This window comes from Ciconia boyciana, chromosome 5, assembly GCF_034638445.1.
Source record: "Ciconia boyciana chromosome 5, ASM3463844v1, whole genome shotgun sequence".
Taxonomy (NCBI): Eukaryota; Metazoa; Chordata; class Aves; order Ciconiiformes; family Ciconiidae; genus Ciconia; species Ciconia boyciana.
Genome location: NC_132938.1, coordinates 62,109,932 through 62,182,020, shown reverse-complemented (window position 1 = coordinate 62,182,020; position 72,089 = coordinate 62,109,932). Strand labels below are relative to the sequence as shown.

At 44.0% G+C, this 72,089-nt stretch overlaps 1 long non-coding RNA gene across 2 annotated transcripts; it reads left to right on the top strand.

The window, feature by feature from the left end:
• The first annotated feature begins 28,654 nt into the window (after window positions 1-28,654).
• LOC140652343 (uncharacterized) lies at window positions 28,655-41,819 on the top strand. Of its 2 annotated transcripts, none has more exons than XR_012042742.1 (3): window positions 28,655-28,780; window positions 40,343-40,538; window positions 41,191-41,819. It is a non-coding gene; the product is annotated as an uncharacterized lncRNA (long non-coding RNA). The 2 variants fall into 2 exon arrangements; XR_012042743.1 differs by lacking the exon at window positions 28,655-28,780 and adding an exon at window positions 39,961-40,110.
• The last annotated feature ends 30,270 nt before the right edge of the window (window positions 41,820-72,089 follow it).

Below are 72,089 nucleotides of genomic sequence, written 5' to 3'. Positions count from 1 at the left end.
TGAAAGATGTCTTCGCCTTCACAGTATTAATTATCCATGATTCTTTTACTTTTCTTGTTTTCTGCCTTTGCAGGTGCTGCTAATTCTCCCAATTTCTTCCAGAAATGGGAAAATTGATCTATATTAGGAAATGTGTTCTTCCTTTCTTCAGTGAGCTGCATTTTCATTTTTGGCATCCATATTTAAATCCTAATGCACATACACATATGAATGATGTGGGTTTTACTGCTGACAGTTTTAAATCCTACCATGTATCAGCTGCATAGACAGCTTAACCCCTTCTTGCTTTAGCAGAAGACCATAGGTTTTTAGCAAAAGAAGACCATGGCATGCACTTTGTCACACACTGCACAGAGGTCTCTGTCAACAAACCGTCCCCATCTTCAAGTCCTATCCCCCAAAATCAGTTAATTTTGATAATAAATTATGCACCAAGACTGGTTGCTGGAGGGGGGATGAAGGGAAGGCTCAGAGCCCCTTACCCCACAGCCTGCTGGCACTGGCAGATGCACCAAAAGCTCCCATCCAAAGGGACATGGTTGCAGAGGCTTCTTTTTCCCCCTCCTTGATGCTCCCTTCAGCAAAGCTCAGGGTGAAGCCCACAATATCCAAGCTCTGGCATAACTTTTCCATGCCCCACTGCTGTATGTGGGAGGCATTTTGGGCAAGAGTGGGCTGTATGACAGGGCAAGGAGCATCCCATGCTGCTCCGGAGGAATTAATCACTGGTGACCTGCATCCAGCAAGCACGATCGGAGCCACAACCATGGGGGAGACCCTCTCCCCATAAGCCTGTGTGTGCGATTCGCCACCCCGCACCATTTCCCCTGGGAGCCACAGGGCACACAGCCTGGACAGAACAGGGGAGAGGATTAATCCTCCTCTCTCTACTAGATTTTAATTGGAAGGGAATCTGTCTTTTACTTAATTTCCTCTCTTGTCTCAGCTGAAGTCTAGTGGATCAAAAGAAATGCAAATTGAAAGAGAATATTTTAGATGTGCCTGATTTTAAAGTTGAACATGAATAATCTTTCATGCCTCTGACTTAATGTCTATACCATTTTTCTCACAAAAGTCTTGAAACAACGAATATTTCCTTGTGTGACAAAAAGAAATTACTTTTCATCAAGAGAAGAAACCTCAATGATGCTGTCGCAGTATTAAAACGTAGCTACTAACTGCCTCATGTTATCAAACCTGACATTATCCTTTACATTAAAATACCGTATGTTTTATTTTATAATGAGAGGGCAAAGACCGAGTTACTACAAAGTACCAAGGGTACTGTATGTGGGTTGCCATTATATAGCAGGGGGTATTCACAAAGAAATTCAATCTGATTATCAGATTATTGGCTAATGCAATTTATCTTTGGCGAATTATTGATTATCAGATTATTAGCTAATGCAATAAAATCTTTCTTTTCCTTTTTCTTTCCTTTTCCTTTCTTTCCTTTTTATTTTGAATTACAGCACTAGGAAAGTATTTTTCAAGTGGTTAACTTGAGTTTGCTTTCTGACATTGCTTTATTTGGGAAGAAATGAATTCAATGGTTCTGTTTTATTTTTAGTGCTTGTGAAAATGAAGGATAGTTGTGCCCGCACTACAAGAAGGGTGATTTAGGTAAGTGTCTCTGAGGCAGCTTGAGTCAATTTACCTTAGACTTGCCCTGAAATTCTCTGTTGCTTTGCTGCAAACCTTCCCAAAAGAAAAGATTTATTCTTGTTGAGCTGTATCAGAGTAAAGGGTGGTTTTGCTGGTGTCCTACATTACAGCTGAAGAGGAGAGGAAAATGCTATGTTGATGGAACCACATCAATGGGGAGGAGAAAAGATTTAATTATTTTTTGTCCACATATTCAGCCTGGGGGTGATGGATGTCAGTTGTGTCATCTGTAAAATTCACATCAGACTCAGCTAAGAAATCTATAAGGATTTTTTATTCCAGGTCTCCTTGTTGCTGGTTTTCCAAGAATTCCTAATTTTCAAACTGCACACAAGAGATTTTTCTGTGACAACTTGACTGCAGATAGTAGAGCCTTACATGTTGGCTGACACATCGGTAGAATAAATGCCCAGCCCTCTGCTCAGCTCTAGCTTGGGAAGGCCCAAATGTATAGATGGAAAAAAAATGCACCTGTCTTCTCTGCCATTCAAATCATACTGTCCTGAGCACTTACTCCAGATCTGCCCCATGGAATGTATGGGAAGGCAAAGCCCTGAGCCGAAACAAAGGGAGAAGGTGCAAGGGCAAATGCTATTTTTCCATTACCATGGCACTTTTTATAGATTAGGAAGAATAACTTGTGCCTGCTCTCTGAACACAGCCATTCCTTTGCTCATGCAGAGACATCTCGCAGGCCAGCTGTGCTGTCTCTGAGTCACTTGTTATCAACTCTTACAAGTGTGGGGGAAAGCAACAAAATCACAACAATGACAAATACTGCTTCTTTACACGCTTACACGATGCCAGCCCAGTTTGTGGTCCAAAAGCACCACTGTGGTCTGGCTCCGAGTAAACAGAGCTATTAGCCATCACAGGAGGCCGACAAGTTGTAGGTTTGAGCTGACCAGTTGTTACAGAAAAACAACAGATTCCTCCTCTTTTTCTTTTTTTTCTTTTTTTTTTTTTTCCTGTACTCCATTTATTGCTGAATCTTTCACACTCTGGAGAAGAGCACTGCTGTTGTCTGGTGGCTAAAAGCAAAATCACATAAAGGGGGAAGAGAAAGGATAATAAAACAAAGATGTCTCTCTTTCCCAGCTCGATAACAAATGCAGCAAGCGATCCCGTAGGTGCACCAGGTAGTGCCCCTGGGCTGGCACAGTGCCCATCTGTGCCATCTGCTGAGTTTCAAACCTTCTTCTGCTTCCGAGCCTGCAGAACCTCCTGCAGCCAGGTGCTGCTTTTCTGCTGAAATCACTGCAGCACGCAGCCAGCCCAGGTTAGCAGTTTGCTAGCATTTACTACAAAAAAGGAGAAAGTGGGTGCATTACATCTTCATATTTTTGCAGTTATAATCTCTGTTATGCTATTTGTGAGTGTAATAGGATATTTCTCCAGCTATTTACAACAGGTCGGGGCAAGAGCCCTGCTTCCCATATGCCATCTCACTTGAAATGTGGATGTTTGGCTATTTTTGTTTGCTGAATGCAACTTTAGATGGAGGCTAGTGAAACAGCCACATTGGAATCATTGATGTGATTAGTGGGTTGAAGGAGAACAATAAATAAAGATATGTTGTATATATTATGAGATGCAGGACTCAAAATGATGGACTGTCATATAAAAGTGGGAATGAAATAGGAAATTGAGACCCAAAAAAAGGCAGTAATAAAATGCTCAGTATTTTATTCCATGTCAGATGGTTTCTCTTCTATCTAAACTGGCATATTTCCTAAAACAATATCATTTAAGGAAACAGCTGGTCCATCAGAATGTTTTCCCTCTGCTGCTTATCATCTGCCCAGCATTTTGCTCTGATCAGAAAGGTAAAGAGCATGAGCACAGAGCGAGGGCTGAAGGAAAAAAAATCCCTTGCCCCTAAACAACAATGCACCAACTCCAAGCAAAGGCATAGCAGTATAAGAGAAATTCACTGATAAATCAAGCATTGACACTTTCAGCAGGAGAAAACACATCCCAACCCTCATCATTCCTTTCAGGTTTTATGAGGCAGATCATCAGCACTTCAGATTAGTAAGAATGTAAGAATAGTGTCTGAGATTACTGTAAAACCATCCGATTTTCCACAGCACAAGAGATTTCCAAGAAATTTTGTACAATTCATAAATAGCAGATCTAGAAGCCTTCCATGTGAACAGAATCATGTTGCTCTAGTCTTAAAAATTGCAGACATAAGATCTGGTGCAAGATACTTCGAAGTGCAATGTGACTCTCCCCCTGGATCAGATGCTGTTAGGAAAAGCCTGTTTAGGGTTGGAGCGTTAGGTTTTAGTTCAACTTCGTCTGGTCTGTGTTAAAGAAGAGTTTGATTTAGGAGTCCTTCTGCCTAAAAAATTTACAAAAACATTTGGGGCAGTGCCCTATTTCTTCACAGAAGAGTTTAATGTCCAGTCTCATAAGCCTGGATTCTTCTGAGAGCTCTCCCCTCTGGCATTTTACCTTTTTGTTTTTTTCTGCCTGCAAAGTTGGAACCTTGGATATGTATCAAGATTAAAAGCAGGGTGAACAAAAGAGGTGTTTTGCCAGGAATAGTACAAGTTTTACATGATGGTGCATTTAGACTGCTTTTATTTTAACCCGAATGGGCACACTGTACTTGCAAGACTTGCACATACATTGATATCTGATGTTGGGTTTGAAGTGTTAGGTAGACACCTTAATAAATAGCATGGTATTCAGAGAGGATGAGTACTGAGTGGCACCTAGTGAGTTATTAACCTTTACTTTGTTCATTTTATCATCTATCTTTCTTGTTAAATTTCTTGTCATCTCAAACGCAGATCCACTAGTTTAGCTGATTTTCTTCTACAGCAGCTCCGTTTGATCAAAACCAAGGTTTTCAAGGCAGACTTGCCAAATTCACCAATGCTGATCTGGAAGTCAAATACCCGTGTGTTTTGAAGAGTGGAAATGCTGGAACCTTGGTATCTCACTCAGAGCTGTTAGCCTTTTTCAAAACCTATATTGCCACCTCTGCTCAAAAGCCCCAAGATCTTCTGAAAAATACAGCTCTAAATGTGCATGCTGAGCATTTAAAAATTAGGCTTTCGGTTCTTTTTGGAAACACAGGTCTGCAGCTCATTTGGATAAAGTTAAGGTAACCACTGCATCTCCTAAACGCTACCGACTTGATGCAGATAGATGGGAAAAAAAGCCAGGTAGCCTTGCATTGAGACAGTTAGTTGCATTTGACTAAAGCACACATTTTTGCTAAAAGCACATCTTCCAAAAAAACATGCAGATGTAATTTTAAAAATGTTGAAATGAATTGTTTTGAACTTTTTTCTTTTGCTAAAATAAAAGTCAATGCTTTTACATTTAAAAAACATCATCTCAGTTTCAAGAGCTTTGCTTGAGGCTGTAAACAAAAATACAGAACAGCTGTATTACACAGGCACAGGAAAGAACCTCTAGTATCTTTTCCCCAAAAATACATGGAGAAGCCATAGTTTCTGGTCTTGCCTCAGTGGATTTACTGCAGTTCTAACTTGGCAATCTAAAGTCATATGTCATAGGCTTACATCACTTTAGTTTTACTAAAACTTCTCTGTCTCTTATGCAGCTTGGTATCAGCTAAAGCTGGGTTCACTATTTTTTCAAAAGCAGGACAATAGGGTGAGGAGCCTCCCAGCTCTCCCAGCTCCACGGTAGCAGCCACTGCTTGGGCTTGATGCCCAGCTGTGGCAGCAGCCCCAGGAAAGTGTACTCAGGGCACTTCATCAGCCAGCCTAGCTGCAGCTGCAAGAAGAGCCTACATCAGCCCCAGGACTTGCCTGGGGATGGCTGCACTGCCTTTGGAGGAGCTTTTTAAGGGGTTGTGGCGCTCCAAACTTGCAGGATTACAGCATGGTGAAATCAGGTACTGCAGTTATTTTGCAGAGGCACAGCATTCAGTCTGGGCTAACTGGAAATGGTTCACTTTTTTTCTTTTCCAAGTAAAATTTCATTTCAGCTTGACTTAAGGCATTCTGTTCAATCACCACCAAGTGTTTCAGGTTGCTCATTTGGTCTTTACTGCTTTAGGTTGTGCCCTTTTCAAGTGTCACCTCCAAACATTTCTTTTTGAACCCATTGGCGTGCAGTGCTCCAGTGTGTCTGATTTTTGCCTGTCTCTTTTCTAGGCAAAACTGCCATCAGACAACCAGAATTTGCAGTTTCCATCCACCACAAGCTGGGCCTTGGGCTGGAGAAATAGCTTCAGGCTGCCACCCTCCGAAGGAGCACAGGATTTAGGATCTATCTGCACCACAGTACCAAGAGTTTGTTTACCTCTTTCTGGTAAGTACATGCAATGTGGACACACCTGTAGCTTTATGTAGATCTCCTTTAGGTGAGCATCTAAGGGTCTTCTCCAGAGGCTCCCTTGAGACTACATGTCGGATGAGTACATCCCACAACAGTCCTGGTACATGCTGGAAATCTTCATATAGTAAAAGTTGCTCAGGGTTTCTACTAGTTGTGCTGGACATATCACTGAGAGGTAGATGGTATTGTGGAGAGCGTGCAGCCCGAGCAAGGTTGTATGGGGGCACATGGGCTGACCTGTTCTCTCGGCGTTGAATTATAGCCTCAGAGCTGTGCGTGGAATAAACTGCAGTTGAGAGGACTGCGGGGCTCCTTTGCCTGAATGTTAGAAATCCCTTTCAACAGACACAGGGAAGCTGGAATTGCTGCACGGCCCCCTGTACTGATACAACAGCGTTTCTAACATTTAAACAACAGTTTAATTTTTCTGGGGAGAAAATGTCTCTAAAATTTCTGGGGAGAAAGCAAAGCAAACCTTCAGAAAACTGCAGATGGAAAGCTTGCATTTATGTAAAATGGAAGCATGCTGTGAATCACTGGAGAAAACCTATATTTTCTTGACAATTATAGCAATATTAAGTAGCAGTGAAGGTTTCCAAGGCAACCTGGCCACGGGTGCATTCATGTGGAGTGTGTGTGACTACCTGCTTTGTCAAGCCAATGGATGGATGTCAGAAGGTGGTGTGGTGGGGGGGTATATTTCATTTCATCAATCTACACTAGGAACACCATTTAAAAGCAGAGGGTTGGGTTTTTTTCAGAGTATGTCTGATTGCGCCGAGCATCTTGCTGCTTTTGTTTCTAGAATAGGCAAGACAAATGCGTGGGAGCCAGGCTAAAGGCAGCTGGCTGGTGAGGTGTCCCATGGTTACAGGAGACCTTCTGGGCAAGTTAGTGTGGAGTCTGCTCATAGATTCTCTGCGGATGTAAATAAAGGTACAGCATTTTCCCCGAATAAGCTTTCTTCCTCCTTTTTTGCCTAAACTGACACCAGCCTGTGTTTCCTGAGGTGCTAAATCAAAGGGATCCTTCCAACACCTCAGGTTTCTTGCCCTCAATTGCAGTGCTTGGTACTGCCTTGCCTTTGCCTGTCCCTCCTCATTCCTCTCCATTTGGTGTATGGGAGCTTTCCTGGCCTCTGCGGCTGTCCTGCGAAGCGCAGAGAGTGCAACAGAGTGGTCTCCCATATGTTGTTCTTCAGGCCATCACTCTTGTTCCCTCTGAAGAGTCATTGCATTTAAATGTTGTGGGAGGACCCCTGCTGTCAGTCTCCAGGGAATTCACTGCCTTGTCTTTGACCTTTTAAAAACTTCCAAGAGTCGCAGATGCAGTTGGTTTAGAAAAAAATGTCAGGGCTGCAGAATACCTAATATGGGTGTCAGGAAATTAAAAAAGACCCCCTAGCCACCCAAGGGAACTAAGAAAGGAGTGTGGGTCATGTTCATCAGTCCTGACTGCTTTCCAGATCATGGGGGCATGCGTGACACAGCGATGATGTAGAGTATCCCTCATTTTACCTGATCAGGTAAGCTGAGCTTGCAGGTCTGTGCTGACATCATAGCAGTGCAGGTCACTGGGGGATGCAGCCATAGGCTGAGATTTGGCTGAGCATTTCCACTGTTCTTCAATAGCAATCCCCTTTCCAAATTAGTTTTGCTTCAGAAAAAGGCAGGGAGGATTCCCAATTATCTTTCTCTAAACCAAAACTATTATAGTATTGAGCTTACTGAAACTTTGCAGCTTCCCCTGGGAATTAACCAGTCACAGGAGGTGTTCAATGGAGTGGTTATTCAGGTGTTGAAAACTGCCTGCGCAATCCCTTTTGGCTCTGGTGTGAGGGCTCCAACCACATTGAAACTCTGGTAACATGCATGGCTGCATCCCTTGCCCCACGCTGCTTTTGGAGCAGCCACGGCGGCTACTGTGTGCAATGCATGTCAATCACACCCTGACCACCCAGAAGTAAGCTTGAGTGAAAAATTAAGATTCTGGGAATTTGTGTGTTTAAATTATTTTACCTAACCGTTGCTTTTTACTGTGGATTACAAAATATCCTCTGTGCATGCAGATGTGCTCACAGCTAGGTCACGCTCAAGAGCTTACACTTTTGTGCTTACAGCTGTGGTTCAGATGTGCGCTGTGCCGGTGTCTTGTCCCTCTCCCTGCGCCAATGTGTACACTGCCATCCAGAGGTGCAACAGCAGCATGTGCGGGTACACCCAAGTTAGCTGTCGGCTCGCTGCCACAGTGCAAATAACAATGAAACCACACTTGCAAAAAGGCTTTGCAGATGGCAGCCTGGGACTCCCAGCGCACGCATACCTGATGGCCATGCTGCTCTCGCACCCAAAGCGGCTGAGCCATGACTGGTGCCATTAGGTGTGTGCACAGCACCCCAACCGCAGCGTGGATATCAGGGAGTCTGCAAATGGGATCCTCTTCCCAAAGCAGTTGTTCAAGCAACTGCCAAAGCCATACAGGGAGGAAATAAAGAGGGGAGGATGCAGGTCAGGAGCCCACTCAACTGGCCAAGCCAGGAAAATGTACTCATCTACTTTCACTGAGACTTTCCACTGCATTGGCTGTCCTGAAATTTTGGGCATAAGCCTGTCTTTCTGCTCATGGGCAAGGAAAGGAGAGACTTGGAAACAGCCAGCCCAGATGTCAGAGCCCGCATGTATGGAAAAGGGTAAACTTAGGTGGTTTGCGCTTAAGCTAGGGTAACCTGAAAGCTAGGTACCCAGCTCTGCAGTGCAAGCGAGTATCCAGACTGACAGGATGTGTGCTGTGTGCACCAGTTGTGTTTGTTGCAAGGCACTTGTGTTTTGAGAAGTGAAGTTATCTGCTGGATTACAGCGTGGGTGAGCTACTCAGTCTGTTTAGGGCTTCTGAGATGGTTTTCAGTGCTAGAAATACAAGCACAGATATAGCAGAGACATTGATAGCAGGCATCTAAAGGTGGCAGTAGCTCTTAATCATTCAATATGTTATTGAATATTTGGGCCCAAGTGATTCAGGCACTCCTGACACTTAAACTTTGTGTTCAGGGTTCTCAACCACCTTAAGGCTCCACATTATTTGGCATTTTGGGTTCCAGAAAATGGCGTATCAAGTTCTCGTCTCTGGAGGCAAAATCAAACGCTGGATTGGATTGCCTTTCCTTTGTACAATATGGGACACTTGACAGAGCTATAGAAATCCCATTTGAAAAATGATAGCTGTTGATTTTCTGCTTCCTGAGAATTATTAGTATTTTTCTATCCTGCAAAACCAGCCGTTAAATCAGCAAAATGCTTTGGCATGAGAGCCATTTGGAATGTAAAAAATACTGCTGCTTCTTGTTGAGCTGCAAATGTTCAGTTGAAAAGTTAAGGGAAATCTAAAAGGACGAATAATGATCTTAATTTTAAAGACATTTTACAAGTAAACATACTGCAGTTGTAGCTACAAATCAGATAATTGCTGAACATTTTAAAACCCAGGAGTATAAAATTAAAAACAAGAAAATCAAATTTAAGTGCAAACAAATAACAGGGGAATTCTAAGTAGAAGGTTCAGATTCTTTTTTTGTTTGTTTTGGCCGTTTCTTTACCTCTGCAACCTCAAATATTGCACAGTGGTCTCTATTTAATCATCCAGGTTATAATATTTAAATGAACAGGTACTTTAACTTAAAATGGTTTACAGTCGGTTTTTCTATTACTGTATAAGAAATGTACCCATGAAACATAAAAAGGTCAACCACTTCAATGAAATAACTTTTAAAAATAATACAGTTTTACAGCCATACATAAATATATGTATTCTATTATGTCAAAGAATATGAAATAATATTGCTCAACGTTAAGCCGCAACTTTTTCAAGGAGGATACATTAGCTTTAAACTGGGATATATGATCATTGAAATACATTATTTCTGCTTTGGACTTTACATTTCCAAGTGAAAGGTTTTTCTTCTCCCTGCTTCCCATCTTTGGCTACTCTTTTTCCCCACTTGTAACAATTTCCCTATCAAAGTACTAATATGTCTTGTCACCGTGTATTTTAGGTAATGTACAGGTAGGAACTGGGGGCTGTGCTGGCCCCCTGCATGCTGTCCAACTCTGTGGCCCAGCTCTGCCATGCCAGGACAGCCCACCTGCTCTGACCCATATTTCAAGAGGGTGCTGGCAGCTGGGTGGGGGAGCAAAGCTGAGGTGCAGCCATGATGCAGGTGGCAGAGAGGCTCTGGATGTATCCCCAGGTGGGATGGGACTTTGGCTGGGAGGAAGATGCAAGGAGACAATGCTTACGGTGATGCACATGGAAAATTGTTCAGCAGAACTTCCTGATAAGGTAGAATGAAAGGGGGAAGAGACCAGAAAATATACTTTGTACACGCATCTGGTCCTCCTGTCTACCTGTGACAAAGTATGTCTTGGTCTAAGCAGATCCTCAGAGAACTTCCAAATCCCTGGGTACGTTCTGCAGCTTCTGACAAATCTACAGTAGCCCAGATATCTGCGCTGAGCTGCAGGCTAGCTCCTTCCATACAGCCTCCCAGCATGTCCCGCTCGACTGTGGGATCTCAAGAATACAGATTCCCAAAGCATTTGCTGTTAGACAGTTAACTAACATCTCTAGGCCATACCTGACCTAAATTTTATACCAGTAATTAAAAGGGTAAGTTTATTTCTGAGGAGCAGCTGTTCACAGTGTCAGGAGATAGAAGGTAAAAAGCATTCCCATTCCCCACACATCCTTCCTCTGAAGCAATCAATAAATTTAGAGTGGTTAGGAATGAACTATGAAAGCAACAAAGTTAGTACCAGATAAATTAGGGAAACACTGGGACAGAAGATATATGTATGACATTTCTAAGAAAAATCTGATGTACATAATTGCCAGTGCCTGTTGTTATGAAGTGGAGGAGTGCGTGCATCAGGACTTTGTAGCAGTGGAAAGAAAGTCCATTATAATCCATCCATTTCACACACTGTAACTGCAGTCTAGATAAGTAATAGGAGGGAAGAGTGGTGTAACATCCACGCCACCGTGATTCCCCTTTGAGAAATACTAGTGTTCTCTTGCTGACTAGCCTCTAAAGTCAATGGGTAACGTACAGGTTTGATATAATGCTAACCCTCCTGTGTGCAAGTCATTACGCTTCGCATGTACACTTTGCTTATTTCTAGTATAGAAGGAAATCAGCTGCAGCAGCCCTTTTCTGAGTACCACTTGGGAGAAAAAGAAATCCCAAAAGATATAGACACCCCTAGATTCATCCTTCTATTTTCCAGATGCCTTGAGTTAGAAGCCTAGGTGGCACAGGAGAGCAAATGGTACTTCCAGCTGCCCACCTACAGCTTCATTCCCCTTTGGAGATGGCTGTCTCTCTTTATTGACCATAAAGGCCCTCCCAGAATAAGTGCCATGAATCTAGGCCAATGTTTCTATCAAGTTTCAGAGGATACCTTGAGTAATCCAGCACAGCTGTCATCACTGGACTGGGTCATGCAAGATATCCCTGTGCCCTTTCCAGCTTGTGTTGGTATTAACATCAGCTCCACAGTTCAAAGTAAGCCACATCTTTTCCATTCCCTCTTGCTGGTAGGCTGGACCATGCTTCTCCATGGAGGCATGCTGACTGGGGGTGCTTAAATATATATATTTTAAGGAAACAGTCCCTCAAATGATGGACACACTTAGTTCTAAGGTGTGGAGGCTTCCACAGTAGGGATCATTTATAACTGCAAGCATTGGCTTCCTGGAGAAAGGATTTTAAGAAAACACTTTATTCCTAAGTTGGATTTTGTTCGTGGTGGGGCTGCTCATACTTTTGAAGTTAAGCACAGTCTTACGAGCTTTGTTCAGTTTGGGTCAAAGTGATAAGTGACAGAGCTGAGAGAAGCTTTCATAGCAAACATCTTTCTGAAAAATGCTATAGATATGTAAATATCAGAATGTCTTGTGGGCACATCCTTTTAGTTGTTTTGATGCATTAAAATAACAGAAATTTTATCTGAGGCACTGAATTTCAACATTTTGTTAGCTGAAACATCTGAACTTTCAGTTTAAAATGGCTCCTCATGTCTTCTTTTTTATTCAATTGAGACACTTAAAAGCAAAACATTTGGCGTTTATTTTGGGGGTTTTTTGTGTTTTTTTTTTTACTGTGAGGAAAGGGTTTATTTAGTTTGGAGGAGAGAACAAACTGGATTACTTAGTCTAAAGGAGAGAACATGATGGAGGACATCTCTCCAAATAAATAAAAGGTTGCTGCAGTGAGGAAGGCAATAAATTTGCTCTCCATGTTCATGGCGGATACAAGAAAAAGTAATGGGACTCCAATTGCAGAGGGGGAAAAAAAAAAAATCAAGCTAAGCATTAGGAAAACTTTGTACTGGTAAGGCTATAGCTCTTGGAGAAGACTGCCTGACTGGAGATCTCCACCAAAACATCTCAAACCTGTTCTTGAGGACAAGCACCCTCAGGATAACAGAAAGAACTTGTCCTGCCTGAGGGCTGGATGATCTCTGGGGTGCCTCCAAGCCTTGGGATTCTCTGATGTTGAGAGGGCTGTTTTCTTAAAGATAAAATGCTATTGATATGGAAACAGTCTGGTAAGAGATTGTAGGTGCAGCAACCAGACTCTCAAGGAGAGTTTCCCTCAGACAGTACTGGCTTTGGCAGGCCGGTGTGACTGTCCCCAGCCTTTGCGTGTGCCTTGCCCGTACGTGGTCTGCATGTGCATGGGCACAGATGGGGCTGGCAGAGGCGAAACATTTCTTTTAATCCTTCTAAGAAATGACAAATTAAGATGTGATTATAGAACTGTTAAAAAGGAATTACCACAGAGGAATTTCCAGATGGTCATGCAGAATAACTATTGAAGAGTGAACAGCAAGGTTGAGCTATTTATCCAAGTATGGCTCTCTTCTCTTTGTTTCCATTTGGTAAGTCCTGTTCTGTCTTCCAGTCAGTGTAATAATTTCTTTTTCAGTCCAGTTACAACTACCTTTCTGCCTGATAGTTCATTTTCTTGTCCAGTGCTGGTAATATTCTTTTAAACCTAATTCCTCAGGAAAATGAAATGTATGGGATCAGTTTGTCCCCTGCTGTGGAAAATAACTTTGAGATTTTTTGGCTGGTGTTAAGCCTATTTGATAGTGGATAACAGATGCTTCGGTACTGTTCTGTGGAGCAGCATGCAATTCTGCGTGATAGGGTATCAGAACAAATCACTGCTGATAACCTCCTAGGTTAATTACCGTGCAGTAAGTGACTCTCTGCTTTGAGTCAGCACATTATGTTTCATCTGAGAACACACTATGGCTACCTCTCTACATTGACTCCGTGGGGCTTCCGATTGTTATTTATGCGTGATGGGTGACACTTCTTTCAGAGCCATCTAAGTGATTCAGATACAACAGTTTAATAATTTTGCAGGATCTCATCCCTGTAGATGATTCTGGCATAATGTACATTGCAAATGTTTCTACACATTCCAGCTAACGACTAGATAATTCCCTACTTCCCTTTCTCATCAAAGCTTGTAAATCCTTATTCGTTCTCTGCACAGTGGCTAGATTTTTTTTTTTCAGTGCTGAGCACTGCACATAAGTCACAGAGGTCACCATGAGATCCTGATGGAATTTGTCATCTAACTGGAGGTTTCTATATTTGATAGAGTGGCCAAATGCTGTGTTTGTTCTAGATGGTCCTCTGGGAGATGATCCCAGGGATGGAGGAAGATATCAGTCAAATCAATGGGAAGACTCTTGTCACTCCTTCGGCTCAGGCCCTTAGAAACTGTTCAGAAATCAAAAACCTTGAAGAGCATGGAATTTGTTGCTGCTGAGGATTGGACTGGATTGCAGTTTTACTAAGGAAAATTTCTCAAGGCATTTTATAGGAACTAGATCCACATTCCTATTGAATTCTGCTGGAAATTAGATTTTGCTACTTCTGAAAAAAACTTGCCTTTATGATCTAATTGGGGCAAGGCTGTTCTAGTCCTAAAAGTCATGCTGCCAACACAACATCAAGTTTCCCTAGGTTAAAATAACACAGAGTAACAAAATAATATACTTAACAGCAGGGCTGAGCAGGTTCTTGTTCACAATTTCACTGACTGGTCATGAGACAAGGGGGACGCTGTAACTTGCTCGATGCTTCTTCACTATCCACATTGCTTGTGTTCACCCTCCTTTTTCATTAGGTCTTGCACTTCCAAATCACAACATTGTTCACAACCAATGGACTATTTAAGTATTCTTGCCATGGAAGACTGCAAGGGAAGGCAGATTCCGTTCCTCTTTCAATCTCTTTCCTGAGAAATTGTGCCTCTGCAATGCTCTGTCTTTCATTTATTACTGTATCGCTCACAGCTTCATTTTATGTTGTCTCACACTTCCATGTTTGCAGTATTCCATCCACAGTAATCAAGGGTGTGACTGAATTTACATCACGTTGTAATGTGGGGAGTGGGGTAAGAAAGGAAGGGAGACAATGCTATATGCACCCTGTTCATCTAAGCAAAATGAAGTCTGTGTGCACAACATGCAGTTACTTCAGCTGTAGCAAAGCCCTAAGAAAATGCTGTTTTCTTACATCGCAGTCAGCTAGGAACTACTACAACTTCCACTATCGGTGTCAAAATAAATCTTTGCTTCCAGATAGAGCAGTATAAGTTTTCTTTGCAGGTTCACAGACTAGCTCTCAATCTACATGTTATATTTGGAATCTGTGGAAGGAGTGTGTCTTAACTGTTTCATCAAAATGCTGATCTTTGCTTTGTAGTCTGTGAGGCTTTCCATTGCTTCCTCATTGCTTTCAAGGCTGGTAGTGTGCTGACAGTGGATACTGGTAAAAGGTATTTTTCTTCAATCCTTCTCCATCACATGCTTGGACCTGTAGTCTAAGCCTAGCTTATAGGCTTTAAAGTAAACTTTATGTAAATTGGATTTAAGTAAATCCATGAAAGAAACTTATTGCAAATATAACAGTGGTCTCCCTGTAACTTTTCTTTGTTTATCATTTCAAATTTTAACTATTTTTTACATGAGGATTTAAAACAAAATATTGTTTGAACTCATAAAATCCACGTTTGTGAAAGAACACATGGTCCAAAATATACGTAGACACAGGAGTAGACAGCTCTGGCAATGAACTGCTCTCAACAGCTCTTCCCATACAGAATGACTAACCTGCTAAAATCATACTTATCAGCTCCTACAAATGAGCAGATAGGGTTCAGTAAAATGCAGGATTTTTCTGCTCAATTACCAACATTTCTATGGAAATAACAAGGATTTTGCTACTCAGGCTATTTCTGTGTATCCTTTGTGTCACTGCTATATACTCTTCTTTTCAAGTTGTACTTCTGTGAAAGATTTTACTGGCTGGAAATCATGATTTCTTGTTTGAGGAAGGTTTCTGTACAGAACATCTGTTGATCCTGATCACATCTGGGCATAGTACAGCTTTGTTATTAAACCTAGATCTTAGTCTTGCTTACACATTAGGCCACGGTTGAGGATACATACCCGTAAAGGATAATTTTGCATTATAATCTGATGGGGAAAAAGGAAAAGATGGGAGGCTGGCATTCACTAGTAAATTAGGAATATCCTTCATTTGCAATGAAAGCTAACGTTGCCTTTATGTATAGAAGCATATACAGTATATACTGTATTATCAGTGGTTTTCTTCTTGTACCCTGCATATTTCTCCATACCTTCCCCTACCCCTCTATTTTTGTAGAACAGTCCTGCAGTAATTTTTTCTAGTGAGTCTTAATTGCTCTAGAAATTGGGGCCTGAGACTCGTTGTTTAAAATTATGGAACAGTATAGCATGTTTTAAGTGCTGAGATTTTTACTTGGATGGATGCTTTCAAAACAAACTTTCATCTGTAGTAAAAAGTTTTCAGCATGTTATGAGGCAGCAAAACATCATTATTTGTAATAAGCAAAAAAGAGAAGCCACTGTTTTCGCCAAAATTCAAAACAAGTGAGGGGGATCGCACAAGAATTTTGCACGCTTTAAAAAGCATGGAAGAAGTAATTGATGATATGTGCCAGGAATGACAGGAACAGAGGATCAATTGGCCACATCCCTGTCCTGTGTCCTTCCCTGCTGCCTGTATGGAGACACCAGACATGAAAGCTGCTTCCACACCACGTTCACAACATAGAGGGTCATTTGTAGGATATTTGCTGGTGTTCCGGAGAGAGCTATAATTTGGTGGGTTTTGCTACTGAAGTCGAAGAATTTTGGTCTGTGGTCCAGCTTTTCTGTGCTCTCTTTGAAGTGTGTGTGTGTAGGTAGGTAGTGGGTGATGTCTGTGCATTCACACCAGTGTGTAAACATTGTTCTGTGTAGGTTGGTGCTATACATTGCTGCTGCTGCAGCTGAATAGGCAAGAGCAGAAAATGCAGCTGGAGGATTTTGGGGGGCCCCGGACATTTCCCAGGTTCCCATTATTGCAGAGCCCTCACGAGGAATTCACTCCTAATCATGCAAAATTCACCCTTGCTTTTACTTGTAAGAAATCTTAGCTTTTTTGAGGCAGATATGGCTGGAAAGATCCCAAAGGACATTGCAGCTGGCACTGTGGGTACAGAAATGCTGTTGCACCCAGTGCCTCCTCAATCACTGACAGTGCTCTCCAGTTAGCTGAAATGATGACTATGCCTTTGCCTACCTCAGTGTCAAGTACTTCTTCTATAAGTTTTGGGACACAGCGAGCTACAAGGAAACAGGTAACAATCCCCGGGGCCCACACAGCTTGCATCTACTCCAGTCCCATTTTAGGCTGTACTGGCTAAAGACTGAGGCTACGTTGCTAATCTGTCTCAGAGCTGATGGATGACCCTGTGTAGGTGTATCCGAATTAGCTACCTGAAGGTCTCTGTGGTATTGCAGATTGCCTGTCATCTTTGTCGGGGTGCTTTAGCTGCTGATATCCTGTAGGACTTCAGTGTCCACATTGCTGTTTAGAACAGTGTTGTCACCACTCTGACTGTCCCGGGACTGGACTTAATACATATAACTTTCTTGCAAGGGAACAGATCCTGTTCACACTCAGATATATGAGCTTCTTGTTACATAATGTTTCTAAATACAGCTTTATGGGGGTGGCAATGACCAGAAAATTAATACTAAATGAAACAAGGAAGAGAGAAAAGACAACAGCGTTTTTCATGTACGGATGTGTCTTCAGAGGAATGACCTACAGAGAAACTGTGCAGTGGCAGGAGTATTTGATAATGGCTAAAACTCACTGAGCAGTTAAATCCAATAAAGACATGCGTTAGAAATCAGCTGTGCTACATGAGAGAGAGGTGCAGAAAATTAACGATGCATTCCTCAATACAATAAATATTTTTAACAGAATAGGCAGAAGATGATGCTGCACAAGGACCAATCTTTCATTGCTTTTGTCTTTTAATGAGAGCATAGCACCTACCTTTTGCCATGAGTAAAAAGTGCTTTCTTTGAACGTAAGTGCTGGTAGTTGCATAATATGAAACTTACTGATGCATATAATGGTAGTAGTGGGCCATCTGAGCACAATGTACACTTTAAAATTAATCTCTGCACAGATCAGCAAGCACATGCAGACTCTCCCATGTTGACAAGAGCAGCGTACTTCTTTAGGAGAAGCCAAACTTTCAAAGCCTGGCAGCTGGAGTTTGCAAGCTTGTCGTTCTGTTATTAACTCTGTAGGCCTTAGGGAAGGGGTAATGGATGAGATGATCCCATGAGGTCCCTTCCAGACCTACTTTGTTTGGTTTCATGGTTCCTAACCAAGCAAGCGATAAGCAAAAATGTTCTCTGAAATGAGCAGAGGGAAAGGGATCTGTATTAATTATGCAAGATGCTCCATCCAGTTCATAGCAATGTAGCTGGCACCGGTCAGAGTTCAGCAAAGAGCAGATGAAAGGAGCCACAAGGATGTTTGCTAGGGACCCCTGCGACCCCTGGTGTTGCTGGATGTACCTTGAGGACAAACCATGAGACTGTAAAGAATGGGTTTTGAGGGAGTGAGTATGGGCAGGAGAAGACTGCTAGGGAAAGCATCTCCCAAGAGACCAGAGGCTAAAATGAACAGACCTTGCCAACACAGCTCATCAAAATCTCATTTCTTTTCAGCAAGAAGAAGAGGCATTTTACAGTGACACCAAAATCACTCAACCCATACTGTAAATACTGGGGATTCGAATCACAATGGCAGAAACAACTGGATTTCTCTGTTACTGACTTGTGTGCTGTGGTCCTTTAGAAAGCATGAGGGTGGAGGGAGAGGTCAAGCTCCTGCTCAAAGCAAGGCCAGCGCTGCATCCAGGCAGGTTTGCTTGGGGCTTTGTCCAGTTGGGACTTGAAAACCCCTGAGGTCTGAGATCCTGCAGCCCCTCTGAGCCCTTGTTCCTGTGCTTGACTGTCCTCACAGTGAGCGCAATTCAATCCTAAAAAGGACGGGAATCGTAAAAGGCCAGCGCTGAGTCAGGCAGATCCACTATTTGCTCTCAGGACTGGGGTTGACAGAGGTTTGCCAAGCCCGGTGGGGTGAGACCGTAGCTGTAGCTCAGGTCTTTGCAGACCTTTCGGTGCTCCAGTTGTCATCTTCACTCGCCCCTTGCAGCTTGTCTTGAGGAGACTTTTCGTGCATATTCGGTGCTTTCAAGTAGTATCTCCTCTTCTTGTTGGAAGGAGAAGGAAGGGCACCTTTCTTTTGAATAAAATCTGTCCCAGTCTTTTTGTGATGCTTTGACTAGAGGGAAGCTACAACAAAGCATTTGTGTGTTACTCCCTTTGCCTTCTTCCCACAGATCAAGCAAGCCCTCAGTTCACATTTTAGATGGAACAGAGATGATTTGTAGGCATTTTTGTTAGGCATTGTAGAATATTTGTAGGTTTATAAGCCCAGGTCAGCATTTTCCTTTTTTCTAAAAGAATTAGATATCCTTCCCCTATCAGCTTTCAGGAAGTTTCAGGCATACATGCAAATCATGAGTGATTTAGGTGCCTACTGAATGTCAGTCAGGCAGAGGACCCTATTGTGCTTTTAAAAATGTAACTTTCTTCAATGTGTTAAAAATCCCAGCTGGGATAGCTGTAGTGATAAGGCACTAAGTTGAACTGTGCCTTTCTGTAAGATGGGATAGCTTTTCTCTGTGTTCTGGCAGATTTACAATCTAGAAAAACAAGTAATTAAAAGATTAATTTATAAGGATAAACAGAGTTGATAAATAAAGCTGGCTTTTGAAACTAGGCTGAAAAACTATTTTTTTTTTTCTCAAGAGGTGATGATAGGTTTCAAAGCTGAGTTCGTGCTACCTAATGCCTACACCATAATTCCTCCCCCAATTAGCCAGTTGTAAGGCAGTGCCATCTTCCACTTGTCACATTACAGGCTTTATTCAAATGAGATGCAAAGGGAAGAACGAGCTGATACCGCTGTCATTACCTGAAAGAAAAACCTCCAACCTGTCCAGTACCACCGAGCAGAATTCTATTATGTAAATCTACTTCCATATTTTGGGAACAATGATAGGCAGGACATAAAATAGAAAAATAAATTATACTCGCACGAGTAAAAGATCAGTCAGGCAATGTACTGAGATATCATTAGGGCTGAAGAATCACTATTATCATTACAAAAATAACATATAATGCTTCAAATCCAGCATCGTGGTTGACTTCTTTGCTGATGAATATTTATGCAGTTTCTTTTGTTTCTTTGTGTGTCTAACAGATGCCAAGCTAAGTTCAATAGACAAATTGCATCTCTGTGAACTGTCACAGCCTTGTCCTTTTTTCTTCTAGAAAACTGAAGTTAAATAGCAAAATGGAATAAATAAGCAGAGGTCAGAACCCCCATCTCCCTACAAGATTCAATCAACTGATAAATAATCTGTGGAAGGATTCCGTTCAGATCAAAGGAGGAATGAAAGTTAAATCTTCTTTATTTGAAATGAACAGTTTGCTTATCTGTACTCTGAGGTTCATAAATTATTTAACCAATGTGTATGCCATAATCTAATTAGTCACTTACCTATACTAAATTTCTCAATATTCCTTGTGTCTGTGCTCCTTACCTGCAGCGCAGGATTGGAGAATTGTTATAAATGTATGAGTTTTATTAGCAAATAAGGCTTTTAAACAAATAAAAAATTACAAGGAGGAAAATAAAGATGGTTAGATAATGGTATTTGTGGGCACAAAAGCTGAGGTCAACATCATTACTACCTTTTTCAAGTGGTAATAAATCAGTTCAATTAATTCAGTGTCTTAGCTTAATCTTGTTCCAAAGCAAACTTTTACCTTAGGATGGTAGTATTTATGGCAGGTGACTTTTTTTTTTATGGCAGGTGATTTTGTGTGTGTGTGTGTCAGGGACCTCCAAATGTACAGTTCTATTGATTTGCTTTGCAAGCTTTCTGTAGAAGGGAGAATCAATGGTGCCCTGTCACCCAAACAACTCTGAAGTAGAATTTATAGATTTGGGGAAATGGCTTAATTGCTGGAATGATGCTTGCAACTAAGCCTGGCCACTTAAACTTGCACAACTACTGTACATTATCCAAGTATCTGACATAAAATATATAACAGTATATAAAAGTAACTGGAAAATAATATAAGTATTTCTGGAATGTCACTACTCTTGTGAGGTCTTACACTGCATTTAACTGATGCTCACACAGGGGTACAATCTCTGAAGTTTCTCCCTCATTCTGCCCACAACAGCCTTGAGTCTCTTGACATCTTTTAAGATACATAAGGCTTCCCACAACTAACTTAGGCTGTATGAAAGCAGAGCTTGCCATTTAAAAACCATGCCAGGTAGAGTTAGGTTAAGGATTTTCTCCTGCATCAGTACTATCTATGTTTCTTCCTGTCTTCATGTGGAAAGCCTCCACTTGCAAAGGCGTGGGATGTGCTTTTGCAAGGGGATTTGGTAGTGATTCAAAGGGCTAAACAGGTACGTGCCTTCTCAGAAGCATTTAGCTTGGCATCACTTGGCTAAATGATACATTTGTCTACTATCATATGTCTACTTTGATAAGTAGAAACTCACACAAAAGTTGATTCTCCCTTGTCAGCTTGACTGTTCCAGTGCCCATCTTTTCAACATAGGCAGTGCCCATCAATACAATTCCCATTAGTCAGTGTGGTTACTTACGGCCCGACCTCTTCTCGGAGGTCTTGTAGTCCCTCTGCTCCAACTTCTTCAGAAGGTGAACTTGCTGATATTTAGCAGTGACAAGACTGCAACCAAGCAGTGAGTGGGGGCTTTTTGTCTGCTAATGCAACACCAAATATACCATCCACATGACTGAGCAATACAAGGCATCATATACATCTTTTGTTGAGCTTTATTCCTCTTTCTGACAAGGTCATTATGGATCAGGCAGGAGTGCCTCTTGTTTCAGGCCAAGATTTGAAATGTTTAGCTAGAATTGAATGTTTTATACCTTCCTATAATCCTGTAGCAAGAGAGCATAGCTGCTCTACATCTTTTGGGCAGCTTTGCCCAGGAAATTTTAATATCTTCACAGAAATCATCACCTGCCATACCCACCTATACAGAAGGTATTGAGCCTTGCGCTGAACACCTCCTAGTTTTTCTGTGCTTGGCCACTGCCAGGATGTTTGCCAGTGATGCCTTTGCCAAGGGATCCAGCAATGTGTAACCCACACCTTTTGCTAGCACTCCTGACTCCTGAAGAAAACATTAGGTCTGGAATTGGAGGACTGTTTTTATTGGGGAAATCTTTTCACGCACCTGTATGGTTCTGTCTTTAGCCAGCAGCTCTTCAAGTGGCAATGCAAAGTCATTTGATTCACTTGCTTGGCCAGTTTCTAATTGGATATAATGAAGCAATGCAAAATAGCTGTATACACGCCCTCTACCACTGCTTGATTATTTCTTACATCTCTGTGATAAGGTCAGCAGGACCGCTTCATACACGCAGGGCTCCGTAAGCAGCTGCCAATCCCACCCAGCTAATCAGGCTTTACTGCTATTTCGGCACCATTACATTTTTGTTCACTCGCCCTTAGATTTACGCTTCATGTTAGCCTCTGCAAGTACTACATGAGTGTGTTTGCTTCTTAACATAAAACAAATACATGGTCTGTTGGTATGTATTACACATATATACGTTTGCTAAAAATCAGCTGTGCGTTAAATGGATAGCATTTCTATTTAGAACAGCGAGTGTGGTCTGAACTGTCCGAGATACACTGCAACCAGGTTGCCTAGGCAACAAAATTCCTCAAATTGGAGGGGTCTGTAACAGAAAATGTTTAGATAGTTAATTTTGGGGCATGGTTTCTAAAAATCTTAATTGACTCCTTTCAAATGTATTTTGTCTAGTGATAATACTATGTTTCAAGTATCAACTAGTACAGCTTCATCTACTGTATCTCTGCTACAAATTATAGCTATAAAGCATATAAAATAGAGACAAAGGTTAAAGGGTAAGCTATTTCACAGTTTGGCAAGTGTTTAGATGGTTGAGCTTTGCTTGTTAGCTATTATAATTACTGAAGATTTGTTTATTTTCTTCATACATACAAAGCATCAAAAAGTACCTTCTTCAATTTGACTGCTGTTGGGCTATCAGATACCAAAATTCTTGGCCTTGTTTTTATTAAGTTCTGTATTTTCTGTAATTGTTGCTATAAGGCTCCCTGCAGCATGCTTGCTCTCTCCACATAATTCAGCATCATGCAGAATGGCGCTCTCTAATCCTGAAAATGGTGTTGAGCCCATTATCAAGGTATTGTAGACAGTTTTGTCTTGCCTCACTCCGCTTCTGGAATAAGCGGGATGGGCTTTTTCCTCTCAGTAGAGCATGACTGCAGCCTCCCCTAATAATCCCTGCCCATCAGATGGACATGGGAGCAGGGTCGCATGTTAACATGGCTTTGCAGCAAGGCTTTGGGGCTTGGAGTGGGGCGACCTCCCATGCCGAGGGCTGTGGATGCTTGTTCATCCACAACAGGGCAGCCATACTGCTGCCAGGGCTGGAGTCGGCTTGTTAGGGGCTACATCAGGCTCTGCCACAAAGGGTGATGTTGCAGGGCATAGCTGTTACACCAACGTGAAGATGAGGCTGGCTGTACATCTAGCTGAGGGGATGCTGCAGCACCGTGTTGGGGATAACCATTTCCAAGGTATTCCAGCATCGGTTTCTCAAGAGTTCGGTGCCCACAACTGGAGGGAAAATACCAAAAGGCTCATCTCCCACTAAGTAATTAGTTAATTGATGATTTAGTCGATATTAGGTAACTTCCGTTGTTTCTGTAGCACCCAAGGCCTCTCTAAAACCAAGCTGGTCATGGCAGCACAGGTATGTCTTGCAGGTCTGTGGCAGCTGACAAATTGCTTTCAGAGGCAGCTGTTTGCGCAAAGTTGCCCCCACTCAGGGGATCCCTTGGGAACTAGGTTTGCTGGCTTTCCAGAGACTTTGAAACTAATGAAAATTAATAGAAAGTGAGCACTCAGATCTCTTAAGAACCAGTTTCAAAAGCACAGGCTTAATGTTTCTGTAGGCAATTTTTCCAAAGCACTCAGGAGATTTGAGAGCATGAGACTCCCTGCAAGGCAGCAGGACTGCACTCCTCAGTCTCTTGAGGGAGAAGATTGCGGGCTGCCTACCCAAAGACAGGTAGAAAATCTCTCTCTCTGAACAAGAAGTTGAGAATTTTCCCCCTTGTGTTTCCTTTCTGCTCACCTGGATTAAACTGATCTGTGCTTAAAGCAACCGTAGGACTGGGAATCAATAACACATAAGCAACTGCTGCTGTCTGGATTTAGGTATGTCTTGTGTGTCTCTCTGGAGCTGAGGTTTAAGGGCAGGGATGCATGGTTTTGTGAATTTTAACTTTGGGAGGAAAGAATTTGGTGTGTGTCTGCTCTGAACAGCAGAAAACTTGCGCAGATGATGGTGATATTCATCTTTTTTGCCTTCCCCTCCAAAATTAAATCTATTTGTTTCCTGAGCAGATATTTTTGCTTTTCAGCACTGTTTTCCACAGATGTTTTTAAAAACCTTTGGTAAGTGTATCTTGAATGCAACACATGGAAACAGTTGTGTGCACTTGTGCTTGTGTCTTCACAAAGTAGAAATTAAACTAGTTTGGCACTAATTTGAGGAAATCTGGTGAAAATGACCTGTCAAATATTACTGAAGTGCCAGTGCCAAATGCAGGCAGTGAAATGTTTTCTGCTCAACTGAGACTGGCTCGTCCTCTTCTTGCTGAACACCCATGTGCTCTCTCTCCTGAGGGCAAGATCCTAAGATCTTTCATCACTCTCATTAGGTATCCCTGAAAATTCAGTGTTGTTTGTTATTCTCTGCTGACAGGTTTTGGCCTTTTAAGTCTCAGTCTTGCTGTATGATTATGAAAGTACTACTGAACATTGTGATTCTGTATTTTTATTCTTGATTGATGAGCAATGTTTTGTATCTGAAAATCTCAGTCATTTAGACAAGAGAGAGATGGCAGATTCAGCGTAAAGGAACTGGCATGATAGCAGTCTGCTAGTAGGATTTCTCAGTGATTCGAAACAAGATGTTTTGTTCCTAAGCTTTTGCATGCAGCTTTGGACATTTATTATGAGGGGTCCAGCTTAGACGGATGTGTGTCACATGTCCTGTCTTGTTCTTAACGTAAACAGGAGAGATTGAAAAAATGTACAACTAATTGCCAATGGGGTAATGAATCTCCTAATCCTTTGACAGAGCCTGTTAATTCAGTTGTGATCCTGTGGGTTGTTTAACCAGTTCTGCTTGGAAAAGAGTGGAGACCCAGCATCTGGTACTGGGACTACAGAGCGAGCTGCTGAAGAGTAACTAGAAGGACCTATTACCCACTGGCTATTTTAAATTAAATTAAATTTCTGTCTAGCTTGCTGGAGGCACCAAGTGAAATGAGGGCTTCATTTCAAGAAACTTGTGCATATAATTAGTGTAAAAAGAACAGAGAATAAAAATGGTAATGATGGGTTGGACTAATAACTCTTTTGGATAATCTGCTTCACCCAGTATCCCCCATTTTACACAAGCCAAAAGTCAATGCATAGGGAAGAGTATAACACAGATGTAGTTTCCCCAAATACTTGTATTCTCTGAGACTTGGAGGCTTCCTGAACCAAAACCATTTCCTTTGGTTTGTTTTTTGAATCTGCTTTCTTTTAGTTTTATATGGTGCTCCCTTAACTCTCATATTGGAAGAGAGATTGAATGATCTGTCCCTATGTACCCACTCCATGCTACTCAGGATTAAGAAGTAAGAAAAACTGTTTCTGGTTGATGCAAAATAAACACAAAATACAAAGTTTTAGTCAACTAAAATCTTTTAGAGCAAACTTTTCCTAGGTTTTTTTATTTGTTTGGGTTTTGACTGAGGTTTTAAAACATTTTTATAAGATGGAAAGGAACTTTTGGAAAGGAACAGTCACTTGGAATTGAATGACAGAAGTACTTGTTTAAAAAAAACCAAAGCAACAAAAAAAACCCCCAAAACCAACATACCAACCTGAGATGTCTAGATCACCATCATCCTGTATCTCGTTCCCTCCCTAGCCCCTCACTGGCATGAAAAAAAGTGGAGGTAAACTGAAAGGTTCTTTTTCAAAAAAATACCATAGCATTACCAGATCTCTGTTTTTCCCCCAAAAGCATTCTTTGACAGAAAAAAAAATGGTCTACTGGGTATTTATCTAGGAGCATGTAACATCCATCTGAAGTTGCAGGTGAGCACAAGAAGGACTACAGATCTGCTATCAGCAAAAAACAGCTTTAGAGTTAGCTCTGCACTGCAATTGCTGAAATCCTCTTCAACTGAAGGCAGCGGCAGCACAGTCCTTTACGAGAAAAACAAGCAAACTGAAACCAATCTGTGGAGCATTCATTAAATCACATAGCCAGAATTTATGCATACAGTACTTAAGTCAGTAAAATCTGCTTGTGGCAAATACATTGGGAGAAAAAGTACTTACGATTTCTTAGCATCATTTTACTTTGCTTTAATTTTCACGTTAGATTTGGAATAGCTTAATACTTTTTCTGAAAAGTGGTAGTGCACAGAATCTAACAACTGGAAAATGGCAAGAAACCTAGAAATGGAGGTAAGAAGCATATACAAGTGACTGCTGAACCCTTACTCCTGTCCATGGCTTACCTGAAAGCCAGGCACCTAATGCTGTTATGATATATGCTTATTTGCTCTTAATGGCAGCAGAAGAGGAAAGTGCTAAGGGTGGTCCTATTTTTTTTTTTATCCCAAGTGAGGGGAAATTTCTTTTGATCCATCATTTGGCAGTACGGGATGGTTATGTTGAAATCTGAGCTGGTTGGGCTGTTCCTGCAGTAGAAGACAGACCAGTCTAGCTAATCACATTACTGTTTCACATTTTCTGCTGGTATTCCCCCTCTTAGGACCCACAGTGTCCACTGTGGTTCAGCAGGTTAATCCTCCCTCCACCTCATCCCCATGCTGGCTTAAGTGCAGACCCAGACATTTCTGCACACAAAGGGCCCAAACCCAGCCACTTGTCCCAACTCCATTTCTAGTGTCTGTTGCCATTGGTTTGAGAGAGTGCTTCTCTTTTTTATAACCTGACACAGAAAACATGACCTTAAGAAGTCCCACTGATGTGCTAAGTCACTTCCACAAACGTTAAAGAAATGCTGTGTTGAAAATCAGAGCTTCTATAGATTGCTACTCCTTTTGCAATAAGCCTTCCCCACTCCTTTTTCCACAACCTAAATCATCCAACAGGTCAAAGATCTGCCTATAGGCCATATTTACTCCCAGAAAATGCCTTCTTTCCCTTCATGTCTCTAGGAGACTAAGACAATTCTTTGGAGTTTTAAAGAAAGGTGCCTACAGGCTGGTGGGCTGCAACGGTACCAGCACAGCACAAAAAGGAAGTGAGAACTTTGTCCTGCAGATTTGGGGACTTGAAGTAAGGTGAAGATCCCAGTGCCAAGGAGTTTTGTGAATCCATGCTGGAATCACTTGAATCATCTGCAAAGTCACCTGCAGAACAGCTTAGAAATAATTTCCTATGTTAAATATTTAGCCTGTAGCAATTGCTTGGGGAGGAACCATTTCAGAAACCTTATGGTCAACATAAAGCTAGGCCTGGCTGACGAGGGAATGGTCTCTCCAACCTCCATGTGTAGCCAGCTCACAGAAATTTGGTCTGCTCATCTGAACAGGAAAAATACCTTTGAAGCCCATTTAAACCAAGGGAATTAGCTGTGGTTCAGGCAGGTAAATCAGGGCAAATGTTCCTTGAGGGAACCCCATTCTGGACTGGGAAGCCTAACTCGAGGCAGCTGGATCTGGGAATATTTGCAGTGTTGATCTGTTTGCTGAAGAGGCAAATTCACTTCTTGCATTTCAGGGATTTTCAGATGTTTGTTCGGCACTTCTCTAAGTTGCCTGAATCCTCTGAGGGCTAAGGCCACTTCATCCTGCTCAGCATGATAGTGGACAGGGTTTTATGACCTCTTGGGCCCCTGGTGGCATCTGTCTTCTTTCTTTGTAATAATTTTTGCTTTTTTTCCCCATTTCTATGGCAACTTTTGACAATGTCCCCTCTATTATGCAGTTCAGTGTAACCTGGAAAAAAAAACCTGTTAAATTTTCAACAGGGTCAGAAGTCAGGCTTTTTAGAATGAGAATGAAGATTTGGCTTGCAATGCTTATCTTGGCAAAGTGGGGGGAAAATTTCTTTGTGAGGAAGCTCTTTCAAAAAGTGTATGATATAGCCTGTGATTGCAGGTGACATGTCTCTGCATTGTATGCCCAGAATGAAGTAAAGGCAGGGTAACAACAACAGAAGGGAATCAGCCACCTTTCTGGATTACCTGCAACCTTTTAGGCAATTGCATGCACTTCTCTCATTGTGCTGCTTCATGGGTTTCTCTGCAGGAACAACGCAGTCCAGTCCACTTGCTTTCCTGGTGCTGTGACAAAGGGACAGGTTAGAGCAAGGCTTTGCTTCTCATCTGGCTTTAATGAAAAGAATCCAGAGCTGCCTAACTGCCCTCACCCTTGCTTACTAACAGCACCTCAATACTGCACAGAAAAACGCAATGGGAAAACTCAGTATCCACGTGGCACATGTTATGCTCATCTGCTCCTCAGCAATTACCATGATACCCATGGTGAGCCATCCAGGCAGTCACTGCACAGGTATGAATGACAATATTTTAGCAAAGGTCTTGTAAAAGTTGCTGGCATGGTGGTTGGTGGTTCTTCACCACCTTAAAAGAAGCTGCAGGTACCAGACACTCTTGAAGAGCTGGACTCCTCAATATAGGACTAAAGTATTGATGGGGGGTCTTCCAAAAGTCTGGCCCTGAGTAGTTTTGCCTCTGTAGAAATGAGATGGCTAGAAGAGTCTCTGACCTCGTATGTGCAGTCAGGAAAGAATTAAAGAAACCCTTCCTGCACTCCAAGCCTGCGAATAAGATCAAAGGGGGCTCAGACATCAGAGCTTAACTGGAATTGGTGGAGGAGCAAATGTTGGCTGTTTTTAAAAATTCAGATATGTAAGGTGCAGACCAGCAGTTTCAGAAGATGTCATGTTTATCACTGATAGACTTGATTTATTTTTGTCTTCTGCCCTAGGAAATGACAATGTGCTAAATGAACGTAGTGGAGAGGATGGGCAGACCAATGAAGACACCTTAAAACAAGTGGCTTCCCTCAGATGAATGGAGGAACAAACATGTGCATTGTTTACACACTGTTCATCAGCCTTATAGTATTGAGAGGTGAGTGATGGGCCGAGATCGTGACCATGCCTCCCCAGGGATGGGAGTTGAGGTCCATGCCTGGGGCATTCCTACCCCAGCTGACCCCTGTGAGCTGTGAGAAGTATAGGGGTTGCACTGGGGTAGCTGTCTCCTTTGCACTTGTGATGGTGTTTGGAGGGAGGCAGAAATGCAGCAGGTGTTATTTTGAAGCAGCCACTCCCAACGTTGCTTTGAGGAAAGCAGAGCAGCTGTCAGGAGGAATAACCCTATTCCATATGGCTGCTCCATGTAAATATAGCACTGTAAACAAAGACCTGCCTGGGAATTAATCCCAGGGTGAATAAAAATACATGGGCATGTTTTTGCTGGCTCTTCTGCCACTTAGCACAGTACTTTTCCCAGTCGTAACTGATAGATATTTCCATTAATGCATGCACAAGCAATTCAAAGAGTTGCTGCTAGCAGAGTGGACTGCGACTTCAAGTGTCACAAACCTGAAGCAGAGAACAGAAGTCATGTCCAAATGCCAAGCCCAAATGTTTGCGTGTGGTGGTGCTGGTGAAGCACTCAGCGCAGGGAACATTAAATGGCACAGGAGGGTCATGCCGCCACATGACGCCAGGCTAAAACAGCTAGTCAGTGCCTGGCCAGGCTGTTTCACTCTCATGGGGAAGCGGGGTGTATCACAGGTCTAGAAGCTGCAGGGATTTTGTTCACTGTGGGTCTGGTCTGGGCAATGACATGCCATGGTTGCACGCTGCCTGGTTTTGGAGGCCATCCTGCCTCCTTGACTACCCGGCCCTTGGGGGCAATTGCTCCCTGCCTAGCTGCATCAGTCATTTTTTTTCTCCCCCAAGAGTCCATGGGAAGAGAAGTGAGGAATAAAGACTGGATTATCTATTTCAAAGATATTCATTTATATTTTGCCTGAAAGTTTTCATATTTTTGTAAAAAAAAACAAACATCCTTCCCCCTCCCCTTTTGAAATCACAACTATATTCTGCTACAGATAGAGGAAGTTTGCATTTTTTTCAAAAAGTGCTTTGAAATTAACTTTATATTCAAGTAATCCCTTCCTCACTCAGGAACTCTTGGATTTTTGAAAACTAGAGAGAACTCAAGGGTGCTGGCAAGTGCATTTCTCCAAAATGGTCCCATGGTGCAGATTCGGAAGCATTTATGAGCTGTTTTGATAATCCCTCTACTAAGCCACTTTATAACTCTAGGTTCCAAAATACTTCCCTGACTCTGGCCCAAGTCACTTCAAAAATGGAATTTAGGCACTTAAATCATAAATCATTACGAGAAAAAATTCCCACCAGTAATGTGTAAGCCCTTTTGAGAGTACAACTCCATGTCTTTGGCAGCAAGTCCATAGAACCCACATGTCAGACAACAAAGCAGGTTTTGCTAACAAGAAAATCCCCTCAACTTTGAGAATTAAACTGCCATGACACCGTACAAGTCATACGGTTTTTGCAGCAACCTGTCATCAAAGCTCAACATCTTGTTCAGGTCTCACACACTGGAAAACAGTTGCCTACATAAACCAGAAGCCGCACAGGCATCCCTCTAGAAAGAGCAAAGCACGACAAATTTCTTCTATGTCACATCTCATACAGCAAAATCAAGAAAGAGTTTTAAAGTGGTGCACAAAAACAGAAGCAAACATAATTGGCATAGATGACTTAGATGACCTACATAATTACACAGTAAACAAGTAATGCCTTTGTACGTACACATGGGAAAGGAGTTAAATGCAGATCCTGACTCGGATCCTTTAACAGAAGAGCATGGTCAGTTGGTTTCTGCAAGAGAAGGGTAACAGTCAGGCAACTGCAAACAATGTCACCTCGCAATTCTGCGCGTGCCCCGCGCTAAGGTTGCGCCTAGAAATAGTTTAGACGTTCATTTTGCCTAAACCTGGACGCCTACTGTCACAGGGATGGCAGATGAGAAATACGACCTGCAGGAGACAAATGTTTTTCTGGAGAGGTAGCTCACTGCTTGGCTGGGTACAGAACAGGGGAGACATTCCTACCCTCTGTCTGCAGTCTGCCTAAGGGGTTAGTTGGAATGTCTCACCGCATCACAGACTACAACTTTTACATAAAGCATTACGATAACGTCCTTTACCTGTGCATCCCTATCTTTACTCTTGCTTATGTGGCACATGATGGATGCATCCCGTTGGGATTCCTTTTCAGGTAGCTCAGGATCTTCTTTTACTTTCACATATTTACCCTAGGGGGAAGGAAAAAAAAAAAAAAGCATCAATGATTTGGTATTTCTCCTGTATTTGTAGTTTGTGCTTGGCCTGAAGGATTTTTTTCCCCCTCTTCTTTTTTCAGACTTACTTAGTGGTGAATGGATGACATCTATAAATATAATATATAACATACAGTTACTGATGGAGGTATGATTTGGTTATTGAGCATTGATATTTACAGCAGATTCTTTTCCCCACAGTACAGACTGCTCCCATTACTGAGTCCCTGAGACAGTTCACTCCACATAGCAGGCACGGAACAGCCTCATTTTGAGTCCTTAAAATACCGAGTTCATCAGTCAAGAATCAAGGTATATGAGAGTGTAAAATTGGACTTACCCAGATTTTTATGAAACTCAGGAGGGGAAGTTGAACCACACTGACCCTATTTCCAAAGCCATCTGTGAGGCAATCCTGAGGTCCCCGAAATGCAGTGCCCACAAAGTAAGCAAGCTCAGGAGCCAGTCATTTCCTCTTGGTTACAATGATCTCACAACCGTGACTTGCCTATGGGGAGCTGAAATCCCTGCAAAACTTGATGTATTTGTTTACCCCACTTGACCAGTATTTGTTGTGACCAATACACACTTAAGCAGAGTGTTTCAAAGTCTTATCTGTTCATCAGTCATATTATTCACTCCTCTTAATGCTTTTTCTGTGTCATGGATTTTACTGATCAAAACCACTGGTAACACTTCATTTCAGGCAGATTTGTAGCATTCATATCGCCTCATCTCCTGTGATTTACTTGTTCCTGGTGCACAGTATCAGATTTTTAATAATGCTAAATCTAATACACATTAAAGCCTGGAAGTTTGTTTGCTGTGGTGCAAATTGAGGTTTTATGAATCAAAACTAAAGACAGTATTACAGATCTGTGTTCATACAGTTTCTTTAATAAAGTAACACTGGGAAGTGACACTGCCACATTATATTGGCACAGGATGATGTATGGCAGCATTAATCTAACTTAGTGCATGGGGATGATCAGTTTTAATTCACTCTGCATTGCCCTCCCTATGAAGGCTCTCAGGTTTGATCAGTGAGCCCCTTCTGGTGCTATCACACTGCAGTCTGGAATCTTCTGACTGAGGTATTTTGAATTAAGTTTGTTAGACGGATAAGTGAATTACATTGTCAATCCTAAAACTCCACACTTTTCACTTACAGCTGCAGTAGCAGCATCACTTTCTATAGGGGTTACGAGTTGTCAGCAGTTCCCTCCTCTTCTCCTGGTCTGGTGACTGCCTGACACTGTACGTGCAGGCAAGGACAGGAGGCTGTGCCCTGGGGTGGCCAAGTCCTGAGGGACCTTCTCCCAGCAGCACCAGAAATCGTACTAAGATACTGTTTGTGTCCTCCTCCCTACCATCACCCCCATTTTTGTTTTAATGTCCTCTTTTATGACTTTAGCACCCCCTTACTGCCCACGTCTAGATCCTCTGAATAGATTTTTCTCTGAAGGGCTAGGTGTTGTTACAAATAGCAGTACCAGTAATCCTAGGTAGCTCAGGGCTGACTCCAGGTGTGTGGACCAGTACTTAACTGAGGGGAAGGCGCTGGAAGCTGGCTGGTCCTCCTCACATTTAAGGATAAGATGCATTCTTGGCTTGGCAGCCAGTCTGGCTACACAGTTCCTTTGTGGAAATTGTTTGTCAGCACCTGTAATTACATGGTCCCCATTTACTTCAGAGACAGTGTTGTAGCGATGCGAGGTGTGCACCAAACCTAACTCTGCTGTGAGCCAGGTCTTCATTTCTGTTGTGCATGGGGTGACTCTTCTTTGTTTGGCTAGTTGGTTTGATGCGATTGTCTTTTTGTTGTGGCAGGCACCTCACTGCAGAACGGCTTTCCAACATTGGAAGGCTTCCCAATAGGTATGTTCCAGTTTTTGGGTTTAGGGCCACTTCTTCACTTCTTTCTGCCCCATCCTCTGTTCAGGAGAGGTGGTTTACTCCAAAGTCTGTAAGTAAAGGCTTGTGGATGATATATTTTTGCTGTCTTTGCCAGTAGCATTGCAGTAGCAGACAGAGGTCCCCTTTCACCTTCTCACGAACCTTTTCAGAGAAAGGAGCCGGTATTGCTTTTCCTGGATTGTCCTTGAAGCTCCAGTGAGCTTGCGGTAGATGTGGCACCCAGGCGAAGTACTCTCTCCTTTCCTCTTGGCTGCTGAGATCCTTATTCTGTAGCCTTCCAGTCCACTTGGGGAGCTCCCAGTGAAAGCAATTAGCTGCTTGTTGGGCTGTAATTGGCAGCTCTTCACCAGCCTCTTGTCCCACTGCTACTTCCTAGAGTATTTTGGTGGGGCACAGTTTTGCAGAGATATTTACCTCCTTCAGCAGTGCTAGAGGCACCGAGGAAACCCTCTGTGAAAAGGGAAGAAGTCACCTACCAACTAGTGACAGTAGCTACCTGCTGCTTCTGCATACACAAACTGTGTGCAGTAGATCTCAGCAAAATGCAACTACTCAGCAAACTACTCAGCAAAATGCAAAGCAGGAAGAGATGTTCAGGTTTTCTAGGCTTTGAAGAATGACATCAGTAGCTTTGAACATCTTTGTTATGGCAACATAGCTACTGGCATATTTGGGGGGGAATAACTAAGCCTAATGGCAATAAATATTTAAGAAACAAGGCTCTGACTAGCACCTTGAGTTTTTCCTTTGGGGGTATTATTTTAAGGTAGTAAAAATAAGAAAAGAAATCTTGCTAGGATTGGTTTGGCCCACAAAGAGCTACTATGAAGACAGGGCGATGGATGTGTTTGACAGAATGACTATTTCAACTGCTTCTTGGAGTTGAAATACTGATCCTAAATATGTTTGAAAGAAGGCAGAGTCTGACTGACTACAGCCCAAGTGACAGGAGAACTGAGAAGTCCATTTGGTGAATAATACCTGGGCATTTCACCTAAAAATGTTATTCTCCCCCATAAAATTTTCCCTGAACTCAAGTATTAGTTGTCTGAGGTCCTCAAAGCAAAGTATGGGGGCAGCTTACCATAAACTTCTCATCTGCAGTCTGACAAGCTGTGCCTATGCCACCACTCCATCTGCTTAACCTCCCTAGGAAGCTGATGTTCATCTTTGGGCTCCAGTGGATGGTTTTGTTTTGCCAAGATAAAAATCTGGCACAGTAGCACTCACTGGGCTGCCAAACAAAAATGGAATTAAAAAACGTTGGCAATTGCTCTCATAACCGACAGTCTGCTTTGAAATACTCTCGACGCTTCCTTCTCAAATTAACTTGAGAAACATTTTTATATGCAAAGTCTTTAGGAGGTTTTCCTGACTCTGAGTTTGAAGATTGTCTTTTGTATGCAGAAAGCTGGAGAGAGCTCCTGAGAAAGCAGTCTATAGAAATTCTCATTTTCAGTCCTTTTGTTATATCCAAAATAGGCATTATGCAGGTGAAGGCTTTTTGGTTTGTTTCCATTGTTTTTGTTGCAGTTTACTTACAGTTCATCTGCACCCTAAAAGGAAACTCCTTCAGACCCAGACAGGAGCAAGTCCTGCTTCAGTTCATGTTCATCGAGTACTACCCTGCTAATCCTGGAAGTTTGGCCATGGCATGAGAAAGCTTGATTTATGTGGGATTTTTGGTCAGGTTTATCAGGTCTTCATATTTGAATTTCTGGTCTGCTAGGGACTCAGTGTATCAAATACAGAAGATTCGCTCTTGCCGTGCGTTAGGGGAAAGGTTTTGACTCAATGTTTTCTAGCCTGTGCCAGCCATAGTCAGGTTCCTCCAACCATATCATTCTGACTTTAGACTTCTTACAAAAGAGAGGCACATACACACAAAACGCACCTGAACACATGGTGTTAAGGAGATCTTTGTAAGCTGAAAGCCAAGCACTCAGGCTTTTGAAAAGCATCCTAGTTTCATCAGGCCCTGCTCAATCTCCCTATGGGTTTCTCTCACCTACAAGGCTAATAGTGCTGACTGGAGGGAGCATGCTTGATTAGCACAGAAGTTGCAGCACTAATTGGCTGTTAAGCTTTGTGCAGGTGCATTGCTGGGAAGTACTTATTGGCTACTGAAGTGACTATTAACTACTAGTGTATCTTCTAAGCTCTATTTGCTCCCTAGCACAAGGGTCTAAATTCATAATACCAGCAAAGACCTGGAAGAAAGGACAATTCACACATTAAGGACAATAATAGCAGGCATGCAGCCTTCAGGATCTGCCAGCGCAAGGTGATGAGACTCGAAGGGGAGAGGCACAGCACAGGTCAAAGTCCTGCACAGCTCTCTGGTGGGAATGACCTTAGCACAGCATGCTGGCCCTGGACACAGCTCTGACAACACCCAGCATTACAGCCCACCCACTAACCTGTTCTTGCCCACTGCTAGGATGAAAGCTTGCCCTGTACACATGCAGTAGCCAGGATGCAGTAACACAATCATCAACATACACTTCACACTATGGCAGATGTTAGTGACAGTTTATAACAGGGTACAAGGCCAAATGCAACAGTCCTGGAGCTGAGAGGCCTGAACAAGTTGCACTACTTGCAACTGACAGACTGTACAGACTAACATTTTGGCATGGTGGATAACCCAGGGTAACTTGCTAGAAACAGTTTTATCCCTGAGAGCACAGTGCTGGCTGCTCCCCTTGTGTATGCAGATTCCCACAGGCTCAGCCACTGGTGGAGTCTGCTCTACTACACGTATTGTGTGGGTGGCAACGTCAAACTGTGGTCTTACTGCAAAGATGACACACTACGTGTTTTACTGACTATCTTGCTCAAAGGATTTTAATGGGAAAATAGCAGATAGCATTCAGAAAAGGAATATAGTAACTTTATATTTTTACAATTACTTGGTTAGTCATTTGATAACACTTTCCCATAAAGTTACATGCCTACATACCACAGATTTAGTTTTTTGACATCTGTAATTGAGGAAGCTCTTCTATCTGCCAAGTACTGCTTTTAACCTATTTTTACCTACTCCTTTTTACCTATTCAAGGACCATTAATTTCTGTAATGGTTTTCTGAAAGACATGAAAGTATAGTTCTCACTTCTGAAGTTGCAGAGATAGCCTAATGATAACAAATTGTACATTGCCAGATTGCATGTGGGAAACATTTGGACTTAATTGAATCACTTGTTTCTTCCAACTCAAGTATCATTTGCAAATACATGTAATTATATCTACACAGACTTATATACACACTTCACAATTTGTACATAAATTTATTAATGATCAGGTCATTCTGATCATATTTAACAGTGGGAGGGAAACAGTTTCTCTTGCTTGGACTCTGAGACACCCTTGAATTTGCCCCACTTGGGTTCCTTATTTTCTTTTTTCCTATAACTTCAGTCATGGCCATGAACTAAGTGTTGTGTTGCATCTTTTCCTCCTCATATAAATGTGATAATGGAAAATAATTAAAGCAAAGTTAGGCAGTAAGTCCTTATCAATATCAATGGGGTGGGGTGAACTACTTGCTTTTCTATGATACTTATGGAAGACATTTAAAAATAACATAAAACTAGTGTTAATGATTATCTTAGTTACCCAGGCTAGAACATCTTCCTCCATAGGAGTCAGATGTTAACAGCTGAGTCAGTAGATTTTTTCTTCTTTTATTCATTTTATTAGCTATTATTCTTAAATAGCTGTTCACCAGATTGTTTATTTCTTCATTGCATCTCTTGCCTCTTTGTTATACAAAAAGGTTAAGTTTATACTTTAAAGTTGCAGTTGCTACTTTTAGGTATAGATTTTTACCATGTTTTTTCCTTCACAGGAAAGGTTTTAACCCATGACTTATAATCATGTGCCATAGTGTTAACTTCAGGAAACATGAAATGCAACAGTTAAGCCTCAGTTATAGACAGGCATGATTATCCCCTCATATTTTATTGGTTTTGGCCAGGATAGAGTTAATTTTCTTCATAGTAGCTAGTATGGGGCTGTATTTTGGATTTGTGCTGAAAACAGTGTTGCTAACACAGGGATGTTGTAGTTATCGCTGAGTAGTGCTTACACAGAGTCAAGGCCTTCTCTGCTTCTTACCACCCCACCAGTGAGTAGGATGGGGGTGCACAAGAAGCTGGGAGAGGACACAGCCAGGACAGCTGACCTGTTGTGGTTTAGCCCCAGCCAGCCACTAAGCACCACACAGCCACTCGCTCACTCCCCCCCAGTGGGATGGGGGAGAGAATCAGAAGAGCAAAAGTAAGAAAACTCAAGGGTTGAGATAAAGACAGTTTAATAGGGAAAGCAAAAGCCACGCAAGCAAAGCAAAGCAAGGAATTCATTCACTACTTCCCATGGGCAGGCAGGTGTTCAGCCATCTCCAGGAAAGCAGGGCTCCATCACGCCTAATGGTTACTTGGGAAGACAAACACCATCACTCCCAGATGTCCCCCCTTCCTTCTTCTTCCCCAGCTTTATATACTGAGCATGACATCATGTGGTATGGAATAGCCCTTTGGTCAGTTGGGGTCAGCTGTCCCAGCTGTGTCCCCTCCCAGCTTCCTGTGCACCTGGCAGAGCATGGGAAGCTGAAAAGTCCTTGACTAGTGCAGCAACAACTAAAACATCTCTGTATTATCAACACTGTTTTCAGCACAAATCCAAAACATAGCCTCATACTAGCTACTATGAAGAAAATTAACTCTATCTCAGCTGAAACCAGGACATGACCCCAACTGACCAAAGGGATATTTCATACCATATGACATCATGCTCAGCATATAAAGCTGGGGAAGAAGGAGGAAGGGGCAACATTCAGCATTTGTCTTCCCAAGTATCCATTACTCATGATGGAGCCCTGCTCTCCTGGGCATTGCTGAACACCTGCCTGCCCATGGGAAGGAGTGAATGAATCCGTTGTTTTGCTTTGCTTGCATGCATGGCTTTTGCTTTACCTATTAAACTGTCTTTATCTCAACCCATGAGTTTTCTCACTTTTATCCCTCCAATTCTGAGCAAGCAGCTGTGTGGGGCTGAGATACTGGCCAGGGTTAAGCCACAACCACCATTTTCCTTTCTACTCTGGAAGAATCAACATTTTACTATTCATTATTCTCCCCTCTGAGATTTCTCCTACACTTAGACACACTTGCTTGAAAGAACATGACTGAAATCAATAGCTCCAGCACTAGGTTCAGCTGCTTCTTTAAGCTGTTGTCATGTAAAGGATTACCCTGTACAACAAACCAGAGAGCCCCACCAAGGCCATGAAGGTGCTTGGTTTTGGAGCATTTTCGTAACAGTTGATGGAGATTTATGGAATCACTTTAAGACCATCTATTCCTTAAGTATGAACTCTTTGTTAGCATCTTCATTTGCTTCATGATTTGGACAGGCATCTCTTGTTCCTTCTGCTTTATAGTAGGTTTGGGTTTATTTTTTTCCCCAAGTTAAAGATACTATTAGTTTATTGAACTTGCAGTCTTTTCCTACTTTTTAACTGGACTTCCTGGGCCACTATCTGGTTCTCATTTTTGTGATTAGCCTCTGCAGCAGGACATCATTACTAATTAGTGTTTGCACAGGAGCTTTGATGTATTCTACTTGTAGAATATTCAGCTTCTCCCTCTTAGTTATACCTCTAAAAATGCTGTAGCACATCACCCAGTATTTGAGTAGTGATTTTAATGGCATTCCTTACAGTTTGCAGCTCCCTAAAGTTTCTACGTTATGTTGATGGATGCACCAATATCTTACACTACCCAAGAAGTCTTAGTTTAAGTCAACTTTTAAATTTGTTAAACTTGAAACTGCAAACTGAAAAGCTGAGAAGTAACAGATTAACTTAAACACAGAGTTACTGCTATTCTTTCTTGCTTTGCTATTTACCACCTTATTTTTACTGATACTGGAAAGTCACACCGGTAAGGGCAACAGTACCTATAAAACTCAAATACACCAGTCATTCCTGCATATTTTGTTTCTTTAGAGGAGACAGGTGGTTTCACCATTCACTCCCATGTTTCTGCAGCCAGAGCCCCAGGGTCTGAGCTACAGCTCTTCTCCACTCCAGGCCAATTACTATCATTTCCCAAGAATTCATGGATGACTTAAGTGCAGTAGTAACCTGTCATGGCAAGCTGGTTCTTAAAGCTATTTTGGTTGCACAAGGGTAAGCCACACCATGCTCCAGTAGAAGCTGGTGGCATCCCCAGAGCATCACTCCAACCCACGTGAGGAATGTTAAGGCAGGGACCACCCCAGGATAAGCCCATGGCACACCTGTAGCTCTGCCTGCAGCACTCCCACAGCCTTTTGGTGCTCACCATGACCAGCTCCACTATGGCCCCACCACGCAAAGAACAACCTGCCCCACGCAGCCAGCGCTAAGCCTGGGACTGCCCAGCCACCATGCCAGGCGCGGCAGCACCCTGCAAGGCACGCCAGGCCCTGGCAGCCCCTGTTCTTCCAGCCAGTGCCCTGCTCCCGGCCAAGGGTTCCCTCCTCCAGCTGCCCCATCTCAAGCGCCCAGCACGAGGCCACCGCCCCATCCACTAAGCACGGGAAAGCAGCACAGCCCCACGTACCCCAAAGCACGCAGTGAGGAAGGTCTCCTCCAGCAACGGCAAGCCAGGGCTCAGGCTACACCCCACTCCCGCGCGTGCCCAAGAACACGGGGGGGAGGGGCCCTGGGCCCAGCCCTTATATAGGGCCCGCGGCCCTGCTGCCGCGTCCGATTGGTTCCCCGCCGGTGACGCCCCAGCGCTGATTGGAGCAGGCGGGACGGGGCGCCCCTGCTGCGGCCCCCAGGGCTTTAAGAGCTCGCGGGCGGGAGCCGCTGCGGGACCCGTCACTGCCGCCAGGGGGCGCTGCCGGGGGATTCCGCCCGCTCCGGCGGGCGCCGAGGAGCTGCGGGGCCCGGGCCCAGCGTCCCCCCTGGCCGCCTGGAGGGGCCGCGGCGGCCCCGGGAGCCCCCGGGCCGGTGGGCCGTGCCCGGCCTGCGGCACCTTCGCCTGGTGGCGCTGCCGCTGAGGGGGCGGCCCCGGGTTGGGCCCAGCCGGCTCCAGCGGACGGGGCTGAGCCCCTCGGCCGCGCTGGAGGCGCCCTGGGAAAACGTGCTCGAGGAGGGGCAGGCAGCCTGGGTGAGAGCGTGTGAGGAGGAGGAGGGAGCAGCAGCGAGAGGGCCCTGCGTGCTGCCCGCGGGCTGGTGCCTGTGTGCGCACCCTGCGCTGCCCGAGGGGAGAGCCCGGGCTGGGGAGTGGAGCCGGGGGAAGGGGGGCGAGAGGCGTTGGTTTGATGTTTGTGTGTGCTTCGTGCTGTGTGAATTAGTAATTGCGTTTTCATTTTAATTGGGAATAAGTTAATCTTCCCCAGGTCGAAGCTGTTTTGCTCACGATGGAAACTGCCTGCAGGGACCCAGGCACCAGGCTGAGCTGGAGCAAGACCCGGACCCGCAGGTGCACCAGAGCAGCGCTTGGGGCCTGGCTCTCTGTCGGTGAAGCCCTCTTCACGCTTGCTGAAGGCCGCCTCGCTGCCTCCCATCCAGTGCTGAGCCCGGAGCACCTCTGAGGTAGGTCCTGACCGCATGGGTGGCTTCATCCCGGCCCCATGGGCAGGTGAAACCGTGACCCACTGCTGTCCCGCCAGGCTCTACCCCATCGTGGGCTCCTCGTCGGGGAGGTGACTGCGGGCTGAGCCAAGGGGCTGGTGCTTGGCACTGGGCTGTGGCCGCTGGCAGGAGCGAGAGCCGGAGGGACCTGCAGCTGTGAGCTGTGCCAGAGCAGCGCCCGGGGCCTGACTCCGTGGGGATGAACCCCCAGCTGCTCCTGGCCCCCGAGGCCACCCCCTGCCCGATGCCGAGGGGAGAGGCCCGTGCTGGGCGACTGCTGGGGTGCTGCCTGATCCTGCCTGGCTTCTGCCACCTTCGTGGGGGTGGGAGTGCAGCCCCCGTTCGCTGTGGCGCCAGGGGGGCTCTTGACATGGTTGGAAATAAATCACTGCCACTGCTTGATTATAAGTATCGTAGTTTACTATTGAGTACGTGTTGAAGAATCAATTTACAAGTATTTAAATAATAATGAATTATTAGTTTACACATATTGTCTGGTCATTAAACACGTAAAAATTACTTCATAAATACAGAAAGTATTGTGTAAGTGTAACATGTGAAATCAAAGATGCTGTTTGGCTGTTTTCTCGCTGAACAGTGCCTTTCTCCCCAGGGATGTAGGAGCCGCTTCAGTCCTGGGTTCGTCTGTGGCGAGTGAGGGTGCCCGGGCCGGTGGCACTGCCCCCACAAACTGCTGAGCAGGAACCACGCGTGTGCCGGGAGACATCATTTCTGCCCTCGAAAGGAGACGGGGAGAGACCTGCCCAGGGTTTACTGAATCCCTGAGGAAGAAGCCGGGCTGGCTGCGCCAAGGACGATGCTGCCGCCTGCCCTGCTCCTGGCTGGGGACAGCCCTGCCCATCCTTAAGCTAATTACTTCTGCTCATTATAGTAGTGTGGGCTTTGACAAGGTTGTAAATCAATCACTGTCATAGTTGTGCGTTGTCTAAGTATGGACTAATGAGTTAATGACTATTCCGGCTGTTGTACACACCTCAGATGGGGAGTTGGACACACGAAGATGGTGTGAAAAGTGCCTTTTCCCCCAGAGACTATCGCAGATGTTTGATTTGGCCTGGTGCATGCCGACCTCCCAAGTGTCGGGGACCAATGCGACTGGCCCCCCCACCTCTGGCGGGGGTCCACCCACCTCCCGCCTACAGAAACAGCCAACTCTGTCTCCACTTCTGAGCCCAAACACGCAGGACCTGGTCTCTGCTCCAAGCCCCCCGGCCCAGCCCCAAAACCACAGGACTTCGTCTCTGTTTACAAGCGGCCAAAATGGCCCCATGAGCCTGTTTTCAAGTCTGGAAAATGCAGGACTTCGTCTCCATTTTCAAGTACAGAAAACACAGGGCGTAGTCTCTGTTTCTGAGCCCCAAAACTTGCTGCATGGGCCAAGTCTTGATACCCAAGGACATGCGTCTCCCTTTGAGGCCCAAAGCCCAGGACTTGCCCTCCCTTCCTGAAGTCAAATGAGCTGGGGTTTTTCACCCCCAAACCAGCCCCGCAGAGCCCGTGTCCAAGTCTGGAAAACGCAGGGCTTGGTTTCTGCTTTCAAATACTTGAAAATGCTGAACTTAGGCCTGTGTTTCTGACCCTAAAACCAGCCCAATGAGCCTGGGTTTGAGCCCCCAGAACAGCCCCTGAGCCTCCTTTCACGGCCTGAAAAACACAGGGCTCTACCTCTGCTTCTGAGCCTCGAAACCAGCCCACTGAGCTTGTTTTTGAGTCCCAAAAACACAGACCCCAGCCCGTGTCTGAGACCCAAACCCACCAAATGACCCTGGTGTTGCACCCCAGAAACGTGACTCAGTCTCTGCTCCTGAGCCCCAAAACCGGCCGCACGTGCCTGGTCTTGAGCCCCAAACCCCCGCTGGTGCCGGCCCACGGCCGGTGTCGGGGACGGGCCCGGGAGCCCCGGGCGGCGCTTGGGGAGACCCGCGGGGCGGGGCCGGGGCGGGGCCTCGTTCCACCCGGGGCGGGGCGGCGGAGGCAGCCGCGACCCGCGGGCGTGGGGTTGCCAAGTGTGAGCACGGAGTCATTGTTTCACAGGTACTGACTAATTAGTTACTAAACACTGAACGTGTCATATAAATACTGGACAACGAGTTGGCCTCAAAGATGGCGTCTGAGCTCCGAAAATCCCCTTTCGCCCCAGGGGCGATCGTCTCCTGTGTTAGCCTGGCGCGGTCCGTGCCGTCCTCCCGCGTTTCGGGGGCCAGCGCGACAGCCCCGCTCCTGCACCCAAACCGACAGGATTTAGCCCCGTCTCTGCCCCATCCCAGCTCCCGTGCGCGATGTCCGAGGAGAGGGAGGGGGCCACCCGCACCCCCGTGTCCCCCCGCCCCATTCCAGAGCTGGGGCGGGGACACCCCCCTACAGAGAGGGCCCGGCTCCCCCCCCCGCCGCTGACCACAAACCCTGCCAGGCTGCGGCCGGGGCGGCTCTGCCCCTTCCCCGGGGAGCCCCCGGCTCGGTCGGGCGGCAACTCCTCCCTGTGCCCCACGGCCTGGGAAGCAGCTGCCCCCAGAACTGTCCCTGCCCTGGGCTCCCCACGGCGGGGGGGAGCGAGAGCTCGGCCGGTGGCCCCACGCGCGCTGCAACCCCCTCACAGAAACGCCGCACGGGCTCCCCGTGCTTCTGAGGCGTGGCACCGGCACCGCACAGGGGGATCTCTCCAAGCACCGCCCAAAAACCCCAGCCGCGAGTGCGGCGGGGGTGGCCGGCAGCCGTGGCGGCGATAGCCGGTGCCTCATCTCGGCGGGGGCAAGCAGTGCAGGTTGGTGGAGCGGGCCGCAGGCGGCGGGCGAGGGTCTGTGCCGCCGGCGAGGAGGTCACCCCGGTGCGGGGCCGGGCTCTGCCACAGGGCACAAGCAGGTGACACACATCGTGCATGGAGGCTACGGTCGCAGGGGGGAGGCTCAAAAATTGACCTGTGAGGAAAATGCTATGTATCCCTGAAATGACACTCCACAGCCCACGCATCTATAAAGCTAAAAGAAACATGCGTTGTCATCTGTTGTGGTGGCGTCAAGCTCACTGTCCAGAAGGAGAAAACCCAGAGTCACCCCAGCACCCTCCATGCTGGGAACCCAACTGCTCCGCTAACCAACATTTTGTGAGGAACAACATCCGGGCAACAGGCAGTGCCATTGTCCCCTGCCCTTGAGGAGCGGGCATGTGGGCAGAGCACAGTCCTGTGAGGAAGCTGTGTAATGGGGCACCCCACCAGCTGGGGATACGTGTTTTAAGAGCAGGAATTACCGTGCTGTGGCCAAATCCCCGGTTGTGAGTGCCCTGAACTGACCAGTCAGCACTACCCACCCGTGGGTCGGCCCCAGCAGGGTGACCACGGCAGAGGGCAGTTTGTGCTCTCCTGTATGATCTGCTGCTCCCTGGCGGGGGACACTGAATTGCTCAGGTTGGCCCTCGCCGAGGGAGCTCGCCCATGCCTTTTGATGTCCCTTGCCCAGGACGCACACAGCAGTTGCACTCCTGCTGCCTGGACGTCACCACACGGGAAGCACCTAGAGACCCTCAAGTTGGAAAACATTTCAAGAGAATCAAGACAAACATCCAACAAATGCTAATAAAGCAACAATTACAACCAAACTGACAAAACCAAAACAAACAGAACTAGAGGAAACCCAAACCTCCCCAGGGCAGACTCAGGTGAACAAACGTATGACTTGGCTTTACTGAAATTACCAGGTCTCGGTGCCCTGGGCTGCACCAGTTACCCCAGTCCCAGCCAGGCTGTCGCCTCCCCCATTTCAAGGGCCACTCAGCTTGGTGGGTGCCACATAGTGCCTTCATATCTGGGAACTGATGTTTCTGAGAGAAAACAACAGAGTAAAAACAATGATAATGATCCATTTCCACATGTAGGGCAGACCAGAAAGTTCTCTCAGGGGCACATATACTGACAGCAGCACTGGGTCAGACACTAACGGTGTCAGAGCTGCTGTGAGAGCACACATATGTTGGGAACTGCGATTTCACTGGAGAGCACAAGGCTGGGTGCACAGCACTCCCATAAGTGAAAAAATATTTAGCAAGGAAAAAGAGAAAAACAAAGAGAAGCCCAAGGAGCTCCCTGGCATCACGTGAGCGTCTCTTTTTCTACAACCAGATCTGTGCAGAGGAGTGTGCGTGTATGAAGGACACACACATTGTTATCTGCTTCTTTCAATGTGCCTGAAGGACAGACACAACTTAAAGCCTCCTGCGACTCTTAGCTGGAACAAGCACCAGGAGACAAGGGAAGTCCTGTTCACAGAAACCAAGCCTCCAGCCCCAGCCATTGACAAAGGATGACCCCAGGGGGGAGCGAAGGCCAGGGCCTCCCAAACTTGGCGTGGCAGGATGCCACCAGCCCGGCGTGCAGCTAATAAATCCCAGGCTGGACAAACCTCTCCTTTCCTTGGAGCTGTCTGGGGGGCTGCAGGGCTTCAGTGGCCACCAGCCTCTGCTCCTGGGTGCTGCCTCCTCGCTGCCTGCACAGCAGGCATGTGAGGGAGCAAACCTCCCCACCAGTCCCTCAGTGCAGATGGATGCTGCTCACTGAGGAGGAGGCAAGAAGCCTGGATGAAAAAGTGACTTCTAACATATTTCTAAGGGAGGGGGACACTTATTTTGTAATGCCACAGTGTCATGTCTGCAACCTTGCTTTGTTAGTGCTTTGTTACTTTGTATAGCGACTGCACAGGGATTTAAACAAAGCCCTTCCGACTCAAGATCAGGACCTTCAATTCTCATTCCTACTCCCTGACTCTGGGCATGGAACTAACGCTTGACTTTGGAAGATCACCTCCCTGACTGTTTGGGGAAGGGAGGATGCCTTGGGAGCTGGCTGTCTCTCCCCAAACTATGCAAGGAATGTGGGGGAAGGCATCCCAAAAAGTCAGGGATTTTGTCCAAACTAGTTGTCTGATTTCACTCTGTTTCTCCCAGAAAGACCACCTGCTCTCAGGCAGCAATGGGGAACAGCCCTGCAGGGCCTGAGGGCCCTTGCAGGCCCTAATTGCCCTGAGCAGCCTCACCTGGGTCCTCACTACTACCATTTAAGGTCCATCTGAGGGGCTATTTTTCTTTTCCTAGCTGTGGGCAGGTCTTTGTGCAGCTCTGGTCCTTACCAAGCTTTGTGTCCTTCCCTGGATGTCTCAGTTTCATCAGCTTGTGTTTGTTTTTTGTGCGTTGGACCTTTGGCTGAACCTACTGCTGCTTCTCGCTCAGCTCTGTTTCTCCTGCTTGGCTGCTGGGGAAGTTGGGCTTCCATCTGTGAGGCTGATGTATGCGGGGTGCTTATTTTTTGTTCGTTTCCCATCGTGGGATTGTTTGGGGCTGGCCTGCGGCTTTAGGTTAAGTTGCAAGTGGTACAGGAGGCTGTTATCAGGTTGCAGCTGTGCAGGGTTCTGTGGTGCTTCCTGCACCCTAAAACTTCCAATGGATTGAGGCTTGAAGACAGTGGGGCTGCTGTAGTTAAATGCAGGTCATCTCTTTGCCTCCCCAACAGCTGTTAACTGTTTAGTGGCAATAGCTTCTTAGCTCTTGAGGATGGTTCAAGATGTTGTTTGGATATGCAGGAGAGTGATCTTTGCTCTATAATCATTATGCCTTATTTATTCACTTTGCCTTGTCTTGGGGATTGCAATGAGCAGAGAGTGCTGTTGCAGGCAGCAGGCATCCTTGCACAGCGAGGTGGTGCTATCTTGCACATACGTTTGCACAGGGCTACATGTGTGGGGGCCATGCATATCTATAGGGCAGACCCTTAGAACAAGTGCTGGTAATGAAGAGGAATGTCAGGTAGAGAAGGATGCCTGTTGTGAGACAGGTCTATCTTTCTCCAGGACCTACAGACAGTACTGGCTCAACCTCTTCAAGGAGCAGAAGACCTTTGCAGGCTGTGCTTGGCTGCTGGACGCTTACAAGGAGCAACTAAAGAACATGTGAGTATGGGTTGTCTGTGCGCCTTGTACCCCTTTCCTTACCAGCTGCCGCTCATCCCATGTGCCTGGTGCTGGTCTCCTGGGGTTATGGGGTGGTACCTCCCTCTGCCCTGCTGCCCTGCCGCAGCTCAGGGATCAGCACCGCTAGGAGCAGGTAAGTGGCTCCTGGGGCTGCCTGCGACCTATCTCCTGCCTCTTGCACCCCCAAGGAGAAACTGCTTGTGAGCGATCCAGCTGCCCTGGCCGGACTGCTGGGGCCTCTGGCCTGGGACTTGTTGGCCATATCCTGCCAGCGGGCAGAGGCCTGCTTTGGCTGCCTTGAATACAAGGTGGTCCTGACCAGCCTGATTTTTCATGCCATGGAAAATGGCACGGAAGGGAAGGAGGCACAGGAGGAAAGTGGGAAGAGGCAAGATGCTTTGCTAGTTTCTTACACCCACCCTGTTAATCCTCTGCCTCCCTGCTCACCTCAGGAGGGATCCCTGGGAGAAGCCATTGAGTTGCCCCTCCCCAGGACATCTCCCTGTGGTGGTGGGCAGCTAGTGGCTGAGGGCACCAGCAGGCCTTGGCTGCCCTGAGCAGTCTCGCCTGGTGCCTCCCTGGGCTTCCCCTCTGGGGTGGGGAAATGGGTCCAGACAGTGACAGGATTTGGCAAGGGCTTGGGTGTGCTGTGCTGTGGGAAACCTGGATGGCTGCCCTGGGCTCTGTGGCAAGTCAGCCTGGGTACCTTTGAGAGCCGCAGTTAGTCCTAGTCTGTAACAGGCCTTAAAGGCTCTTTCCTCCACTGAGTTGAGCAGCCAGTTTCATGTACTGAGCTGTGTAGTATGAACTTGTGAGCTTGAGGGGTTTTTTGATTAATATATACTTGTTTGCATATCTTTACTGTGCAAGTCCTGTATACCAATCCGCAGTGCTCTGAAACTGGGTCCTCCAGCATCTCCATGCGCTCTCAGGGCAGTGCTGATCTTCATGAACTCACTCAGTGTTGTTGTCAGAGTACAAGTTTTGAAGATAAGCAAACATGAAGGGAAAAGCTTCTAAATCTATTAGCTGCACAAAGTATAAAGCCCCTGTATACACGGTAAAGGGATTGTGTCTTCTGTGATCCTCTAATTGCCAAACCAACGCTCCCTTTGTGTTTCTGATGAGCTGGAGCAGGACTTATGTTGCCTCTCCTGCCTCTGATTTCTCTCCAGATGGTAGAAGACTTCCCTCCAACCAAGGACAGGCCACAGACTTCATGTCCACTGTCCTGCATAACTTGCAGTGTGCCAAACTGACAGGTGTATTGAGGACTTGGATGATCACCTTTCTGGTGGAATGCAGAAGTGAAATACTGCAGGAGATAAGAGGCTTTTTTTTTTTCTTTGACTCTGGATTTTTTCTTTCCTGCTGATGAAAAGCTTTTACTGATATGGGGCAGCCTGGCTGCTGTTGGCAAGGGGCTCTGTGTGTCCTGTAAAACTGCCAAGGGGGTGGGGGGAGATGTGGGCAACTTGCTTCAGTGAAACTATTCCTCTGACCTCAGGTGAGTTAGACTGACAAGATAATGGAAACTAGCTTTAAGTTGTCCTTCCCAGTGTCCCAGGAGGCAAATTCTGCTTTTGGGAACTACTTCTGCACTAGTGTGGAAAGTCTTGTTATGGGAGCAGCTGGGACTTTTGGTAGCCTTGGCCAACTTTGGTAAGGTTTGCGTGGCACAACCAGCCACTGAGGTGACAGCTAGTGTGTGGGACTTCATCAGCTGGCGAAGGGCTTTTATGAGCATGTACTGCTCACTTCTGGTAGCCTTTTGCTGGCACTGTTTTTTCACTGTCCCAGAACCTTATCTGAGGAGAAAGCAAAAGCATGTTTCTTAGAAAAAGTCCTGTGTGACCTGTATTTTCCCCCCTTTACTGAGGCTGTGGAATAGTGTAGCTACTGAAGCTTTGGAGCAGTGAAACTTTCAAAGATGCAACCTATCTGCAGACCAAAAGCTGTATCGGTTATTTCAGAATTAAGATAGGACATGTGTTTTAGATGACACAAGCACAGAGCCTTTGACAGCAGCAAAGCTTACATTTGATTCTGAAGATAAAATCACTTCAACTTTCAAATGGCTGTTGTAACTTTCACTGGAGAATTTAATATCTAGCAAAGGCTCTTGCAAAACCTTTAAGGTGACCTGTAATGAAAAACAAAATTGCAGTTCTGTTGTTGAAAATAACTTGATCAGTTAAGAGGTCTATTTCTTGCTTGATTTCCCACCTGCCCCTTTGTCCTTAAACAACACCTGAATGACAGTCCTCCTTCCAAGAAGAAATCTTTCCACCTTTAAAACCAAAAGGTGCAAGTATCATTTAAGTATGTACTTTGAAGGTGGTGCTTAGCATGAGCTGTGTTTTTCAGAGCTTTGAAACAAGGATGGGAAGTATGGTATCTTATTTGCTGGGCCTTAGTTTTGCATGCTTGAAATCCAAAACAAGTAGTACAAGTTAGTACTTTTTTAAGCTGTTCCATAACTGGAAGGGAACACAGCTGGAAGAATCAGCTCCTGTGTATGTCACTGGCAGGAGTGTTCTTGCTTTAAGTCAGCCCAGCCTCCTTAAATGCCCTGCTGAGAGCTGCTGTGCGAAGCTCAGCTTGGGTAAGAGGCACCGATCAGACTGAGAGTGCTAAATGAATCCTGCAAAGTCGCATGGGTATTTCTTTCAGTCGCTTGTGCTGACCACTGAGCTTGAACCCTAGATGTGTTGTTGCTGAAGTCTGTAGAGGCTGCGTTGTCCTCCCTATGAGTGAGAAATAGCACCATGCTAAAGAGCTAATAATCTGAACAGACATGGCCAATGGGATGGTAAAGGAACAGCTGTAGAGACTAAGGGAAGAAATGTTGTTATTGGTGCTTTTCAGCATTAATAACATCCCAATCCCGTGATCTCTCCTATATCTCTGGAAGTAAGATGCTAAATGCTGCCATTATCCTGGATGTATCAGATTGAGGGGGGCATCAAAGGATGCAGGTATCGAAGAAGTGAATGGGTACTTGCTTGATGTTATGCTGCTCACTGGTTCCTGGCTGTCTGGCCTACCTGCAGAATACTTTCCTGTCTGCAAAAGTGCAATATTAAACTTTCAGTGGACTACTGATAATTTAGAGTGTAATTTATAGTGTGTTCACATCCCCTTAGTTTTAGGTACATATGATAAAATGTCTTGTTTATTTTCTGATTATTCATTTCAGCTGTACATATTATTAAAAATAATGAACGGTTATTAATTTTTGTTGTTAGTACTATCATTACACCTACTCATATCCTTTGATATTATTGCAAAAATAATCTTTAATACTTTTAATAGGAGCTAGTCCCCCATGCTAATGAGGATATAAATCAAAGTATTAAACAAGATAGAAAGTACAGTTTTGGACTATATTCTGAAATTGAATCCCCTCTGTGGAGTGGATACCTTCAGGTTTTGCTCAGAAGAATAATGATGTATGTCTCTTCCATGTACTTACATGAGATGGGGTTTAACAACTTGACTGACATCAATTAAACTGTCTGTGGCAGTAGGGAGACAGATTCAAAGGTAGGAGAAAGAGCAGCTAGGATGTTGCATTGCTGAACTGTGTTCTTACTTAGGTCGGGAGGTTTTATGCCACTGACTGCAACAAGGTGGGGTATACTGCATACTCTGGGGAATCCCACCTGAAGGACTTCAGCATGAAGTACAGGGCAAGAAGGCTGTGCTCTAATATTGAGTAGATAGCAGTCATTAAATTCCATAGAAGCATGCGATAGAGTTCCCTGTTTAATTACTGGGATGTCATCTCTGTTAAAGCTGGGACAAAGCAAAAGAGAATAAATAATCTCTCTGGTAATCTTCCAAAGGGTGTCTCCTAAACATGGTAAAACATCTCTGTGCTCTTATTGTTCTCTGTTGCTTTGCCACTTGTAACAGAGTGAAACCTAGCAAGGGTATGGTCCTGGCAATGGATCAGAAAGTCAGGCTGGCTTCCTGTGCTTTCTTGTTTTATTGGGTGTTTCACCTAGCTCTAGTTAAAATGCCATTAATTTTTGTGAGGCTTGTTTTTTTTGCAGTGAATATTGAACTAAAGCTCATTTCATACAGCACAATGCTCTTGCCAATATGAGTAAAAGCAATATAGCAGGATAATACTTTGGCATGTTTTCTGTATTCCTAAAATTTCCTGTTCAGAGTTGAGATCCCTTCTTTAAGAGGATTGCGGACTATTTGCTATGGATCTTGCTAATGAAAGGTCTTCAGATACCCGGTTTCAGCTAATTGTTGCTAGTCTTGTCACAATTTTTGAGGCCAAGGACATTGCTGCGCTGCATGGGGGAATCTGTTAACGTATTGAATGAAGCTGCTAGAAAGCAAAAGTGAAGGAGTGCAAAGGAAATGGAGTTGTGCACCTAGCCTGTCCTGGCCAAATACTCTGAGCAATTGTGGGGTTTAGTGACTTTAGTTGAAGTCTGCTGGCTGCATCTCTGAGGTGTTGGCTTTCTCCTCCATTCTGCAGTGAACGCCTGTCCTGGGAGGACAGCAGTGATGGCTAGTGTTTAGTGCCATAGCTGATAATTGGACAGTGGCTTTGTTTCTGTGGGGTGGAGAGTAAGAGCTGTTGAGAAACTTCTCACAAGAAGAAGAAAAGGCAGCAAATGAAGTTGTTGGGTGGATAGTTTAAAACTATTTTTTCCTTGCAGTGCTTAATTAACCTGTGGACCTCACTGCCAGAGAATGCTATGGAGGGTATTAGTAAAATTTCAGAAAGGTTTAGTCAAGTTAATGAACACGTTGAATATCCATTAATGCAGTTAATGCTCTAGATAAAATCTTTCTTGGGAACATTCATCTCTTACCTGTCAAAGAGGAAGGATGTAGTGGGGTCAAGATCTATATTGACTCTCACTCTAAATAATTCCTAGATAGAAGACATCAGTTAGCTGGACTTCAGTCTGATCCAGAACAGGTCCTCATAGTTTCCTGTGCCTAGGCTTTGAGGACAACTTGTTGTTCCTCCACAATTTAGGTGCCTGCCTTTAGATGTGTCACTAAGAAAACAGCCTGAGCCTGGAAGACTGGAGCTCGATCCTACCTAGAACTGGTACCAGCAGTGCTGGGAGGCAAGAGGCTATTGCAGGGAAGGTATTGCAGGACCGTAGCTAAGGGACTTGGCCAGCGTCATGTTGCAAGCCTGAAGCAGTCAATTTGAACCTGGGTCCACGGTGCCCTGAGGCAGCATGGGTTGTGCCCCTCAGTCCTTTCAGTCTGCAGCCCACTCTATTGGTCCATGGTAAGTGCTCCTTTTACACTGGTATAAGGCACATCTGGGGATAAATGCTTTCAAATCCACTTGGCTTTGATAATGGACTGTAATTGAGGTAGGCTTGAAAAACTTATTTTTAATGTTATGCAACACTTCTGCATTACTGTTGGTGTTTTTTTGCAAGAGATGATGAAAACTATACAAGCAAATGGGGGGAATTACAGATGCATTTTCTCTTTGACCTTAGTAAATGAGGTCTTTGGTGTCAGTCATCTTTCAAACTACTTGATTATATATCATCATGTGTGCGTGTCCAAGAGCATCTCTCGTTTGAACAGCAACAGCTCCCTCTGGCTGCCTTGAGTAAACAATGGGCTGTTGCACATCAACAGATGATGCTATTTTCTTTTCTTGCCCAGTGAAATTCATGCTCTCTGGATACGTTTGCAGCTTAAATGGATTAACTTTGAGATGGTTTTAGATTTTCTTCCTATATTTTTAGGGTTGGTTGTAAAATTTTTGCTATTACTTCAACTTCCAGTTTATGAATGGAACAACTGTTTAAAAAAAAAAGAGGGGGGAGCTTGCATTAGTGCAAGAGACTATTTGACTATTTTCTGTTGAAAGGGAGTTTTGAACAACCCGAGAATTACTGTCACATTGAACATGTCTCTGGAGATTTGAAAGTTTTATACCCTCTTCCAAAGTGCTGCTATTGTCTGTGTAACAAATGTGAACTGAACTGTTCTGTTAAAAGTAAGTCATGCACACTTAAGAACATAATAGTAGCTCAGCATTAACAATGCTGCTACATTCATTTCAGCAAACTGTTATTGTAGTACAACTGAAGCTCTAGCAAGCTGTTTGCCTTGTGATGAAGAGCCAGCATGCGATTAAAGGCATGCTATTAACATTTCCTAGCTCTTTTCTCACTTTGACATTTGTCCCATATTACGGTTTTTGATCACAATCTCAGCAGTGGACTTCACTATGCATAGCACTTGATGGTTTCACAAGGCTGCCTATAAAGGGTACATCATATCTCATCTGGTATTTGCTGCAGTAGTTAAAGGAGAAACAATAGCTTGGCTGAAGTTTGTTTTGGCTTAAAATATTTTGCCCAAGAACTTCCTTTCTTTGTTAGTTTTTTTGTAACATATGAAAATAGGTAGGGCTCCAGCTCCAAAGCACAAAACAGATGATGGCTTGATGCAGCTGTACTACTAGGAAGTTGTTTGCAATGCATTAGGCTGCAGGGTGTGTTCAGATGACAAGACAAAAACTGTTATTCTTCACTGCAGGAAGAAACCTTGTGAGGGTTTGTGGGAGATGTAGTCCAGCCAGGGTATACTGGATTCAAGTAGCACATACAGTCCTTTAAGCTGGCTATGGTTCCTGTGAGGTTTTGCTGCAGTCTTTCTAAATAAGTCTTTCAGTTCTAGTGTTTCAGTCTTCAAGGGATTTTCCTCTTAACATAGAATTCCCAACTGGATGGGGGAATATGTTTTTCTGTTAGGTTACTGCTGCTTCCTTACAGAATAGGAACAAGATACCTTCAAGTGTTTTCCCCAAGCAGCCAGATAAAAACAATCCCCAAAACAAACAAAACCTCCCCAAAACAATGAAACCAACAATGTCAGTTTGCTGCTGTTCATGAGTTCTGCTTTTGGAGTGAAATACCGAGGTTGTCTTTGCATCTGTGTGCATGGCCAGAGAAGTTGCAATGAATGTGGAGTTGTGTATTGTGGCATTGCTCAGACAAATGTGTATGCCTATACTTAAGAAAAATCTTGTATAAGAGCAGCCACTTGTAGAGTCCTCTGATCCTTCATGCTTCAAAACCAGGCCTGAGGGATGGATTTTAGAGGCATGTAACTTGTGGAAGACAAAGTTAAAGCTTTGTCAGAATTAGAATGTGCTCACAAGTTTTGGTAGTGTATACCATTAGCTACTGAAACTGTTTTAGCACCCAGGTCTCTCCTCAGAGGTGACAGTTCTGCTGTAGATGTGCTTGTTGGATGTCCCCTTCTGGATTTAACTCCTATACTTCAGATTCTCTCTAAATATACATACAAAATAAAACTACTTTACATTTAAAAGGTCACTTCAAATTCATGATGCATTTTTCTGTTGTTAATAAAATATGAAATTCTTTCACATGATGAAATATTTCATGGTTTTTCTTTTTCTTCAGTAAATGTTGTCAAGTTCAACAAACATTCTTGAATGAAAGAGTAGCTTCTGTGGGGGGGAAACCTAAACAACCCAAGCTGGACAGCTCACTGACAGTCCACTCACCCCCAGGGTGCATGGCTGAATTATTAATTCAGTCATTGCTGACTTTTCAGTCAATGGCAAATGCCTGGCCCTTCAAGTGCCTTGGCTCTTCTTTTTATTTTTGAGGCCCTCTGTCCAGCCTCTGCTTGCCAGGAGGATGATTGCAGCCCAGCTGGCTGCCTGTGGTCACATCACTCTGGTCACCCCAAAGTCACTGTGGAAGGCTGCTAGTCTCTGCTCCCTATGTGCCAGCTTGAGCTAAGCCTGAATCTGGTGCTGTACCCATCAGCCAAGTAACACATAGTACGCTCCATTTAGCGCTCTAGCAGGGACAAAAGTCTCAAATTGTTTCCTGTAGTCAAAATACTCATTTTGCTGGAAACATTTCCTTGAACCTGTACAACTTCTCTCAGTGAAACTCTCCTTAATGCAAGCTCTATCTGTAGAGCTTGTTTTAATGAAGCAATGCTTTCTTTTTTCTATACATACATAGATAAAATAATCCTAACTAGTTTTAATTAGAAAGGGAAGTGTTATTGTCTTAAAAGAATTCTGCTCCTATAAAACTTAGTTATGCTTCTCTCTACTAGAAGTTGTAATGTAAACTTGCCCGAAGAAAACCAGCATGCGGTGACTGCAAGACAGTATGTTTATATGTAAGAAATCATCCTTTTGTCAGCTGTGTTGATAACAGACCTGCTAGTTAAAGCAGGGGGAAGTAGATGAACAGTGCCTTATTAATGACATAATGAGGCCTGTTGGGCTTGGTGAGCTATTCTGTGGTTAGCTGCATGTCTTCAAAGCAAATGATTCAGTGTTACGTGTTATTTTGTGTGCAAAATGCCTAAGCCTATGGTGAGTTCTGTTCTTTTTCTGTTTACAAATAACCCTGTGCTAGTCACAGCATTGGTTGTGTGAGGCTCGGTATGTTTTTGCGAGCAAAGAGCACATGCTATAGGGAGACAGATACTTTGCTGATGTGTACCAGTTAGGTGAATCTAGCTAGACAGATTGGATAGATGAATGTAGGAGACAACAATGTTCCCTATGCTGTACTACTATGCCAGATGTCTGGCATCTCCTTCCTGTTGTCTTGGTATTGCTTGCATGAGCACCTGCTTGTTGTCAGAGCCAGCTGGCCACAAGGAATCCTCTGATCTGCCCTTTGGGCTTACTGGTCCCAGAGCGTAGCCTTGCTGCCCGCAAAACCTGGAGAGCCAGCCAAGAGGCATTGAAGTCTGTATGCTTGGGCTATGGGTGTCTGAGGCAGTCTTTAAAGCCCAGGGGGATCACTTCCAAATCTAATTGGTACTTTGGATTTCCCATGAAGCATTTGGGTAATTGGAGCTGTACTGTGTATGTCTGGGTGGGGATGGTGGGGAGAAGGCTGAGTTTGTTTTTCAGGTCAGTGAAGGACTATATTGCCATTCCAAGGGGAAATGAATGTATTTCCCAGATGGTTTGGTGCTTAGAGTTTTAAGGGCCATTTCTGTCAGCTGCAGTGACAAAGGGTCATCAGGTCCCCCATGTGCCTTGGACTTGTGTTGTGGGACTTCTCCGTGCATGCAGGCAAACCAGGAACAGAGGTGGCTTGGACCGTGCATATTCTGTGTGAAGGATGGAGGGGAGAAATGCTTCCCTCATGCTCATTTGATGATGAACTTAAGGGAGCCAGGGTGAACCCATCTGTCCCTTACAAAAGACTTATGCAGTGAATGAGGACCGAGGGCACTAGAAGGGAAAGGAGGTATGTCCAGGAACAATGTCTGAGCTGGCCTTTTAGAGCACCTCCTGGCTGGTGCCACCACCACCACGATCTGTGGCACACAGGTGGCAGGCAGCTATCCAGGTTTGTCAGCTGCTGCAGCTAGCAGGGAGGAATTGGGCTAGCACACAGCCTGTCTGTCTTCCACCTTTGGGAAACACCCAGCTTCTGACTTCCAACCCTGCATAATGGAGTTCCCACACACAGCTGAGAGGACCATGTGAGGCACAAACCTCAAGTGAGGTCTAAACTGAAGTAATAGCCAGAGGCCTTAACCAGTCTGTGGTTACTTCATGAGTGCTGCCGTTGTCCCTGGCCTTCTGTCTACTCATCTGCACCTGCAGGGTTGAAAGCTGTAAAGAAATCCTGTTCAGCCTGAACCAAAAAGTACAGCTGGGCTTTGTGTGCACAGAGGGCTTTATAAAGGTCATGAATTGAGCTCTTGTGCCAACCTTTTTGTGATTTACTTCTCATTGTTTCTCTTTCTCCAGGAATTCCTCCTCTGAATTGCCATCTGCTAGCTTTTTTAACAGGGAGTTCTGTGTTGCACGTTTTCTATTAGTGCATGTCTTAATGCCTTTGTGCAGGAAAGCTGGACCACTGTGGAGGTCTGTCACTGCCTCCATGTGTTGCTAAATCTACTGGAGTCAGGCTGGAGAGTTACCACTTGGTTTTTGGAGGGGAAAGAACAACTAGTTCCAAATAGTCTGCAGCACTGGGTATAAGCTAATCTCTGGGACAGCAAGGAAATCCAGGGTGTGAGAAAGACTGTTGGATCAAACATAAATTCATTTGTTTTTACAGTCAATTCTGTGTTTCAGGTCTGTGAGGGGTTCATTCAAACTCATTCATAAGTCTTCTGTTACCAGTTCTGAGCATGTTTTGAACCGCTTTCACTCTGATGCTGCAAAAAAGGATTTGGCACAAAAGACCAGCTGCAAAGATGCTTCTTCTGGTCACTTGTTATAACTTGGGTTTACTGCTGTGCTCAGTCCTGCAGATAGCTGGTATAGTGGACTGACATGGTTCTGTCTTTCACTTCAGTAACAAACACTATAAAATGCTCAGGATGCTTTTGATTAGTGGTGATGTAGTTATGGCATACGTGCAGCCTTCATATGTATTTCTTTCAAAATATTCAAGGTGATCAGGTCACACTATTGGCATTAAGAATTCTTCATGATTCTACTCTTGGAAGAAACCAACATCTACTTCTGCACAGAAGAGTGAGGGAAGCTGCTTCTGTTGAAACTCAGCCAGGTACTGTTTCTGTTTAGAAGCTGAAATGCATTGATTGTAAACAGAAAATTGTTACTACTGCTTTGTGGTTTCAACTATGGCAGAAAAGCAAAGGCTAGGCTATGCAAAGCAGGAATCCTGGGGAAGGATTAATTTGCCCATCTGCGGGGCAAGTGTCTAAGTAATAGTTTAAGCTCCCTCTTGATATGATACAGTGGGTTGTCTGCGAGAGGTGCTTGATTTCTTTAAAAAAGCTTAGCCTAGATGCCTGACTTTTAGCCATTCCATGTTGGGTAAGATGATTCTCTCCTGCATATCTATATTAAGAAACAAGCTGTTGATTTTTTCAGTTTTCCAGTCTTAATTACAAGATTTCAAATGATATCCTAGTAAAAATGGAAATCAGGGTGGGATGTGTGCATTCACCTATCCCTTCCTAAAGCCAAAGCCTGCTTTGCAGATGGAAGGCTGAGAAGATTGGTGAGTTCTGGGTTGTGCTGCACGCCAAGAAAATACTGAGTGTCAATATATTTGAACAGCAAAATGCAAGACAGAAACATTATTAAATAATGACAGGTGTCTGCACAAGGTAATTGGTGATCCTCAGGGAAAATGTGTTGCATACCCTGAATGTCGATAAACCCCACTTTATCTGTGGAGGTTTGAGGAATCAATAAAACCCAGCATCTCCTTTGCTTTTATTCTGACAGGTGGTACCTCATCTAGTGCTTCCCCTGAAAGGGTCAGACCCCTTTGCCTCTTGTATCTCCTGGGGTCTCTGAAGTACAGTTTGTCCCTAGTTTCCTTGCACAGACCTGTTTTGAGGCATGAGTTAACATGATGCTGGTTGGTCCCCCAGCTGTCTGAATTTGAGTCCCTCAGATTCACTTCCCAAAAAGTAGGCTATTTCTCAGGAAGCTGTGTTCAGCTAGGGGAAAGAACTGTGATCTGGAAGTGGTATTTGTAGTGAGGCACCCTAGTATCACAGAAAATAGGAGGACCAATTATAATCAATTAGCTGCCATCTATCTGCAAATCCTATCTTTAAAATTAAGGACTTTTAAAAACATCTTTGAAAAGTGAGAAAGAATAGAAAGGTGGTATGGAAAAAATCCAGGCTGCCTTTTTCTCTTGCACAGGTTTGCTTATTCAAAGTCTCTCTCAGAAATCCAACAAAAATAAAATTACTGTAAATAACAGGGGACCTATGAAGGCTTCTGCTGACATTGGTAAGCTTGATGTTGTGTCCTTAAAATGAGCATGAGGAGCCAGCCATAGCCTTGAGCTCACTAGCCATAGCCTTGAGCTCTCCTGTTTTAAAATATGTTTTAATAGAATACAATAGATAGATTGGAACAAGACAACCTTATAAATAGTAAAAGTTTAGGTGTGATGGTTGAGACAGATTAAATGAGGCTTTGTAGACAAATAAGGACACAATAAATATGTGTTTCAGTTCTTGGGTTTGGGGTGGTTTTTGGCTGTTTTTTCTTCTCCCAGTTAACACTGCTTCATTCTTCTGGATTCATAAAAACTGAAGCTGAATCAGAACCTTGCTGGGTCCCCAAGATCAGCCTACAACTATAAGTTGTGGCTGGCTGTGCAGGACTTTCCATACCAATTTTCACATTATTGCCCCTTTACCATCATAGTTTAAACTCTTTTCACTTCCCAAGGCAGAGAAAACTTTGTGGGGCTCAGGTTTTAATGCATAATGCGACCTTCAAAGTCCAAAAGAAGCATGCGGAAATCAAAGGCTTGACGTGAAGTAAGAGATTGGATTCTGCAAATAGCAATGCAGTTGGTTCTTCCATTGAAGAAGCTGTATTGCCTTTAGGATTTACTGTAATCAAGACAGCCACTTGCTGGATATTGATAATTTATCTGCTGCCACTCTGGAAAAGGTAATTCACTAACCACTGTATAACAATTTTCTCGGGAGTTGTTCCCCAGCTGGCTATATTCATTTCTCAAAGGGTTTTTTCTTTCAGTTTTACATATGTTAATATATATTATTTTTCTTCTCCATAAGATCCCCAACAGCAAATGGAGTTCTCATGCTGGAAAGCAGTATTTCCATTTTAAATAGTCACAAATCCACTTTTTGTGAGGAGGCAAAGGCAGGAGCATGGCACTATTCACATAGCTAGACCACTGAGCACTCATCTTCCTGTCCTTGCTGAGCAAGACTGGCTGGAATTGGAGTGACAACATGGGGCTGACGCTAGGCAGAGCCACCTGCCTCAGAAAAAGAAATCCTGGGGTTAGCAATTATGATACCACCTACTTAAGCCAGCCCTTAGTTATGGTCATTTATATACATCAAAGTCTGAGAATTTCCAGCCTCACCAGAATGTTTATTTTAATGTTGTTTTCTAGCATTTCTATGCCAGGTGTATCACTGTATATGTCAGATTGTCTCATGATTCCAGTTTTTGTCAGCTATAATCTTGTTCCACAGGTTTGGGGGTAAGTGCTGGCCCTGCAGTGTACAAGTTTACAACTCAAATAGGAATTGATTGTTGTAACTTGGCTGTCTAGTCTGGCAAGTCCAGCTAGTCCTGGCCTTAAGGGGACAGTTTGGCCATGCTTATCGTAAAGCATTTCTTGAACATATTCTGGTATCTCCAGTGGTAACTGTTCTTCTAGGGGCACTGTGGGGCCCAAGTGAAGCCATGGCATGCCACTTTCTTGGTGTACCTCTCCTCCCACTGCCAGCAGGTCAAAGGGGCCTCTTGAAGAAAGATCTACTTATTGCAAAATACTCCCTGGAGTGGGAAACTGCATTTTGTTAGCTAATCTCTCTCACCCAACGTGTGTGTGTTGGTTACCATGGGTTGCTGTGCTGGGCTGCTAGAGGGTTGTTTCCTTGTTTGCAGTGTTCTTTCAAGTGCAGGGCCCTGCTGAAAGGCAAAGGCCCCCAGCTGCTAGGCAGCATTATCTTTTTCCATGCCACATCTTCAGCATTTGCATGATTTCTGGGAAAAATAGAAAGCTGGACTGACATGGTAGTAAATAGACAAGATCCAGGCACTGCAGCAGTGGGGAGCACTGGAGTAAGTCTTGCAAAGAACAGGCAAGTCTTTGCAGGTCTGATGTACACCTGGTAAAGCAGGAAATATCTCCATAAAAGCCCAGTGGACTGGCTATGGTACCATGCTTAAAAGGCCCCCATGTTCCTCCCCAAGATTGCCACGTACCTTTGGTGTCCTGCCTGGTCTGGGGAGAGATGTGTTCCTGCTGATAGTCAGGAGTTCCTCTCCTGTCTGAGGTGGGTGAATTCATAGCTCTGAGACATGCTAAGGCGGAGTCCTCAGTTATAAATCATTCATGCTTTCTCAGTCCTGTGCTTCCCAGACCTCGATAATTTCATCGTTCCAGCTGAACAGGAGTTTTACCTTGTTAAATTCAGGGAGTGCCACTGATGGCAGCAGTCTTTTATCCTGTCCTTCTCATTTTCTGCCAGACCCATGATGAATGATTAATCTCAGCATGTTGCAAAGGGTGCAACTACCTGTTTCTTTTGCCTGTAATAAAATATATGCCATTTGATCTGATTGTGCAGCATCTGTATTTGTGGGGTTTTTTGCCATTTAACCTGTTTTATATTGTGAACCTGCTTAGAGCTGTACTGTAACTCTGGAAAATATAATTTTTCCCCTATTGTCCCTCTTTATTTTTAGTGAACTGATTTCACTATTTCTAATGCACATCAGCTTCTGTGCCTTTACTGCCCATCCATGCTAAGACTCAAGTTTATTGATTCTAAATATATATTCCACTAGTTTTCATGCTTATTGTCAAAAATCAAAGCAGCCAGATACATCTCTGGTCTACAAGCCCAGCTTTTCATAGAGATATCACTTTAAAAATCAAATCTCCCCTCTCTATTCATGGTCTAGAGCAGATCCTCCATGAGTGTAAATTGCTACAGCTCCGTGGGGCTATTCAAATGGACACTAACAGGGGCTGTGGTCTTCCAGAGCAGCACATTTTCTGACATATCTGTATATTGGAATCATGCAAGTCAAACAGTACTTAAATAATTCAAGAGCGTGGAACACTGGACCCATTGATTTTTCCTCTTTCTTGAAGTTAGTTATACTTTTGGGTTGAATCTTTTGGGTTTGGGATCTTTTTGGGTTGAAATACTGAAAGCACAGTAAGATGGAAAATGAGTTGTTACAGAAACGTCTTCATAGGAGGCTTGATTGCTGTTATGCCAAGAGCAGCTGTCTTAATTTACTAATGTAACATTCACTGCAAAATAACCCTGTCATTTTTATGTTGTAAATTCAATACTTGCTATTTAATATTGAGTGAACTATACTGCTAGTTCTCAGGACTGAACTTACCGTAACAGCTATATCTAATATATACTTGTTTGGATAGCTTGAAAGTCTGGTGGATAGCTTGAAAGTCTGGTGGATTTCTTGCAGCAACTTAACAGACACATTGTTGACCGACTTGCTGTAGTGTGTCACAGATTAACTCTTCAGATAACTGGGGCTCAGATTTTATAAGGGGCCCTAAAAAGCCCAGTGACTATGTAAACATAATTCTGCAGCTCATTTGAATCTTCCTGTCCTCAGGAAAGTTTACAAAACCAAAGTGGTAACAGTTTTCTTACTTGTCGACCCACATCCCCAGTACAGTGACTTGCTAGTGTGTTATTTTGCTTCTCCGGCCTTATCGAAATGCTGTCTCATAAGCTCATAATCCTCCATGCAGGAAATGTGTGGGGATCTTCTCAGTAATGGTGGTGTGAACTTTTGTTCATAGCAACTCACCTGCTGTCTGTATAACCACCCTTGGCATTAGTGATGCTTTTTTAGAAATGGGCAGCTTATGAAATGCTGAGCTGATGCACGGTTTTCCATCACTTATGTTCAGATAGTACGGACGACCTCAGAGGCATCTACTCATTTTATGGGCACCCTACCTTTGAAGTCATTAGTGCTTAATTTTCATTGCTGCTTGCACTCAACAATGTTAGTAGTGGCTTCATGAATTACTAATGTGGTGCTTAAAGGTGAAAAGTAAAGACCTCATCAAATTCTAGATATTTGCATATACATTGCAGATAATTAAGTATCTGAGAGGCAAAGCTGTTTTCTTCTCTCCCCCTTTGCTGTTAGGGTATTCGATAAGAGAGTCCATTTAATATCTTTTGCTGCTGAGAATTAACCTTTGTTTAATGCAGTCTGGTCCTATATGGTATATGATATGCTGCATTAACCCTCATTTGCAAAGCAGCTTCTTGGGTTCTGTTGTGTTTACACTGGCAAGCTCCAAGAGGTAATTACAGAGCTCCTTTGTTAGAAATTAAGTGCTGCAGATGAAGTCTTTTCCAGTAAATCAGAAATCACATCTACAGTTCAGTTTAAGAACTCGGGGAAACCATCTTTTTCTTTTCCCTCTGAAATTCTTCTCCATCAAATCAAAAGCAGTTCTTCAAAGCATTGAAATATATACTTAGCATTACACTCTTGAATTCAATAAGACAGTTCTGCCTTTACTAAACAGGCATGTCTTTAAACAAAACACTTAAACACATGCTTAATTAGTTATTGAGACAAGAGGTACAGTGTATATATACTGTTCACATTTAAAAAGGGATATTTTTTTACCAGTATGTATGACCTCTTTAAACCAGGAAACATGCTTATAGCTTGAGTAATGGCTTTTTTCTTTTTCAACAGCATTTCAATTCAGTATAGATAAAAATGATCTTTTAAGAATGAGTCAAAGGTTTAAATGCCTGTTTTGCCCAATCCCTTTTGAAACCCAGTTCAGACATACAGCGTCTTTGAAATAAATAATTGTGCCAGAAGCTATGTTCATCAGGAAACTGTTTTTAGTATCACCTGCATAAGCCAAATCACAGATGCTTCAATCAAGGATGATTTTTTTAAAGAAAGGCTTTAAATTGCCTACTCTGCAGTATCACATGCTTGCCTGTAATTTTGTGCCTTATCCAATGGAGTGTCAAAGGGATTAGCTTCTTCTGGAATGTAGAAATGACTAGAAGATTAAAAATCCATATACAATTCCCTGATCTTTTACAGAATACTAAAAACATCTGAAAAATGTTTAAATTATTATAATTCTGATAATCATATTCTAGACATTCTTTCTTTCTGCCTTCTATTGTACAGTGTATTTTTTCTTTTATTTTTTTAAACCAGAATAATGAGTTAAACTTTGGGTTATATATTACTTGGGTTTTTTGAAGTTGCTTTTTGTTTATTAAAAAGGAGACAGGTAAAATTGGCATTGTGAGCAGAGGTGTGCCGCCACTCTGGCATGCACAGGTACTCCACAAACCATTACTTGAAAGAGGAACTGTGAGGGATCTTAACTCTTGCACATCTGAGCCAATTGCTTTAGGAATAGGAGAACTGTGATGTTCTCTATCTTACCAGTGACAGGTAACATCACACACAGCACAAGACTTTCAAAAGTGGTCATTCTGTTCTAGCTGTTACTGTGGGACATAGCCATCAGTTGACTTGATGAGAATAGAGAGGGCAAGTCAGGTGTTACTGTAATTAAACCACTTATTGTTTTAAATTGACTTCACACTGTCTGGGTTGGCTGTGCTAGTATACAACTCTTTGCAGCTTATTCTGTTGGTGTTCTCTGCTGTTGGTGCCTTGTGTCACGAACCAAGACAGCCTGCACCCTCTATTACTGGAGCATGTGTATGTAGTGAAGCATAGGCCTTTTGGTTATGCAAAAGGGAGGTGAATTAACATAGCAACTGCAGCATCTGCAATAATCATATTGAGGGCACTTCTGTTGGTTCTAGGGCCATTAACAATTTCTATGGTGTGTTAGTGAATGGATTTGTGCTTTGTGAATGCAAGAGTGGGTATTGTTACCAGAACCCTTCAGAAAATTGGTGGATAGCAGCCTGTTTGGTTTTCCATAGACCAGCCAGAGGAGTGGAGGTCCAGGACACTATTTCTACAGATTATGCCACTCCGCCTGTACTATTGCTTATATTAGTCAGCAGTTTTCAACTGCTGGATATCCAAAAGTTTTCCAGTCATTGCAAACCTATTTGTAAAGTTAATGTGCAGAGGACTATGTAGACTTTGTGGACGTTATAGTCACCATTCATGGGTTCTAATGTTGTGGTGAAAATCACTGTTAGTAACAAAAGCATTGCATCTTGAGTAAAACTGATTGTTCAGAGCTTCACTGGAAACTGGTCCTGGCCTGTGTTTATTTGTAACAGATGCTAGAGAGAAAATTCTCGTATGCAGGTACACGCTTACCTGACTGGACTTGTTGACATAGAGACTGCATCATGTGCTCCTGAATCCGTAACAGTGAAGCTCAGACTTGATCACAGAGAAATTTAGGGGCATTGATTGCCAGTGTTGAATGGACATCACGCTTCATTTGGAAGTGCTTCAGCCTCTAATTCATCTAGCTGTGACTAAATTGTGAGCAAGAGCCATAGGGGGCTTGAATGTCCTTTTATCTGCTTAAAAAGCTAGCCTGGCAATAAAGCTTGCTGCAGATCTGCAACAGCCACTTGTGGAGGAACAAATGGAGTGATACCGAGAGTGTAAGCTCCATCATTTCAAAGGCATTCATGTTTCTACATAGTTGCACCTCATGACTAATAGCTAACAGGCACAAAGGTCCGTTGCTCTTCCAAAGATATATGGGCATTTTCATTGTTTTTCTTGTAAGGCACACAAATACCAGTGTGCATTATAGACAAATGATATTACTGAAAGAGGTAATTGGCTGGAAATACTTCATACTTATGTAGAAGTTGTCATAACTTCATAGTTAGGCGAATGCTTGACTATTAATTTTCTTCCTTCCAATCTACGTAGAAGTTCCTAAACTACCCTCTGGTTTGAAGCAGAAGGAATGACGTTTGCTCTATCACATGAATTTGTCTCCTGTTAATATAGGGATGTAGGTCTGTGTTTGGCAAGACTTTCTTTTGTGATGCATGAAAATATCAAGGCAATTCAATCCTATGAAAAGATTAGGTTTGGGAAATAGCAGTTGGCTATGCTTTCCTTTCACATTCTTCTGTTCTCCAGGATAGCTCTTAATTGCAGATGCATAGATGACCTATCACCTTTTTGTCGGAGGCTTCAAGATCTTCAGTCACCACTTTATCTGTGCCTCTTGCAACATCTTTGGGAAGCAAGAGAGTGCCATTATCCTAAATCATTTGTCCAAGATCACAGATGAGGTGAGTGGCGGAGCAGGACTTGAACCCACGCCAGCACTCTAATCACTTGGCCCTATCACTGCCTTCTGCTTAGTGACTTTGGGGGCCAATAGCAAAACCTTTGGAGCACTGCTTTGCTGTAGAGGATCTGTCTAGTGTCCAGTGTGCAAGCCACCAACTTGTGCACAATGCCACAAAACCTGAAATGTTCTTGATTGTAATGTGTGGAGGCTCTGAGCACTAAAATCAATTGACTGTAAACACCTATTCAATGGTAAGCATGTGCTTAAACATAGTCTTGCATAGGAGTGAGTGGTGGCAAAAGCTGCCAGGTTCTGGTGGTGTGTTTAGCAGCAAGAAGTTTAAACACCAGGAGGAATAGTTTTCTTGTTTGTAGATGTGGCTGTGTTGCAGTATCAGGGAATATGTTGAGAAGTTATGCTCAACAAGCTGTCTAGCTGCTACCCAGACTCTTTGCTCTGATAATGAACTCAAAAATTCAGGTTCAGAAGGTTTAAGTCTGTACCTTTAACATGAAATTCACTTAAACCATTGTGAAGAGTGTTGGAGGGGGAGAAAGATGGAAGAGAAAGGAACATCTCAGCTCCAATCTTATTTTTCAGAGAGACATAGCAGCACCTAATAAGTTTTTCCATCATATTCAAGTAGATGATCATTATCTGCTTTGCAATAAACATCTGACTTTATCTAGGCAATTGTAAATTAACTTGATCCTTAACCAGTGTGATGTAGTGTACAGGCATCTATACACCTGACCTTTACCAGCCTTAAAAATCAAATGTCATCCCCTTCCTAGCTTCTATTCCTCTGCAACCAGGCTACCCTTCACTTGGTCATTTCCTTGTCTAATCTTCATTGAAATAGTTCAGCAGAAATCAGAGCTGCTTTGCTGATTTACACCAAATCAGTCTCTGGCTTTAAACCCTGAAGCTTGTAACAAAAATCTTGCAAACTTACCTTCATCACCCAAAAATCCCTCCAGAAGATATTAGGATTTCTGTGTCCCAATTCCCATATTAGGGATGCCATTCACCAACTTGGACCAAACCTGAGAGTGGATATTCATGGACTCAGGTTGGGCTTGGAGGCAAAAGGCCTCCTGTCTCCAGCCTTTCAAGAGGTACCTACCTATCAGCCGAACTCTGCAGGGGAAGGGAAGGGTGGAGTAACTATCCCATCAAACATCTTACCTTTTTCCCTGAGCCTTATCTAAACCAGTTCAGGCTACTCAAAATTTTATAACCTTTCAAAACCTTAGAAGCCAGTTGTAAATCAAGAGCTCCCCTTGTTTAACAGCTAGCAAATCAAGGTGTGAAGCTAAGGACATGCAGTAGCAAGAGAGATAAGAAATGTGCCTCTTCTGCTGCATTTATCTTTAATAAGAGGATGCCTAAGAGCTCCAGCTTTGTTATCTTTCACAAAGATTTACCAGAACAAATGGTACTAAGCATTTAATGCTGTTGCTTTACATATACAAAAATGCTAATTTTTGTTTCCATTTTCACTCAGCCTGATTTGAAAAAATTCTATGTTAAATAGCAGTCTCTCATTTTGGAAGTGGTTTTTTTTTTGAGATGTGAAGCAGTACTGATTATATCAATGGAGTATGTTGATTCCTTCCCCCCCACCCCCACCCCCCGCCTTGTATTTGCCCTATATAGCCAGTAAGCATGATATTTAACATGATTTATTTTGTTTCTCTTTTCATCTCCAAATTTTTTGTGGAAATAATCAGAGTTACATTGAAACCAGCATCAGAACTTCATTGTAACAAATCTCCTGTGCTTGTTCAATCTAATTCAAATTGTACAATGTGGAACTTGAAGCCTTTGTCTGACTTCAGGGTCTGTTTATGCCCGTGCTGACTTGATACCTTTTCCTCTGGCCTGTGGTTGTATGGTAGACGATGAGGTTCTGACTTTTGGAGGTTAGGTGCAGCCCCTGTAAGCAACTTATCTAACCCTTTGGTGTACAGGTCTATGGTAGGGCAAGGACAGTTGACAAGAGGATGGGACTCAGCTTCCCTGGGTTTGTGGTGTTCCTTTGCCGTATGCTGGGACCAGTCACTGTAGACATAAAGGGAAGAATTGTGCTATATATCATCATTCTTTCTTATCTCATCTTGTACAATGGTCTGCCATGGTTGTGGTTGGTGTGTATCACTGTGATCTATTGATTTTAATCAAGTGATGGTAACTTATGTTAGCCAGATCCCAGCATGATAAAACTTGAGTCTTAAAGCCAGTCCTCCAGATCTGTCTGTTATACTGCTTGTGAGATCCGCTAAAACCCAGCAGTTTCCATTCCTGACCAGAACTGCTATTTCTGGCACAAGCATGTCAAAACACTTTTTATTTTATGACAGCGTGCCTGTCCTCTTGTCTCTGAAACATGGTTTGCTTGTGAGGATTAACAAAACTGGTTGTAGCCAGGCTACAGTAGTTTGTGTGGGAAGTGTTGTCTCCTACCCAGAAGCCACAGCAGTACTTCCTACTACGTAAATTAGACACCTAAGAAGATTCAGATTTTAATTTGCTTATCTTTACTGGAGAGAAAAAAAAAAAACCCACAACACAACCCCCAAATTAATTGGTCCTGCATCGCACAGAAAGAATGATTAATCTCTTGCATACAGGAGCATCTGTCTACTACTCCTGCTTGAATTCCTCAAAAGGCTAAGAGTGTTTCTAATGGTCATTTAAATAATAAATGCCACGACACTCATTAGGGGTGTATCACTCGTTCTTTTTCTGCTCTTGTGCTTGTTGTATTCTATTAATATTTATTGAATTCAAGGAAATTCATCCTGAGCTAGTGGTCCACATTTCTTTTCAAGGTCACCAAATATAAATATTTTATTTATCTAATTTAGAAAAATGACATTAGATGTGATGCAGCAAACATGACAAGAGTATGAATTAGTAGAAAGCTTCCCTCAGGAAATGTATCCAGGTACCAGTAATGGATAATTATAAGTCCAATAGCTTCTATCCTAGCAGGTAATAAAGATACATAATGGCAATACAAACCCTCACCTGAAAGTGTGCATATGGCAATAGCAGTGAGTGGCAAAACAGACTATTTACTATGAGGGCAGTGGAAGCATCCAAATCTCTTTCTGGTATTTGGGCCCTAAGTAGGCTTATGTCCTTGTTTCAGCTGGGATAGAGTTAATTTTCTTCCTAGTAGCTCGTATAGTGCTGTGTTTTGGATTTAGTATGAGAATAATATTGATAACACACTGATGTTTTAGGTGTTGCTAAGTGGTGCTTATACTAAGTCAAGGACTTTTCAGCTTCCCATGCTCTGCCAGGTGCACAAGAAGCTGGGAGGGGGCACAGCCAGGACAGCTGACCCAAACTGACCAAAGGGATATTCCATAGCATATGACATCATTTTCAGTATATAAACTGGGGGGAGTTGGCCAGGGAGCAGCGATTTGCTGCTTGGGGACAGGCTGGACATCGGTCAGTGGGTGGTGAGCAATTGCATTGTGCCTCACTTGTTTTGTATATTCTTTTATCATTACTATTATTATTATTTTCTCTTCCTTTGCTATCCTATTAAACTGTCTTTATCTCAACCCACGGGTTTTACTTCCCCCCCCACCCCCACCCCCCCTCCGATTCTCTCCCCTATCCCACTGGGGGTGGGAGGGTGAGCGAGCGGCTGTGTGGTGCTTAGTTGCCTACTGGAGTTAAACCATGATGGCTTATTAGAGATTCAGCTTCAAAATTTTACATGGATATGCACGTAAGCTATATGGCAGATTTTCAGTAGCCCTTTAGGAATGAATATGCCTAAATCCATTAGATGCTTGATGATGTGTCTTATGTTGGCTCAAAGGTGCTGGCTAAAAAACATACCTGTAGCAATTATATGAGTGGCCAGAGCAGCTCATCTTGAGTATTGCACAGTGTTTTCTTACCCCTGCAGTCTGCTGTTCTCCCTTCGAACAGGGCTGCATTACCTACTTGCTGTGCATGTGTAGCCCAGGTAGGTCCTATTTCTTTCCCACCAGTTATGAGATGAAGAGAAGATCCTGCTGAGATGCTGTTCTGAATATTCCTGTAGATTAAGACTTCCGTGCCCTTTTCTGCTGCATATTCAACTTCTGCACACTTGGAGCCTGTTGTCTTTGCGTTCCCTGGAGGTGCAGAAATTCTTCTTTTATGATAATTTCATTTTGAGCAAGTACCATCTTTCCTTTACATTCATCCTGCCCTCTCCAAAATAAAGCGAGATGATTTGGGCTACATTTTAGAAATTAATAATTGCACTCTTGAAAATGCTGGCTATAAGAAAACAATGCTTCAAAAAGGAAAAAGCCAGTAGATTGTGTTCACCTCTTCAAAATGTTCACCAAGGAACAGTTCCCCCAAACTGAGATTTGAGCTGTCAAGAATCAAAGAAAACAAATGAAGTGGCACTTAATTTAATAGAAAATTGTCCTTGTGGGTTTTTGTGTCCGCATTCAATTTTTAGCACATTGTAGTCTTTTGCTATTGCTAAGGTTAAAATTAAAATGAAGTGTTTATTGCTATTGTCTAGAAATATCTCAGACAAAACACAGTCTCTAAAGAATCATAGAATGGTTTGGGTTGGAAGGGACCTTAAAGATAATCTAGTTCCAACCCTCCTGCCATGGGCAGGGACACCTTCCACTAGACCGGGTTGCTCAAAGCCCTGTCCAAGCTGGTCTTGGACACTTCCAGGGTTGGGGCATCCACAGCTTCTCTGGGCAACCTGTTCCAGTGCCTCACCACCCTCATAGTAAAGAATTTCTTCCTTATATCTAATCTAAAGCTACCCTCTTTCAGTTTAAAGCCATTAGCCCTTGTCCTATCACTACCTGCCCTTGTAAAAAGTCCCTCTCCAGCTTTCTTGTAGGCCCCCTTCAGGTACTGGAAGGCTGCTATAAGGTCTCTCCAGAGCCTTCTCTTCTCGAGGTTGAACATCTCCAGCTCTCTCAGCCTGTCTTCATAGGAGAGGTGATCCAGCCCTCTGATCATCTCTGTGGCCCTCCTCCGGACTCTCTCCAACAGATCCATGTGCTTCTTATGTTGGCAGCCCCAGAGCTGGATGCAGTACTCCAGGTGGGGTCTCATGAGAGTGGAGTAGAGGGGCAGAATCACCTCCCTCAACCTGCTGGTCATGTTTCTTTTGATGCAGCCCAGGGTATGGTTGGCTTTCTGGGCTGCAAGTGTACATTGCCGGGTCATGTTGCACTTCTCATCAATGAACACCCCAAGTCGTCCTCCTCAGGGCTGCTGTCAATCCATTCTCCACCCAGCCTGTGTCTGTGCTTGGGATTGCCCTGACCCATGTGCAGGACCTTGCGCTTGGCCTTGTTGAACTTAATGAGGTTCACACAGGCCCACCTCTCAAGCCTGTCAAGATCCATCTGGATGGCATCCATTCCCTCCAGTGTGTCAACCGCACCACACAGCTTGGTGTCATCGGCAAACTTGCTGAGAGTGCACTTGATCCCACTGTTTGTGTCAATTTTTGAATTGTGAATTGAATTGAATGAGTTTATGAAGATATTAAACAGTACTGGTCCCAATATGTACCCCTGAGGGCACCACTCGTCACCAGTCTCCATCTGGACATCGAGCTGTTGACCGCAACTCTTTGAGTGTGACCATCCAGCCAATTCCTTATCCACTGAGTGGTCCATCTGTCAAATCCATGTCTCTCCAATTTAGAGACAAGGATGTCATGCGGGACAGTGTCAAATGCTTTGCACAAGTCCAGGTATATGAAATCAGTTGCTCTTCCCTTGTTCACCAACTCTTCAACCCCATTGTAGAAGGCCACCAAATTTGTCAGGCACAACTTGCCCTTAGTGAAGCCATGTTGGCTATCACCAGTCACAAGTGGGTGTTGAATAACTTGTGTCTTTCTAGCAGTTCTGCTTTCAAATAATACACACAGTATCTAAGGGAAGATGTTACAGGAGAATTGGCTGTACAAAGGAAAGCTAGTAACTCTGGAGCTTTGACTTAAGCGTTGCGTGACCTGTGCTGCTTCCTGACTTTCCACGTAAGCTTTCCTGTGGCCTATTCTGACCTATAGAACTGAAGATTTTATGGCCCTGTCTCACTGTTGACATTACTGATATCAAGCTCTGATAATATACCACTAATTGGCAGCTCATTGATATTCTCAGTGGCAAGACCTTGACGAGTACAGGTATGGGGAATAAATCACTCCATCTCCCTTCTTGCAAAGCTTGCTTCACTGTGAGGGAGCAGGTCTGATCTGCTGAATCCTGGTAGAAACCATATCAGATGGGGTCCGTGAAGTAAAAAAGAGGAGAAATAAGGCCCTTGTATAGTCATGGGAACAAGCAGAGCTCTGATAAATAAAAAGCTGAGTTGCTAAAGTAAGTTTTAAAAGCACGGAGGCTCTTATGACTCTAACCCTGAGTAATGGTGATGGACAGGTGGCAACTGGAGCACAAGATGCTGGGAGAGGAAAGACTGAGAAAACTGAGGTAGCAGGAGAAATGGAACTAAATGGAAGAAGCAGATATCTCTGGAGCTGCATGTATAATCAAAACATTAGATCAATGACTGGTGGGGCCTATGTCATGAATAAAATAGATCCCTATGTACAGGGGACACAAGGCAGAAAGCATAGAGGCACCTGAAGAAATAGCATAGAGGTGCCCAAACAGCTCAGCCCCTAAAATGGGTGGGGAAGTGTGACAAGAAGCTGAACAACCTGTGTGGCAGAGCAGGATCAGTGTTACATATGGCAGGGGCACAGAGAGGAG